The sequence below is a fragment of the Pyrus communis genome, chromosome 13 (assembly GCF_963583255.1).
Source record: "Pyrus communis chromosome 13, drPyrComm1.1, whole genome shotgun sequence".
NCBI lineage: Eukaryota > Viridiplantae > Streptophyta > Magnoliopsida > Rosales > Rosaceae > Pyrus > Pyrus communis.
Window position 1 is genome coordinate 20,537,232 of NC_084815.1, and position 56,684 is coordinate 20,593,915.

Below are 56,684 nucleotides of genomic sequence, written 5' to 3' on the forward strand. Positions count from 1 at the left end.
TTAAAAAATTAAAAAAATTAAAAATTAAAAAAACAAAACAAAACAAAAGCATTTGTATCTGTTCGTTCGTCTTTAATCAAAAAAGGAGGAGGAGAACAGTTATGTTTTACTGGTTCGAATGTTCTAATTATTGTTCTCCTTGCCTTTTTCCTGGGACAAAAAATTTAGACACATCAAATATCTCTAATTTATCAATCTCACGCAAAAGAAACGAAGGACCTTGTATATCGCGCCCTAAATTCGAGGTTGCAAAATAATCCGAGGTGTGTGAATAAAATAAAATAAAAAATAAAAAGAAAATAAATATTCTTATTTTACATCACAAGGTTTCATTATAGCATACAATCACACTCTAATTTACTTTAAAAGTTTCTCCAGATTTAAAAATCGACTACTTTTTCATGTCAACACCTATCAATGTATGAATGTCATGTTTCCTCTTCACTCTACTCCATCAACCCATGCCAGTTGACAGATAACCTCATTTTCTCTTTTAGTCATCTTGTCAAATTCTCAGTACCCAAATCCAAAACCCGATTTGATCATTTATTTGACTCTAACCGAAAATGCTTCATTTCCTTTTCTCGTGCACTTTGGGTTGATCATAGAACTATTGGTTCCCCAAAAATAGACTCAACTACTTTTAGTTTCATACTTTCATAAATCACATACTTTCCATAATGCAATGATCATGGTTATTCAATTCTTTTGATACCTTCCCAATAAGTCCATAATGCATGAAATAATTATCGTTCACGATAATTATAAAGGGATATCATCATGACATATGACTCATAAACATATGACTCGTATTGGTCAAGTAATCGAACAATTGAACTAAATAACACTTATTACATAATCATCTATATGAAGCCATATAAAAATAACAATATAATACATAAAGTTTCCCGAGAATTCCCCTACCTGAATTCCAGAACTTTTGGACTACACTAGCCAAGAACCTTAATCGCGACTTTCAGTTCTAGCTTTTCATCACTATATTTTCTCTCTCCATCCACTCCTTTCTCTACGTGCAACTAGCTCATGCATTGCATGTCATGCACCAATTTTAGACTCAACTATATATTTGCTCCCCTTTCACGCTAATGAGGTGCTGCTAAATATTTCTGTTGACTCTGAAAACTGCAATACCTATTTGGCGTGCAAGTTAAGTAACTAATAAGCAAATTAAGTTCTTATGTGGATCGTTGATGCGATTGTGCCAAATCACTATCAAGCTCGGTTGGGCGAATAAGAAGGATGCAATGATGTGATGATGAAACGCGCTGCTGACTTCCACACAGAGTGACTTTGGCTAAGGAAGAAATACTCTTGGCCTAGGGTTATGCTAACCTAAAGACAAGGTTATGCCTTTTGTTGTGAAATTGTTTGGGCATAATTAAAATTTTTGGCCAAATTAAGTCTCGACAGTCTCAGGCCAACAGTGCTACTGATGTAGCTGAATCCTGGACGAAGTAGGATTGCTCAAGGATTAGCTTATGATGTGACTAAGTCGTAGTCAACTGTCAAAGTAGGATTGTTCGACGATTAGAATTAGTTTATGATAAGATTGAGATTAATTGTTTAATTAATGGATAGAGTATAAATTGATTACGTAATAAGACCAGGTTTAGAGTCATGGTTCAGGTGGAAGAGATTGAGACATGATGGTGATAAAGCTTCAGTCAAGGATAATTCTAAGTATAATAAGAATATGTCGATGAGTTGTAGTGTTATCAGGATTCTACAACTCGACAAGCTTGTTCATCACGAAATTTGCCCTTATATAAATAAAAGTGGCTCTGCAACATAGAAATGACCTTCAACTCCACATAAAAACACTTCCTCTATGTAAAACCCTCTCACACTCATGAGAAAAATACTAACTGCTTCACTAACCCCTCAGTCGTCACATATTCATTTTGGTTAAATATCATTGGGTTGATAAACTAGCGCCATATTCAGTAGGTTAAATAACATTGGAGTTGTAAAATCAGTGCATCAAGGAGTACCTTTAGTTTGGTTAAACACCACTACTTCTATTTCGGTTGATTACCTATCCAAGTCTTTGGTGGCAAAGAATCTTTAATTCTCTTGTTGAACGAGGTCACCTAATTAGCTTACTTGCGAAGTGAAGTGTTCCTAGGTTACTTAGTGTTGGGCACATTGAAAGACAAACCATTATTGAACTTCACATCAAAGGCATAACCTTGTCTCCATGTCACAAAAACCTTATGCCGAGAGTGTTCATTCCTCAACGAAAGTGACTCAATATATAAGTTAGCAGCGCATTTCATCACAAGACTACAACATTCAGCTCATTTGCCTGACCAAGCTCCGTAGCGAATTGGCACGCGCACATCAATAGAAGAACATAATTAGCCCAGTACTTTATTGGCCTGCATGCCATATAGGCTTTATAATTTATACGGCTAACAAAAGTTCAATAATGGATCAACTTTCAACATGTCGAACTAAGTAACATGGGTAACTTCAATTTGCAAAGAAAGCTAATGAAGTGACCTCATTCAGCAAGAGAATCAAAGACTCCTCACTAGCAAAGATGGCGTGGTACATGATCGAAGGACGGGCAACGGGCAGCTTTCACTCGTGAAAAAGGCCTTTGGATAGGCAACCAACCCAAATAGAAGCAGTGTTGTTTAACAAACTGAAGGTAGTCCTAGACCAACTGATTATACGACTATAGTGACCAAATTGAATATGGTGCCAGTTTGTCAACCTATTGATGTTTAACCAGATTAATTTGGGTTGACTGAGAGTTTGGTGAAGCAGTTAGTATTTTTCTCAGGGGTGTGAGAGAGTTTTGCATGGAGCATTTGTTTGTGTGTTGAGTCCAGACCACCAAGTTAACGTTTCTTTTATAGCAGAGAAACCATTTGCTTCAGTCATAAAATATTTTTCTCGGGTGCCAGTAAGAATTTAAGACCATCAGAGCAACCCATGTCTACAGATATATGTGTTCGAGACAAATTCTACTGGATGCTTAATGTATGAACATTGACTTGTTGCCCCCCTTATTTTCTTAAGCATGGCCTAAGCAGCCGAATAGTTAAGAGAATTAAAATATTTTTTTCTAGCAAACGAAAATGAACGTGAACCATAACGAGGAGGAAGTCAACAATGCTTATTTCGAGCCGAGACCTTTTAAGTAGTTGGGATGCTTCCCATATTACCAATTAATTTTATAGTGCAACCTCAACTTTCTTCAATTCATTGTAAATGGTGTTGTTGCAGTTGAGGTGAATCAAAGCAGTATTGCACTCACTTTCGAACTAAACATCACCCGAGATGATTTTCCAAGTGATTTTTACATTGGTGTCGGCACAGCAGCTACACAGGTACATTCATGTTAAAAATGGTTAATTTACTCATATACAACCTCATGCCTTCTTTGTTGATGATCAGCATCAAATATGTAGAAAATATTGATTAATGTGATGCTGAGTGCAGACGGAAGGGGCAGCCGAAGAAGAAGGGAGAGGACCGAGTGTGTGGGATCACCGTGCCAAAATGCTCCCAGGTTCTCATAACCTTCAATATCTTTTCTTCATACATTACATATTGGAAAGCTCAGTTACAAAATTCAATTGCAGGTAGCATTCCGAACAGTGACAAATTCCCTTTTGCAATTGATGGATACAAAAGATGCAAGGTGAGTAGCAAAAGATCAAAACATTCTAGCTTGAAAATGGAGTTATTTTTTAGAAATCTAAACTAATAAATTGTATGGAATAATCTGCATTGCAGGAGGATATTAAGATCATCAAGGATCTCGGAGTAAATGCCTACAGATTCTCCATCTCGTGGACTAGGATTTTACCACGTAAACCCTAAACCCTTCCCTTCCTTTACCTCCCATCACTTCGTTTTCTTTTTTAATTCCATTTTCCACTTGTTTAAGAAAAACCCTAGTGTTTGATCATTTATAACAAAACAATGGGGGCTGTTGATGAATCCTTTGCAGAGGGGAGCTTAAGCGGCGGTATTAATCAACGGGGTGTGGATCACTATAACAGTCTAATCAATGAATTAAAAAGAAATGGTAAGAAGCTACCAGATTCATCACTATAATTTCACTTGTTTTGGCTCAACCATTCATGTTGATTTTTTCCTGGTTGCGTTTCTTATGAAATGTTCATGGTAAATAAAGTTCGCTTCTGAGAGCTTATTAGTACACGCGTTGCAGCGTATGTTTTGAAACCAATATTGTTATTTATGCTTAAAAGATTTAAGGATGTGCTTGATTTAATGCGTTTTCTGTGTCCTGATGCAGGCATCGAGCCTTTTGTCACGATCTATCACTTCGACATGCCACAAGCGCTGCAAGTAAAATATGGGGGCTATTTGAATCGCAAGTTCGTGTAAGTCTTGTTTCAGAAACCATTTTGCAAGTATATGTCCACGGAATCGATCTCCTCTTGTAAAACATGTGTTCTGTCTTGCAGGCAAGACTTCCAAGACTACAGTGAGCTTTGCTTCAAGTTATTTGGAGACAGAGTCAAACACTGGTTCACCATTAATGAGCCGAGTTCTCTTGCAGTGTATGGCTATGAGATAGGGATTGCCCCACCAGGAAGGTGTTCCCTTCCAGAAGGACAATGCGGGTTGGGAGCTCCACCTCCAGGAACATGTATTGTGCCTGCCGGTCCCTGCTTTGGTGGTAACTCGTCAACGGAACCTTACATTGCCGCCCATAACCTTATCCTTGCTCACGCCGCAGTGGCAAAACTATATAGGGAGAAATACCAGGTCAAATTTAAAGGCTTGAAAGAAATCACATTCATCTTTATTCAAACTTATTAAATGAATCTTGTCAAAGCTTTCTTTGAATATCTTCCAGGAAGAGCAAAAAGGAGAAGTTGGAATCGTCCTTGCTGCAACTTATTTTGCGCCATCTTCCAAATCACAGGAAGATAAAGCTGCAGCAAAGCGACTCTTTGATTTCACCCTAGGATGGTCAGAATAACCCCTCAAGATCACCTTAAGATGTCCATTAATCTCATTAGCAATTAATATTAGCTTCTTTAATTTTCATTAGGTTTATGGAACCCTTGGTGTTCGGAAACTATCCACGAAGCATGAGAGATCTGGTGAAGGAAAGGTTGCCCACCTTTTCTGCAGAAGAGAAATCTCTACTCAACGGGAGTTTAGGTAATTTTGTTGGGATAAACTATTACTCATCAGCTGGTGCAAAACACAGGCCTGCTCCTCCCACAGAGCAGTTGCGGTATTCATTCGATTCATGGGCCGAAGCAACAGGTAAAATATTGTACTTGCCATAGCCATAATGAAAGAAAATAAAATCAAGCATAGGTTCTAATGTTGTCTCTTGATTATGTTTTGGTTATTGCAGCGATCCCAAATGTTTCTGGTGTGGTAAGAAAATTTCTAAACTTTTACTTTCTTGCTAACTAATTCTGTCAAGGGAAGTGTTATAGGCACTTCAAAAATCTCATTCTACACTCCTCGCAAGTGTATTTTTCTTTTTAAATATAGAAAGTTTAGAGTGTAGAATGAGATTTTTAAAGTGTCAGTAACAATTCCCTTTGTCAAAATGAAACAATGTTCTCGAAGCTTTGTTGCATAAAATTTGTGCTTGCATATTCCTTGTGGTGCAGTCCCATAGTAATTGGCCTCAAGGGCTGCAGAAGCTGATGAATTATGTGAAGAATAAATATCAAAGGCCACAGGTCTACATTTCTGAAAATGGTCGGATTTCTTACTTGTGCTTCAGTTATTCCACATACGTTTGAAATTATCCGCTTGCTAATGCCAAGTGATCATTGAACCCTAATATGAATTGCTACATCCGCTGCAATTTTGATAGGATATACTAATACAAGGAATGACAGCCGTTTGCTTCATGAACGATTATACGACCCCCATCGAGCTTCCTACATTGCTCGGCATTTGTATCGGCTGAACAAGGCAATGAAGTAAGTGATGTAACCTTTTAATTAACATAATATAGGCTCAATGAAAAATTTCGCGTTCTTATCTAATTTATTGCAGGAATGGAGCGAACGTCAAAGGGTACTTTTACTGGGCTCTATTCGACGATGTTGAATGGGGTCTCGCGTTTTCGCTGCAATATGGACTTTACTATATTGATTTCGGCAACAACTACAAGCGCTACCCCAAGCTCTCAGCTAGGTGGTTCCGTGATTTCAACAAGAACTACTAGCGATTTCAAAGTCAGATAGTTTCACTTTTCGGTTTTAGGTTTTAGGTTGTGCTCCATGTATTTTTTTCTGGAATCATGACTCACGGTTGTGCGACTCCAAGGAACTTATGTCTGCTAATAAGTATACGAACTTTCTTACAGTTTTTGGTCTGAATCTGTGTATCATGGAGAATCTAGATTCCAAGGTCAATCCACAATCTCTTTGCAAGTAGATTACTCCAAGCTCTCTATCTGCTGCTTTCTGCAAATCTTAATGCATAAAAAAGCCACCTGAAAACTAGAGAGAACAAGCAAAAATGCCCGCGCGGTGCTGCGGGTTTTAAAATCGTACAAAATATGTAGAAAGTTATAATGTGTATATATACTATTTATATACATGTGAAATCTATTTACAACCCTATAAAAAGATTTCAACTTCGACATAACAAAAATAGTTTGAAGAAATTTTAGCAAGCAACTATATAAATGAAAGGATCCCCTATAATGAATAGTTTGCACAACCCAAGATGATATAGCAAGAAATGACGAACGAAAAACCTTTCCTTTTGTAAAAATGAAAGTAGTAATAACAACATGAGTTCTAGACATATTTGAAGTGTCGAATATAGGAGCATACTTATTAGCTATTGGATTATACCTCGTCAATGACAAACAGCCAATTTCCACACCATTTTTCTAGAGCTTCGTAGTTGGCATAGTCTGGAGCTACGTAACAAATCTCTCCACTTCTTTGAGATAGTTTCGAGCAATCTGAGGTTCCCATGGGACACCTTTGCTTAACATCTCAATGCCAATTCATCAGGAAATCCAGGAATAAGACATTGGTGCAAAGATTCTCTATATTCCAAAAGACTGTTAAATAAAACCAACCATATACTCGAAACCAAAAAAGAGAAAAACTACATGCGTATAGAGCTATAGATAAGATAAAATTCAGTTCTTTGCGAAACCAAAAAAATTCAAATAAAAATAAAACCCAACGAAATAAAAGATGAGTATATGCAGTAATAGTCATATAAGAGTGAGTTCATCAGCTGAAATTTGGTATTTCAGATTGGCACATTCATCATTTCTATAAAATTTCAATCATGGCATTGCCACTTTGCAAAACTAATATCTTAGTATGAATAAACTGAAAAGCTATATCATTGTAACCCGAATCAACTTATCCAATCAGAAAAGTAGTGTAATATCTTTAGTGGAACATAACCTTGTCAATCCAGCAAGTTTTGTGCGAAACCCAATTGAAATCTTTTGATGTCCTTATCATTGAGGTAAACTTGTAGCTCATTTTCTGCACATTGATGAACCCATTCCAACCCAGACTCAGCTTCACCTGCAGAAACATAAATAAATTAGGACAAGGCAATGCATTGTCTCTCTTTGATCTTCAGAAAATGACATACCTTGCAAATACTCAAAACAACTTGGCATGTTCATGCTCCAGCAAATAACATCCATCAGCATATGTCAATTTTAGTACTCGACTACGTTCAACTATCTGAAAATGGAGAAAATTTAATAAAAAAAATAAAAAAGCAAATCTCTTGATAGAAAAGTGTGGTAATTTGTGGTGCACCTGTAGCCAGACCTCTGTAATGAACTTCAGCTGGGACTCAAGTTGGCACTGCATATTGCTCAGCTTCTCAAGCTACAATAACAACATCAATAGTATACATAACTCAAAAAAAAAAGAAAAACAGTAGAAACTGAAGGAGAAAATTGTATATATAGAAAATACACTGCATTAAGCATAAAGCCAGGGACAAAAACCACACAATTGACATTCACATCAATCAGCTATACCAGAATCACTAACCAAGAAAGACATGATAGTAAAATGTTTTACTTACATGCATAGTGCATCTGCTGTAAGTCTGCACGTGCTTTTCGCCGGAACTGCAACATGAATTATTTCATAAATACCATAGATTGTAATGAAGAACATGTATTTTGAAATTATAGATACGATTTATACCCGAAAAAGTAGATAATAGAAACTGCTAAAGCATCAATTGAAAAAATAAAAAGCATCTGCACATGCACACTATGATAAACGTCAATTAATTGACATTAAGTCAAAGAAAGCATATGCTAAAGCATAATTAACCCGACCTACTCTAATCCATGAACTCAACTCGGTTATCCCTTCCTATTCTGAAACCGAGATACAATTGGATCATCATCCAAGAACCGATATAGGTGGTTCCCATCCTCAAATAGATTTTTCCTGGTGTAACATAAAAGCATTGTTCAAAACAAAGGAAGAAAATATGTCAGCAATGGCATAATATATGTGACGCCAGCTGGTTTAACATGAAAACAAAAATTGTAATTGTCCACTTATATTTCATGCCTTCATTGTTTAAGAAATATGTCAGTCCAACCATTTGTAGATCAAATGTAATTTTGCTTGAGTATTTTTCTTTGAACTTCTTTCCACTCAGAATTTCCTAGCAATAAAACAAAGTGGATGAGAATATAAAGACACTTCAAGGCAAAGTTCAAGGGGCTCACTCAAGAACATTATGCAAAAAAGAGTTTGCATGCAAGCTTTCTCCCAAATTCAATAGCCCGCACATCATAACAGAAATCGAAAGGTAAGAGGGAAGGGTTAATAACAATAAGATTAGCTAGCAATATGTTTTGCATACATATAGTAGATACAACACAATTGATGAAATCATTTTGAGCATGTGAGATACAACATCGTCATTTAACTGCATACACAGTGCTACACCCTCTCCATTTGCTTTTAAGACAGGCATCCCAAGAAGTTCAAGTAGTTCCAATAAAACCACCTTTAGTAAATAACTGATAAGCACTCGAAATGCCTAACCAACAAACCAAAAGGTATCCATGGTGAACAAAGAAATAATACATATTCAAATAGAATTAAACTAATTGGAAAATTTTCAGGGAAGAAAACTGATGAAAAAATTTTAGCCAAATGAACACGTCAACGTATGTATAAACATGGATACTCAGTCAACTACTAAATCATGAACAAACGAAAGGTCTGCAATTAGGTACAAAAAAACCCACTGCACCATAATGCCAAAGTAATACTAAAAATACAAACCACAGTTTTTAAATTGATAAGAAAATCATAACATCAGAAACAACCGACCACGCATTCTTGAATATACTTTGTAAATGTGTTGTTCCTCACAACTGAAACACCATTTTCAGCCACATGCAAACTCAATGAATCAATACCAGAGAAATGAAAAAACCTTGCAATCCTCACCTGCGACTTCAGAAGCGATGGAGTTCCGTTATCCACAAAGGCCATAAATGCACCAAACAGAATAAACACTGAACAATAATTAAGCTCAATCTCAATTCAAAGCCTCAATCTTTATCTAAGCTTAAGCAACAACAAAAAAAAAAAAAAAGACATTGTAAAAAACAATAGAAAATTTATTGAGAGTAACGTGATTTATACCAATAAAGTACCATCCAATTTCAATTTTGAAGTAACACCTCCACATTCCCCAAACGATTAAACCAAAACACAACAAACTCACCCCAAATTTTCCATTTTTTTCCGCATCTTTCAACACAATAAACATATAATGGACTGTTCATATCAACACGGATGGTATGATTATATTTAAAAGATGGCGAATTAGTAAAAAAAATTAATCAAAACTTGGGAATTATGGTTGTTTAATTGCACCTAAGTTGCATTAGTCATTGTTGGTGTTGTGGTTGCTGGTGTTAATCAGCCTTTTAGGGAGTCGAAGACCTTCAATTATAGAGGAATACAGAAACTGGGATTAAAATTCAATTTCTCTGTGCACAGGACAGTTTAAAGTTTAAAGATTAAAATTCTACACACTTTCTAGCCCTAAATTTTCCCGGGAAACAAACGGAAAGTGAAAGAAATCATACCTGGTCAGCGAGAGCAGACGCGATCGGCAAGTTTGGCGGATCATGCTGGCAGAGATATCTGGTGAGAAAAGGAAAGCAAACAGGGGCAAACTCTCTTTGCTGCCTGGGTCGACTAAAATTGGGGACGGCTAGAAACCCAAAATTCAATCACCGAGAAAACATCAAAAAACAAAATCACACCAAATCCATAAAATTAAAAAAAAAAATTAAAAAATGGGTTTTATTTATCGGGTAGTGAATAAGTAAAAATACCACGAATGGTGCTGAGGACTAAATCAAACAACAGTAAAATTAAACCCTACTTTATTTATTTTTTCAATTCGAAAAAATGAAGATGGTAATGATTTTCCTTCACAAGCCTCTCTAATTCCAATGAAGGCCCTCCTGTCAAGTCCTTCAACGAAGGGTTCTCTTTAACTTATTACGTTGGTTCAACTCGTACAAACCAACAACTCTGATTTCTTTTTACACAAATAAAAAATTCAAATTTTTATCTCTAAACTCTAGACACTAAGGTATAGAGTAGATCCAATTCCGCTAAAATAAAAAACTTGAGAAAGGACATCAAGCAAAAAAGATGTGACCCACTGTTATTATCTGGTCCAAGTGATTTGGCAGCTTCTGACGGAATGGTTTCAACCCATGCACTAGGGTTTGCTCGTCTTGTAGCCTTCATACGACATGATTTATCGTTTGGGCCATAGCTATTAGCTAGATATTTGTGTCCGCATGTTGATGCGGGATTGCAAAATTTATGAAAGATTATGCAACTTCATTCTCTTCATACGCAATGTTTGAGTTAATATTGTTCCACTTAAGCAGCAATGAGAAATTGTAGAAAGGTAGAATTAACGTATGCCAAATGTATTTCAATGGTACTAATTATATAGAATTGGGAAGTCAAACAAATCATATATAGCCACAAAATAGTAACAGGTACAGATGAGATTAATCAACATCTACCAAATCAAAAGTAGATGTGGAAATTGAAATAATAAACCTTGTTTTCTGTTCAAAAAGTCATGCAACAATGGGAACATGACTAACCGGATAGAACTGTGATTAACTCACTCCATCTGTAAACAAAAGAAACTCAAACCAAGTTCAGCAAGAATTATGCACGATTTTTTTGAAAACTTATATAATGAATTATAAAAAATTGTTAAACAAACATGGACCGGAGGTTATCTTAAAATTCATTTAAATGGAAAATGGTAAATTTGGTTCACTTGAGATGCTCACCTTTCAAAATGCGATACTAATAAAAGTTGCACATTAGGATGAAATGCATTAACGCTTACACTTAATCAGAAAAAACTAACAAAATTCTAATTTGTTTTTCTACTCAATGTTCCAGGAAATTGCCTAGATAGCAAAGAACAATTGCACATGGAGCCTACCTTCTGAGTAGCACTTAAAAGCTCTCTTTGAACTCTCCTGTGCTCATATGAGAGGGAATTTTGTCGTCGCTCAATTTCAAGTCTACCCTCTCTTTCCCTAATGTAAAAATCATGGGGTTACTTGAATTTTGAGGGCTGGGGACGATCGCTTAATGGCACCAAGTTCCATTTGTAGTCAGAGTTCAAAACTAAATTTGAAAATTACACATAACGAAACTATTGAAACTTTAATTTGGGAGCTAACTGGGGTCAATTCTCCTTGCTCTGCAATCACACAAAACAAAAATCAAAGTTCAAAATTTAGTATAACCTCATCTGCCAATTCAAAGTCCAAACAATTAACTAAAAAAATCCAAAATTTATAAAGTTTAAACCATAATTATTGAGGTTAGATTGCAGGACAACCAACCTCTACTCGTTTTCTAGCAAATTTGGGGTCCTTTGATTTCTAGACATTGTTTAGAAACTGATTATACCATGGGCTAATATTCAAGTACCACAAAATATAATTTTATCGTAGTAAGCTTTTCGATTCACTCCAAACGAAGCTATTATATGTTCACACACACACACACACACACACACACACATATATATATATATTCACAACCATAAGAAAGAAGAAAACAACTCTTGGTACAGAGCAAAAATGAAGCACTAACGGATTCCCACACACCAAACTCTGAGAACAAACAAAAACAGAACCAAATTATATAGCAGCATGCAAGTCACGAAGGAACAAAGAAAAAAGAATACTCATTTGCAAATCCAAAATTAGAAAATAAAACCGCATAGACAAAACTGGGAAACTCACCACAAAACGCAAATCCAAGGAAAAGCAAATGGCTTTTCGAATTCCATTTTTTTTATTTATTTATTTTTTTTGGAGTTTGGCCGTTGTGATTTGTAGTTTTTTAAGAGAGAACTAGAGAAATTTCTACTGGGTTGGTCTTTTTCAGCAGGAAGGTGAGAGAGAGAAGTCGAGATCGGAGAGCGAGAGAAGGCAAGCTTTGGCAACATAAGGGTTTGTGGGAGAGATCGAAATGGATGGAAGGCTTCTTCAGTAGAGAAGAAAAGAGTGAGAGATGAGACAAGACCGCAACGTGTAGGAGAGTCAGAGGAAAAGTCAAGAAGGAGTCGAAGCAGAGCCCTTCCACGATGATCGACGCATGGACAGGATGGACGTCATTCCACCGTGCGGAGTACGAAAAATGGGGAACGACAAAGAGAAGCCAAAGCGATGATCAACACGTGGAGAGCATTCGGGCGGAAAAAAAATCAAACGCTGGATTCGAGGGCAAGAAGGTCATTTTCTTGCAGCAGAGAGGGAGAAAAAAACCGGGAAGGAAGGAATATGGGGGCAGCTTGGAGAGTTCACTGCTGGTGAACAGTAACCCTCTCACATGATGAACAGTGGAGGCCAACTGAGCTTTAGTAGATATAAATTAGTAAATTTTACCCGTACGTTGTTGCGGGAGCAAAAATGTGACCATAGATTATGTTTTTAACGTATAAATATGCAAATAATGTTATAAATACTAAACAGAAAATGAAACAAATATTTTTACAAAGATGTCTAAATTTATATAATTTACAGAAAAGACATTATCAAATGCCTTATCATCAGTATACAAAAATGGTTAATCTAGTATTCCTCCTTGACAGTGATCCTAAAGAGCCCATTGTTTATATACACAAAAGGAATTCATGTAAGGATCAACTATTTACACACAAAAAAATGTTAATCAATACTTATTTGTTTTGGATAACACATGTCAACATCCTTTTAACACATGAGCAAAAGTTTTTTTGGTTGAAGCAGTCACTGCAGAAAAAACAGTATTGATCATCAGAAAAAAGAAAAAAAAAGAAAAGCTGCAAATGAAAGAAAAAGAGGAGAAAAAACAGAAGCCAAAAGCAAAAAGAAAAGAAAATAAGACAGCAAACGTGCAGGAAATAAAAGAGAACAGAGCTTACAAACATACACTGCTTTATCACATTTTTTAATTTTTTTTTTTTTTGGTCCTGCCAACATTTTTTTATTTATTATTTTATCTTTTTCTGGACTAAAAGAAAGACTTATCATGCCACGCCGGGTTTAACTCATATTTTTTAATATTTTTTTTGCCTTACGAAAGGGAGGCAGATTATCTGCGCTCCTGATATGATGCATTTTTCATGTCCTTCTATTTGTGCGATCACAGTTAAGTTATGTTAATATTTTATAATTATATTATTTTTTATCTTATTATATTTATAAAAAAAATTAATATAAAATATTAAAATGACTTAACCGTGACCATACAAAATAAAAGAGCATGAAAGAGGCACCATATTAAGAGGGCGGACAATCTGCCTTCTTACGAAAGACTTGTCGTGCCACACAGGGTTTAACTCACATTTTTCAAGATTTTTTTTTTTTTTTGCCTTACCATCGAACCAGGATCCTCGTCGGATCCATTCCCTAGGGATCCTAGGGATCACGCAATTGTATCCATTCACCATATATCGTACGGTCATAAATCATTTAAAATTTAAAATTTAAAATTCAAATATAAATAGTACCTAACGAAAATTGACCGCACGATATATAATAAACGAACACGATTGCATGATCCTTAAGATCCCTAAGGAATGGATCCGGCGAGGATCCTGGTTCCGTTACCATCATGCTTTATCACATTTTTTAAATATTTTTTTTTGTCCTGCCATAAGTTGCTTTATCATATTTTGTCCTGCCACCAATTTTTTATCTTTTTCTGGACCAAAAGAAAGACTTGTAGTGCCATACACCGGGTTTAACTCACATTTTTTAGATTTTTTTGCCTTACCATCAGTTGCTGTATCACATTTTTTTAATATTTTTTTGTAAGAACTCTCATAAAAGTAGAGCAGGCGACGCCGGGTGTAACTCACATTTTTAAATATTTTGTTTGTCTTACCATCAGTTGCTTTAAAAACAGTTTTAAACGGAAAATTATAATCTGAGTTGTTTTCTATTTGTAAGAATTCTCATAATCCTGAACAAATATAAAAGTTTACTGCAAGCTTATAGCAAATCGAGTCACATTCTCCTTCCTCTGCAAACAAACAAATCAAAATTCGATGCCGAAAACTATTTTAAAAAATATATATATATATAATTCTTGTGTTGCTTTTCTTTAAAACAAAACAAAACCTCGGTATATTTTTGCTCTATCATTGTCATCAATTTAGGTAGCAATCATTTATCCTAATTCATTTTCAAATTAGGCTACGAATTCAAAATACAAAACACGAAAATCCAAATTAAACGAATTCACAACCCAAAAACCTAAATGCATCTAACATTTATTAATCAACCATGCTTATTAATCCGTCAATCCCACTAAGCTTTTGTCCAACGACTTACATAAGAAAACCAATTTTCTTAACCAACCATGCTTATTAATCCTTACGCTCTGTGTATACAATTTTACACATTTTCAAATCTGCACATTTTTAAGATCTTGTAATTGTTCAATAAATTTATTAGTTTTGCATTCTCATTCTAGACTTTCAATCCAAAAACACTAAAATTGTTATCAATCTAGAAGAGAGAGCAGACAATAGGGAAAAAAAGCTAAATCTAGAAGAGAGAGGAAGAGAGCGTAGACGGGTGGAAAAGAAGAAAACCAAACGTAATGGGGGTAAAAATTCGATTAAAAGCAGTAAAAAATGAACTGAAAAACGAATAGAAAGCAAAAAGCGGCGATGAGAGACGCGTGGAAGTGAAGGGCACAACCGTCCTTTAACTGTGGAATGCATGAAAGATAACGAACAAAAGGAAAAATTTTAAGGGCAATTTCGTCATTTCACTGTTAATGAACAATATTAAAAAACTGATTTTTAGTATATATAATTTGCTCAAGACTTACGTTTCAACTACCCCTCCAGCTCACCAATCACCCCACCAAAGTTGTAAAGACTCCGATTCAGAGTTACGAGTTAATTCAGTTTGTTATAATAGCATGTTTGTTTTTTAGCTATGATACTTGTCATAATAGTCAACTAATTTTCAATTCAAAGTTAAGTCAGTTGGTTATAATAGTATGTTCGTTTTTTAACTCAAAAATAAGTTAGTTGGTTATAATAGTATGTTCCTTTTTTTTACTATAATGCAGTAGTCGGTTGGTTCGCCCGCGTAGGCGACTGATCCCAATTCCGTAGCAAAGTTCGTTAGTATTTCAGTTAGTAAACTAAATTTGGAAGTTTTATTAAAATTTTATTCCCAAAAGATGAGGTTTTGGAAAGGTGGACCAATTAATTTGACCTTGAAATGCTGACTTTGACTGTTAGTTATGGGAAGCGGAAAGAGCTAAAATTATTACAATAATTTAAGGTTAAAAGAGTTTAGAATTCAAGACACACATATGTAAAAATTTAGCACATTATTCATTAGGATATTAGACTACCTACACTCGTCTTTAGCTTTTCTTCATCATCAAACTTAATTTTTCTTGGTTAGAGTTTTCGGTTCCCCACTTGGAACCTTAGATTATATAAAAAGAAAAATAATGAAAATAACTTGAAAACTTTAAATTTTAACAATAAGGACAAAATAAAAGGTAAAGTGAATAGTATCAGGATTAACTTTTTATTGTAAAAATGTGGTTTTTCATTAAAGTGAACACTACCGAGAGTTTTTCGTTAAAATTCCCTTATATAAATTTGAAGAGCTTGTCAAGCTATAAACTATTAATAAACAAACCAGTGGTTTTCCCTTATCTTGAGACAGTTGCATTCTAAACTAACATTCTAACCAGTGTGTTGTAGGCTCGCTACAACGATGGCTGAATTTGGTTTTTGCTTTGAGCGATGAGTTATGTGGTCTCGTCTACTAATGATGACTTTATGTGATCTCATTTCCGCGATAACTTTATGTGGTCACACTATTCGACGATGACCGTTTGGAATTCGCCAATACAAATTTGTTATATCTATCGCTTTATGATAGATTTGTAGGGGTGATGTGAAAAGTTCTTGTACATGTGGTAGCCGTTTAGGGGTTTTAGTATTATTGTCTTATTTGTGCAAATTCATCTCCAGATCATTTTCTTGATCACTGGAGTATTGTACCCAATTGGCACATATGTATTGTTTTGAGATGATTAATGAAATATCAAATTATCATTGCTTGACGGGAAAAAAAATATTTTTAACTTAGAAAGTAAAATATTAGAATTTGAGTGTAAAAAGGTAGATACATTGGTTTAACCAACATGCCTATTCATGTATGCGATAAAAAATTCTCTAAAATGTTACTATGTTCCATTATAACTTGTAACGGAGATTTTTAGCCGTTAGAACTTGATTATTGAATCTTTGATTAAGAATTTAATGACTAAAGATTACAATGTATACGATAACTGAGCATACTAGAAGGGTCGCAAACGTAAGAGAAAGAGACTTTGGTGAGATCCTTGACCCTTGGACTGCGTAATATGGAAGACATGCTTGTTAAAAAAATTGATATCCAACAACCAAATCAGTAAAGTGCCCTAAGAATATTCTACATAAACACTTTTTTTTCTTCCTTTTGAAAAATGGAACTCAGCACCCCCAAAAGCCAAAATACAAAGTGAACATTCTCCAATTAAAAATCCAATTAAAAACCCCACACGGAATTCCTCATTTGAACAAAAACCCACTTCCAACCAACCATTCTTGCTAAGCTTTTCCATCAATTTATGGCAACCCAAATCCCACTGATAGACACATCAGAGCAAAACCCACCTGAAGATGCCAAACTTGATCACTCCCTCCACAGATTTGAGACATTTCTGAGACTCTTTGGCTTCCGCCAGTACTCTTTCTGGAGCTTCATCCTCTCCTGGCTTGCATTTCTCCTTGTGGGTGTTGCAGTTCCTATCTTGCTTACCGAAATCATTGATTGCGCCGACTGCGAAAAGTATGAGATCAAAAGGTTTGAGATTGAGATTCTGGTTTCTGAGTCTCTGATGGCTGCCATTTCTCTGGGTTGTGTTTCTCACAGCATCAGAAAGTATGGAGTGAGGAAGTTCTTGTTTGTGGATCGGTATCATGGCCTTATGCTTCTGTTTCGTGATGAGTACATTCAAAGGATCAATGTGAGTTTCACAGCACCCACAAATCCACTTTTTGTTTTCAATCATTTCTATTTTATGCTTGTGAACATTTTGTAGCTAAAAATATGAACTTGTTACAAACGTTTAATCAAAAATAGAACTAGAAGGTCACTAAACCGTGATTTATAAGGCTTATTATACCGGTTCTACTTTAAAAGTTTGTGACAGATTATATTTGTGTGCGTTTCACTAAATAATTGTTGGAGCAATATTAAAAAAAATGAAAATAACACAAGAATTTCAATAATAATAATCATAAAGAAATTCATAACATCACTTATGTATAAGATTAATATAAACAAGAGAAAATTTTAAAAATACTGACAAACTTGAAGATTGAGACTTGTTTATCTCATTCGTTGGAGAAGTTTTTGATTTGTCTTCATAAAGTAGAAAATAAGAGAATTAATTACTCTTGAGAAATAGGATTTCTCCACTCTATTTATCTCATTCTTCATTTGTTTTTCAAGTTGTGTTTTGAAAGTACGACGACAACAACAACAAAGTCTTTTCTTACTAAGTGGGTTCGGTTATATGAATCCTAGAACGTCATTGTGCTCGGTTCTGTGTCATGTCCTTTGTTAGATCCAAGTACCCTAAATCTTTTCTTAGAGTCTTTTCCAAAGTTTTCCTAGGTCCTTCTCTACTGCTTCTGCCCTGGACCTCTGTCCCGTAGTCGTATCTTCTAACCGGAGCGTCAGTAGGCCTTCTTTGCACATGTCCAAACCACTGTAACCGATTTTCTCTCATCTTTCCTTCAATTTCGGCTACTCCTACTTTACGTCGGATATCCTCATTCCTAATCTTATCATTTCTCATATGCCCACACATCCAACGAAGCATCCTCATCTCCGCTACACCGATTTTATGTATTTGTTGATGTTTCACCGTCCAACATTCTGTGCCATACAGCATCGTCGGCCTTATTGTTGTCCTATAAAATTTTCCCTTGAGCTTCAGTGGCATTCGATAGTCACACAACACGTCGGATGCACTATTCCACTTCATCCATTCAGCTTGTATTTTATGGTTGAGGTCTCCATCTAATTCTCCGTTCTTTTGCAAGATAGATTCTAGGTAGCGAAAGCGGTTGCTCTTTGGTATTTACTGATCTCCGATCCTCACCTCTAACTCATTTTGGCCTCCATTTGCACTGAACTTGCACTCTATATATTTTGTCTTTTATCAACTTAGGCGAAGGCCTTTAGATTCCAACACTTCTCTTCAAAGGTTAAGCTTCGCATTTACCCCTTCCCGAGTTTCATCTATCAACACTATATCATTTACGAAAAACATACACCAATGAATATCATCTTGAATATGTCCCATTAACTCATCCATTACCAATACAAAAAGATAAGGACTTAAGGATGAGCCTTAATGTAACCTTATAGTTATGGGGAAACTTTCGGTTTGTCCTTTATGAGTTCTTACAGAAGCCTTTGCTCCATCATACATATCTTTTATAATTTGGATATATGCTACTCGTACTCCTTTCTTCTTTAAAATCCTTCAATGAATGTCTCTTGGGACCCTATCATACGTTTTTTCCAAATCTATAAAGACCATGTGTAAATCCTTTTTCCTATCTTTATATCTTTCCATCAATCTTCGTAAGAGATAGATTGCCTTTATGGTTGAGCATCCTGGCATGAACCAGAATTGGTTGTTCGAAACCGTGTCTCTTGCCCCAATCTATGCTTAATGACTCTATCCCAGAGCTTCATTGTATGACTTATTAGCTTAATACCCCTATAGTTCAAGCAATTTTGTACGTCGCCGTTATTCTTATAGATAGGCACCAAAGTGTTCTTTCGCCACTCATTTAGCATCTTCTTCGTTTTCAAAATCCTATTGAAAAGATCTGTGAGCCATGCTATACCTATCTCTCGCAAGACTTTCCACACTTCGATCGGTATATTATCTGGGCCCACTGCTTTTCTATGCTTTATCTTTTTCAAAGATACAATCACTTCTTCCTTCCTGATTCGGTGGTAAAAAGAGTAGTTTCTACACTCTTCTGAATTACTCAACTCCCCCAAAGAAGTACTCATTTCATGTCCTTCATTGAAAAGATTATAAAAATAACATATCCATCTATCTTTGACCGCGTTCTCTGTAGCAAGAACATTTCCATCCTCATCCTTGATGTACCTCTGTTGGTTTAGGTCCCTTGTCTTCTTTTCCCTTGCTCTAGTTAGTTTATAAAGATCCAGCTCTCATTCTTTGGTACCTAATCGCTTATACATATCGTCATAAGCCACTAGCTTAGCTTCTCTCACAGCTTTCTTCGCCTCCTGCTTCGCTATTCTATACCTTTCACCATTTTCATAGGTCCTATCCTTGTACAAGGCTTTACAACATTCCTTCTTAACCTTCACCTTTGTTTGTACCTCCTCATTCCACCACCAAGATTTCTTTTGGTGTGAAGCAAAGCCCTTGGACTCTCCTAATACCTCTTTTGCTACTTTTCGAATACAACTAGCCATGGAATCCCACATTTGGCTAGCTTCCCCTTCTCTATCCCACACGCATTGGATGATTACTTTCTCTTTGAAAATGGCTTATTTTTCTCCTTTTAGATTCCACCATCTAGTCCTTGGGCACTTCTAAGTCTTGTTCTTTTTTCTCTCTCTTTTGATATGTACATCCATCACCAACAAACGATATTGATTAGTCAAGCTCTCTCCTGTTATAACTTTGCAATTCTTACAAGTTATACAATCCCCTTTCCTCATTAGAAGAAAATCTATTTGTGTTTTTGACGACCCACTGTTATAGGTGATCACATTTTCTTCTCTCGTCTTAAAGAAGGTGTTGGCTAAGAATAGATCATATGCCATTGCAAAATCCAAGATGGCTTCCCCATCCTCGTTTCTCTCCCCAAAACCATGGCTACTATGAAAACCTCCGTAGTTGTCTGTCTCCTTACCTATGTGTCCATTTAAATGTCCTCTTATAAATACCTTCTCTGTCTGAGCAATTCCTTGCACCAAATCTCCAAGATCTTCCCAAAATTTCTCCTTTAAACTCGTATTCAACCCTACTTGAGGTGCATACGCACTAATCACATTGATGAGTTCTTGTCCTATTACAATAGTGATTGCCATAATTCTATCTCCTACCCTCTTGACATCTACAACATCTTGTGTCAAGGTCTTGTCCACGATGATGCCAACATCGTTTCTTGTTCTACTTGTGCCCGAATACCAAAGTTTAAAACCTGAATTTTCTAGATCCTTTGCCTTAAGACCAACCCACTTAGCTTCTTGTAGGCACATAATACTTATCCTTCTCCTCACCGTAACTTCCACTACTTCCATAGATTTTCTCGTTAAGGTTTCTATATTCCACGTTCCTAAACGCATTCTACTCTCTTGAACCCTACCTTTCTATCATAGCTTCTTCACCCTCCCCCGTCTAATAGGATCAAAGTACTTCTTTTGTGTGTCCTGTGTAAAGTTGATAGGAGCATATGCTCCCAAACAACTTTGGGTGGAATCGTTCAAAAAGAAGTTTCTATGACCCCTTTGCTCATTTAACGCTGCATCCAGGTGTCGATGGAGATACAACGACCCTTACTCACTTATCACTGTGCTCAAGCCACACAGCGCGCCACTTACGGGTGACGCCCTAGCTTTAGCGCGATTTCGTTCTAGATTCATTTTCATAAGGATTCGACGTAACCTAGGAGTGCCGGCTGTCGACTACCTGACGCCTTCCCTCTCCTCCTTTATCTAGGCTTGGGACAGGCAATGTAAGATAAACTTACACAGGCGGAGTTGTGTTTTGAGAGTACGGAATATATAAAATTTGTTAAGAGTTCGAAGATTGAAGTGCTTTGACTTTGTATTATAAATTGTTGAATCCTGGAAAACGGATGCCTATCGAACTACAAACACAAGAGTATGGCATTTATGCAAGTCTCAATCTCCAAATTTGTTAGTATTTCTAACTTTCTCCTCAGTTGTTTATATAATTCTTATAAATAATTGATGTTGTGATTTTCTTTATGATCACTATCTTTGGAATTCTTATGTTATTTTCATATTCTCTAATATTGCTTCAACAATGGTAAACAACCCGAAAACTGAAATTTAATGCGTTCATTGTCGCCTGCATTTAGGTGAAGTTTTAGCTTTAAAATATTTTTTAAGATTCTCAAGTTTAGAACAAATTTGCAATCTTGCTTGATCTGCTATGAACTACTTCAGTAGGAAATTACGTGTTGTAGCTTACATAGCATGAGATTCTGATGTATATTGCTTCAGAAATTCTACCGCTTGCTGGCTGCGTGGGTGTTACCTTGCTTCCTTCTGAAGGCGGCTCGAGAAATCACTCGTGTTCTCGTTCTTCATCACGATCCATGGTGGAAATCTGTTGTCGTACTGCTTGCTGTGCTCGTGTCATGGACGTATTCGAGCATCATTCTCCTATTAGGCAGTGCTTTGTTCAACTTGGTTTGCAATTTGCATATGATTCACTTTGAGAACTATGGAAAACTTTTAGAAAGGGACTTGGATGTTTCTGCATACATTGACGAACATATTCGTCTAACGCATTACCTATCGAAGATCAGCCACAGATTCCGAATCTATCTTCTTCTTCAGCTCTTAGTTGTGACAGCAAGCCAGTTTGTGGCTCTACTGCAGACAACATCAAAGCACGGGACCATCAACCTCATCAATGGCGGCGATTTTGTAGTAAGTTCAGAACAATGTGACCAATACATTGGACGAGACTAGATTTTACAATTCGAACGTTCTCACGCTTAACCTACGTTACTTGGTTATGACTGTTGCAGGTCTGTTCCATTGTTGAGGTAGGTGGGCTAGTTATATGCCTGCATGCAGCTTCGAAGATTTCACACAGAGCTCAGGCGCTTGGATCGGTGACTAGCAGATGGCATGCTATGGTCACTTGCAGCTCCAAAGATGCGCCTCGACGGGGAACCAATAATAGCTCCGGAAACTTGGGAATCACCAACAGTTCCGGGAACTTGGAGATTTCTATTGCTGCTTCACTGCCGATAAGCTACTCAGAAAGTGATCTGGAGGCAGTTGATTATGTTCCAAAGCCTACAAATACACAATTGGCCTCACACATGTCCCTCTATCAGAAAAGACAATCTTTTGGTATGCCCTTACAACTTTCTCATGTTCTGTAACCTCTGATTAAATGGTTTGATTATTAAGCATACAAGAAACCAAATAAAGGCCCGTTTGACAACTATTTTGTTTTTCCGAACTTTTCATTGTGCAGAGAACTAAAAACTAAAACCGAAACAGTTATTGAACTCGTCCATTGTGTTTTAGTTTTGGAGTGTAACTAAGTTTACTATTGTTTTCAGTGACCTACATGCAGTCCAACCCTAGTGGAATTACCCTCTATGGATGGACGATTGACCGGGGTCTCGTTAGCACTATCTGCTTCATTGAGGTCACACTGGCTCTTTTCGTGCTCGGGAAGACGATAACGTTCACATAATTTCTGCCGTGTTTTAGAGGCCGTCGCACTTCACCTCTAATGTTAGACTTGTGCTGCGGTTTTTACGCAGTTGCATTTAAATTTCGCCATTTTTGGGCATCTCAGATTACTACTGCTGCGTTTTAGAGGATAAAACACTTCCCTCCTACATTCTGCATTCTGTATCGTCAAGCATAACATTTACAAACCACCACCGAATTATACAGAAAAAAAAAATCATTCAAATAATTCGGCTAGCAACATCTAAACTGCCAGATGTTATGTATCTAAAACTTTTCTGATTGTGATTTGTGTGGTTTTTCTGTTTTATTGTTACTTACCAATGCTCTTTGCTTTTCGTTTTATAGGTCTCCATGTATGTTGTTGCAGCACATTAGATTATCTTCAAGATCCAGTCTTGTTCCCAAATAGCCTTTTATTAGATGAATACTCAAGAAACATGAAGTTATTGCTTCAGGCCATGGGTGCATTGACTGATCTGTACAAATCAGTATGGGTTTGTTGAGATTGTAGGCTGTTAGTCTGTTGGGATTTGTAGGGATATAGGGAAGTTGGTTAGTAGCTGATGAGTGACGCAAAGAACACTTGTATAAATAACAAACACCTCTCTCTCTCTCTCTCTCTCTCTCTGTAATTCATTCATTGTTCAAGGAATACAATATTTAGTCATTCACATTCTCTCTCTAAATTCTCTACCATTGTTTTTCGTTTTGCTTCTTTTGCAATCTCCAAAAGCTAATCATGGTATTGTTGTAAAAGATAACGGAATTCACGGCATAACATATCTTCAACCATGTGCTAGTGTAAAAAATATATCATAGATAAGCATATATATGTTCAAATATGAACAAGTTCAAAAAAAAAAAAAAATCCCATCCTGTCCCATGCATAAACATTATACCAAACAGACGGAACAAGGGTAAGTTAGTCATTTAATCTTTTGGTTCCGTTCCGTCCAACGCGTACCAAACACATAACGGAACAATCGTCCCGTTCTGTCCTGCGTGTCCCATCCCATCCCGTCCCGTTTGCGTACCAAACGGTACCATAGCAAACATTTCTCGATCCAAAGAGTTGCAAATTGAGTAGATCTGTTAGCAATTGATGGAGGTTCAAGGACAAACACTCCACATTATAAAAATACTCATCATCAGAAACTCTACAACATCACAATTCTCTACTGATTCAGCATAAGATTGATGTAAAATACAAACCGTAAATATCCTATGCACGCTACACATGGCGAAAGGTATAACTGCTGCCCCTATATTCACAAATTGATAAGGAAAAAAAAAAACGCTTACCAGCTGAATGATCTAGCTGCAGGCAAGCAGATTCTCCATTGCCATAGCAAGCTAATTCCTAACCGAATAATGCACTTGGAAAGATAAATGTCAAAAATTAAAATTAAACAAATTAAGGAATAAGCAGATGAAGGAGAAGAAAGAAAAGGAATTACAACAGGACAGAGAAAAACAAATATAAGTTTAAAACCACATTGCAGATCCTGGCTCTACACGAGAGAACCTCTACCAAAAAGCATCCACAGAATGTAGAAGCAATCGAAGCCAAAGAGGAACTGAATACCACTGCATGTATCACTAGAACTCAAGCACCTAGCAAAACAACACTACTTAGACAACGAGAATAACAGCGCAAGTGACTAGCAGCACTGTCAACTTATAGCACGCACTCTCTTTTTCATTGTGTGTATTAGAAGTGGTCTGCATAGAACTTGCATTTACTATGAACTTGACAGAAAAGGAAACATTTCCAACAAATTATAAATCATGTATTTGCCTATGAAGTATGAATACACACTGGCCTAAAATAGCATAACCATAAGCGAAGAATTGGAGGGAGCACCGTGATTTAGGAAAACATGGAAGACCTGACACACCTTAATACATGAACCAGCAATACATATAAGACTGGACACACTTCAAAAGACCTTGTGTGCGGTAAAATAACTTACGATTGCAGAAATTCCTGTCTCCAAGTGTGAAATGCGAATAATGCACCTTCCCATTCTTTTAAAGCCCAGAATCACTTGCAAACAATGTTTAAGCGTGAATAAAGTGAAAGCAAAAAGTTCTTACGTTCAAATAATGAACAAGATACTGATAAAAAATCATCCCAATATGAACATATATATACACAGGTTCAAGAATGTGGAAAAAACAAAAATTTCTCTTTTCTTCATAACATTATGCCACACCTTCATATATGAAGACTGCATCGCTATTAAGGTGCTCTTAACAGGATAAACCATTAGTGCCAACTGACAGCCCTTGCAACTCCTTCGCTCCAGCTATCCTAAAGGACCCTACAGTACAGGTCTGTGCTGTACTTTTTCAGCTCCCTGATGGTCAGGTTAGCAAAATATAAAGAACTGAAAAAAGAACAGGACAAGATTATTGCTGTGAAATTTTCTCACAATGCCTGCTGCTAAGGTGCTGGTCTTGAACATGTCAATCAGGCGTAATTGGCTTGAAATCCTTTCTCAGTTCCGGGGACTCGCGAAACCAGTTATGGTTAAGGGCATCCTTCGCCGTTATTCGCTCCACAGGGTTATAAGATAAGAGCCTCTTCAGCAAATCAAACCCAGATTCAGAGAGCACCGGGCATGATCCAGTGAAAGATGCAGCAGGAAATTTCTTGCGCAGAAGATTGTACCTGAAAGAGTTTAAGAAGATATTATAATGGCACTAAACGGTGAAAACAAGTAATCCAAAAAATCAGCACGAAGCAATGACCTTGTATTCACTAAAATTAAAATGGAACAAAGAAACTTACGGTTGTTTAACAAAATTAGCTTTGAAGCCTGGCAATTTGGATAAACCGCTTTTCTCATCTGGTGTACCAAGAGTTTTGAAGATCTTTCCAACTGCTCAATTTCATCTTTCCCGCTAAAGAGAGGTGCCTTGGCCAACAATTCAGCCATTATACAAGCTACTGACCACATATCAATTGCTGTAGAGTACTGTTTTGCGCCTAATAGAATTTCGGGTGCTCGGTACCACAATGTGACAACCAAAGGAGTATATGGCTTCAGTGGACTCCCATATTGTCGTGACAGCCCAAAGTCACATATTTTCAACTCACCCTCCTTGTTCAACAGAATATTTGATGTTTTCAGATCTCTGTGAAGGATCCAATTATCATGAAGAGACCCTACACCCTCCAAAAGTTGTTTCATCAAGTACTTAACTTCGCCTACACTAAATGGCTGCTTCATTGACTCCATTAGCCCCTTGAGGTCATGGTCCATATGCTCCATAACCATATAAACACCATCAAAGTCATCCACAACAACTTCCTTAACACCGACAATAGAAGGGTGACTAAACGACAAAAGAATGTTGATTTCTCTCAATGCTGAAATGGGGAAACCATCATATCCCTTATCCACGTCCATCTTCATCTTCTTCAATGCTACAATTTCTCCGGTCTTTTTATCTCTGGCTCTAAAGACAACACTACCTTCACTTATATGGTTGAGCCTTTCATACTCAAACACACTTCTGCAACCTTGAAGCATGTTTATAGTTTTTTGTGTAGGCATTGCAGGCTCTTCAATCTGAGGAAGATCAGAATCATCCTCTGAATCAGAGTAAAACTGGCTATAGTCAGCAATCCCACCATAATTATCAGCATCCATGTGCGCATCATCACATAACTCGTCTCCATGAAGTCTATCTCCACTGCCAGGCTTCTCAAAGCTGTCTTCTTTGTCAGAGCCAGAAATTCTAGCCCGACTCAACCCAGAGCCTTCTCTTCGGATCTCCCCACTTTCAGGCAAGCTGTCATCAGAAATATCCCTTGGAGAATCACCATCAGATGACCATTTTCACATTGAGATGTCACATCGATAGAAAAATTCATTGTCTTCCTTGTTCTTTTGGGCCTGCTCATCTTCCCCGAACTGCGAATGTAGTGGCGCAGATAGATCAGCTGGTGCCTCTAATTGAGACACATCAGAAAGTTCGGAAACCTCCACTTCCACAGACTCCACCATTCTAGCTGGAGACTTGGAAAGAACTCCAACAGAAACAACATCCTCAACCTTAGCAATAGCAATAGCAGGTAATCTTGCTACATTTGGATGAGGAGGGGGTAGAGGAATAAGAGGAACAACTCCATTTTTTGATGGGACTCTCACTTCCTTCTCTTCTTTGTTCCATATAATAGGAGAAAACTTCCTCTTCTTCTCAGTAGGTGATTGAACAGCATCTTCACTCCTTCGGGTTTTGCAATTCTTAACCAATGGTTCTAAAGCATTGGCAGCCGTCCAGATCCCCGTGAATCACACACACTGTAAGAAAGGTGTTGTCCATTCCTATGTTTGACATCATCACCGAACTTAATCTTCTTCTCAGGAGGTAATTGAACCACATCTTCACTCCTCCGGGTTTTGCCATTCTTAAGCAATGGCTCTGGGGCATTTGGTAGCTGCCCAGATCCCCATGCATTGTGCACATTGAAAGATTGATGGACTCCATTCCTATGTTTGACACCATCACTGCGACCATGACCTACTTCACCACGAGAAACTCCATTCCTATAATACTCAACTTGTCTTTTCGAGTAATTATAAGAATCCCTTCTCCTCAAACAATCGACTCGCCCTGTCGCCATATGATCAACAACCATAGCTCTCCTTAATCAGTGATCAAACTCAACAATTGAAATCAAAACACAAAAAAGCCCCAACAAATTTCAAACCTTGAATCCAGATCACTTTCAACTTTATCAAATTATATTTTTTTTTCAAACCCTAAACAATCCCAAGTTCCAAAACAACAATAAATTCAATCTTTTTCCCTTGCAAACCCTAATTCAATCAGCACAGACACAGAGATAATACAATTCACAAAAAAATTCAATTACAAATGAACACACACGCAGATCAAAGAACATCAATCAGATAGCAAATCGGCGAATAACAGAAACCATAGAACCTCGATTTCTGTAGGAACCCGCCAGAAATTCAAGCTATCGGAAGGCCTTACCGGCAAGAGGAATCGAGATCGATTAACAAGGAAACCGATACGACAGCGCCGGCGCCGATGAGAGGAGCTCAAGAAATCGATCAGCCTCCAAAGGGTTCTTCTCGCTTTTACGCGTTTTTGATAATCTGGTCTTCGTCTCTGCGTGGAATTTATGGATGTGTCATGTATGTCTAGTTTCCTCCGGGATTCCAATAGAGCAGTTCCACCGTGGGCTATTGCCCGGTGGACTGGCTTTCGAACAGAGCCAGACAGTCCGAGGGAGATGGTCCAGCGTGTGCTGGCGATGGAGCCCGAGCGGGCCTGAGGGAGATCCCGGCATGAGTTGCCAGCCTGAGAGGCCGAAGGCAAGATGACAGAAGGCTGAAGTTAGTCATAATATAAAATTAATAAAAATATAAAATATTAATAAAAAAAAATAAAAAAAATAAAAAAAATGTAAAACCTAGATCGCGATCCCTCCTCCCCCACAGTTGCTGCCGCACCCCCACACCGCCTTCGCCCCCATGCACTCGCGCACCTAGATCGCACGATTTGGGATTTGCTTTTGGGAGAGAGAGAGAGAGAGAGAGAGAGAGAGAGTTTGGTTAGGGAGCGGGAAAGATTGGGACCGTTGATGGAGGCTGAGCTGGAAGGGATGGTGAAGATGGAGGAAGAGAGGCAGCGATGGCGTGGTGATGGTGATGATCACTGTGTCTCTGTGTCTGTGTGTAAGGATTAAAGAAGAAAGAAACAAAGCATGAGTTTTGATGGGTCCTTGATGGATTTTAGCGAGAGCGAGACAGAGAGAGAGTAATGAAAATCAGAGGCCACACCTGCTGCTAGAAACAGAGAAAACACAGAGCACAAAACAAAGTAAAAAGATGAGAGGGAGAGGGAGAGGGAGAGTGAGTGACACTGGTTTGGTACTGAGGTGATTTTGAAAAAAGCTGTTATAAAAAATGTTAAGAGCTGTTTTTGTGTTTGGTAAACATTTAGCTTCAGCTTTTTTTCACAGTTTTGGGTAAAAAAGCCAAAAATAAGAAGATGTAAAACCTAGCTTTGAAAAACCAATTTTTTTTCACATCTGTTTTACATAAAAGTTTACCAAACACTATAATACTGTTTTTTTTTTTTTTCAAAAGCACTTTTACAAAAAAGTTTACCAAACACTCTACTGTTTTATTTCACAGCTGCTTATTCTCACAACACAGCAAAATCAGTTTTTTTTCAAAGCACAGTAATACCAAACCAACCCTGAGTCCATTCCCTTTTTTTCCACAGAGTCTTATAATATTTAATTAATTTTTTAATAGAAAGTGGTACAACGAGTCCGATTAAAAATCCTATCAGAAATTAAAATAAAATTATTTTGTATTATTTTTAAAAAAATATTAATATTTTATTACCTATTACCAGGGTTATTCAGTGTAAGGATGGAGATGCAAAAAGCAGTTACGGTTTATTAATTGCAATTACTGTTTATTGGGTGAATTAAATAGTGAATAGCTCGAAAGGGCTTTAGCAACTGTGGAACTGCTCTAATTCGTTTGGTTTTCTATTTGTGGGCCTACAAATTATTTCACAAGGCTTATTCAATGGGCCTAACTAGACAAAAAATAGTGGGCTGTTGGGCGTATTTATTTATCAAATACCATAACCTCTTGGGCCCACTAGTACTCCTGCCCAAAACACATGGCAGGTGGATGTACGGATGTGAAATGTTAGTCACCGTTAGATAATACGGCTCAAACCTGAAATAGAGTTTTTAATTTTTTAGTCGGATCGGATGAATTGAAGAAGATCAAATGATATAAATGAACAAAGAATGTGTGAGAAGTAAAAATAAGTGTGTGGATAGCACATCCCTTTTTCTTTATAGAAAGATATATTTATACTATGAGGTGAGAAAATAAATTGATTTTGAACTCATTTTTCATAAAATTCGATCTAAAATATCTCATTTAAAGATGAACAAGGCAAATCATAAACCGTATTACCCAGTGGTAATTGATAGAAAGTTAGCATGTTTTTTTAAGCGAAGCGTGTATTAAGTAGTTAGTTGTTTTGGGAGTGGGGGTAAGGGAATTGGTGGAAATCAAACTTGCATAAACATAATTGTTTTTTGTCACTAACCCACTGCAACAAAACGCCGTTTGCAAGAGTTAGCAACCAGGTTAATGCAAGAGTTAGCATGGTTTGGTTACTCATCGTTTGACACATTATACAGGGCAAGTCTCACAAACACTAATAGCAACAGAGGTTTGGTTAATGTCAATCACAATATCTCCATTTCGACAAGTAAAAAAAAACTCGTTCCACCAGTACTATGAATAATTCGAATCAATTAGTCATTAAAGTGAATTGTACATGCATGTAATGATATGATTGTGGAATTTCTTAAACAGATTTTCAGTTGACAATATATGTGAGCCAATTGAAATATTATAACTAAATAAGGATTTATTTTAGTAATTCGATTGAATAAATTAAAAATAAAATAAAAAGAATTAATATTAAGATGGTGCGTGCATAGGATAAAAAAATTTGTGCTGAAATTATTTTCCATCGTTAAAGCTAATTAGCTTCAAGCCTTCAATCATAAATCTCCAAACTTCGACAAAACAAAAAACATATATCTCCAAACAAAAAAGAATTGTAGAAAATAAAAAATAAAAGTGTGAAAACCACTATTATTTCCTGTAGTAAAGAAGAAAAAGTTCCAGATTCCCAGCACTCCAAGTTGCATATGTACCGAGCCAATAAAAACAAAACAAATTGCTTCCTAAATATTCCGAAACGGGTGAGCCCATAAACATTAAGAAAAACAAACAAAAAAACTCCGTCATTTGCTTTCGCTGCCGGCGATAGCTTTTGAATTATGTCTTCGTCTTTGTGGTCTCAAAGAGGGAAAAAAGGATCTGCAAAATTGCTCTGCGATGGCTCCTCTCCATCTTTAAATATTCAATTCTCTATAGCTTTTTTGTGTAATTTTTTATACTCGTATGGGTATCCCTGGTTTTTTTTTTTTTTTTTTTTTTTTTGGGGTTTTTAAAAAATTTCCCAATTCATGAAAGGCTGTGGATTGAGGAGGTAGATACATGGCGGTCTGGTACTGATTGTTTCAAGAATACGAGTTTTTCTCTTTAATTTCTCCGATTACGGTTTCACCGATTTTCTTTCATCTCCCTTTCTTGTTTATGTTGTTTTCTTGTCCCTTGTGATTATATAACAGCATCATTCAGATCCACACAAAAAAATCTTGGTTTGAATTCGGGTTGTTCTGGGCTAAAACTCGGTGGATTTAAGAATTAATTAGTTTTCAATCTTAAACTAAACTGGTAACAATTGTTCCTAAACCGCAGTACTTCATTGATGTTTCCTTAGGATTTTGGATGGTATGGAACGCCATTGGAGCAAAAGACAAGAACCAGAGACGGCAACGGAAGCTAACATTTGACGAAGAAATTTTTTTGTCGCACACCGCTTCAGAATTTTGAATTTGCAGCTATTTGACGGGATTTGGTGTAAGCAGCAACCAAGTCCAGTTCTTTAGAAGCTGCTCAGACTGCATAATAATATTGCATGTGTTTGGGTTAATATTTGAACATTGGGCTTGAATGAGAGAAAACCCAAAGATGCTAATCAAAATGGGACTTGCCCGAAGCCTAACATCGAGCCTATAAGCAAGTTAAGGCCTTCTCAGCCAAGGGACACAAGCCACGTGTCTATAATTGAAGTGACAAGTGATGGAGACTAACTTACTACCAACCAAAGAACACTTTCTAGTGGCATTACAAGTAAAAGACTAATGACTCACTACCCTTCAAGTGCTTTTGGGCAAGAGCAAAAGTTACAGTAGTCGTGCTAATTTGTCTATATAAAGGAGAAGAGACAACAGAGATAAGGACATTCAACTAATCAAACAAACAAACATAAAAACTCTAATCTCAAGCTAGATTTGCATCAAAAAGCTGAAATCAACCCAGATCCAGTCTTTTTAGTGATAGTCCCTTAAGGAAGCTATCTCTTGTCAAGTTTAAAAACTCTACTACCTCTCTCAGTGCGTAATATTGATTCCCTTGTGTAAACTTGTTTACCATCCATCCTTTTTTAGCATATAAACCCTGTAAATACAAAGAGAAGTGACTGCAAGAGGTTCAACCTTGCCTGACAGGGTGAAATCTTGCCTGAAGCTCTTTGTTTGTTTTCTAAATTAGTAGATCTATTACTTAATGCATTCTCCAGCATGTATTCAAGTCATTTCCACTTGTTTTTCTATTATAAGAGTCTCATTTGCATCTAGACCTGGTTAGTTTAATGGATATGTTTCCATTAAGAGCAATCTAGGACCAAACAAACGACTTAAGGGGTTCTGAACTCCTTCCATTCAAGCATACAAGATTATAAACTAAAAGTCCTTATTTACAAGGCAAGAAAAAGAGCTTATTGTGGACTTAACCCATCCACAATAATCCTTTGATAACAAGAAGTCTGATTAACTTAGGGCGTAAGTAATCGACTTAAAACACACTTGTTCTGCATCTGCACTGAGATAGTAGTGGCACGCCTAGCACTTAGTTAGTTTTGATTGCGAGCCTCAAGGCCTACACCTAAGGCCTCATAAAGGCACCTTTCAGGACTAACTTTGTTCTCTTCTTGTAGCACATTAACAAGCAAAAACCCGACTACACATCCAAAGTGCCAATCTATTGGGGAGTTGTGCTGAGGTTCGAAGAGCATTCTGAAGAGAAATCTTTGCCTGAACAGTATGAAATGGTCTTTTGAGCTTTCCTATAAACCCGCAGATATTAATAAAATTCAAACATTCAACACAGCCCAAAAAAAAAAAAAAAAAAAACCATGTCTTTGTACTGAAATTCATCATAGAATTGGGTTTCTCTACACCAATTCATGACAAACCTCTCTACATCTCTCACCATCCCACAAGCCCAAGGACCGCACGACCAAAACCGACCCCGCCACGATCAAGGCGGCAAACACCGTCGGCACGAAGAAATCCAAGCTCGACCGCTGAATCATATGAGTCGGGAAGCACATTGACTCTCTCAGATAATCCAAGGGTATCCTAACAAACCCGTGCAAGACTTGGCTAAGGGAAAGAATGGTGATATCGCCGTGAATCTGGAAATATTTCTCCAATAGAAGGGGGTGGAAACACGTTATATGTTGAACTATTTGTCCAAGTTTTTGGTGTTATGATGAAATTGTCCTCAGCTATTGGTTCAATTGCATGTTCTCGCCCGTAGCAACTAAACTTCAAAACATGAAAGCCACGTGTTTTGTTTTTATTGGCTCAGTACATATACAACGTGGAGTGCCAGGAATCTGGAAAAGTTTTTCGTAGTAAAGATCCAAATCTAATGACCCTTTAGCACGGTCGCAAAGACCACCAATCCTCAGTAGCCTAATTGACTCCATCCCCAAGGCAGGCACAAACTTCAAAGAAACTGCTTCTCCTTATTCTTCTCCACTTCCATGCACAACTTGAATCACCACCTACTTACCTTACGCACGTAACGCCATGCACCGCCCCATTATGATAATGCTCATCCACTTTTCGATCACGCCTCTGTATATCTACACTACTCCCCTTACAATCATATCATAGTTTTTGCTAGCTAAAGAAAAAAAGTGATTGGAGCTCGCACACGTGGCTAAACTGAACAAGCCACCACGAGGAGCGGTCGTGGTGACGAAGGATATGATGTTCCTTCCAGGGTCGAAATTTGGGGACGGTATGATGGAGAGTTTGCTAAGATTCTGACCAAAAATGCTTTGCAGTCTCTGGTGGAGTTGCAGAACGAGTTTAGGAACCAAATCAAGTATGCGTTGAAGTGTAGGAAGAAGGCTCAGATGAGGTACAATGAGGGGTCTTTGCCGAGGTTTGATCCGATTACCAAGTTTATTAGGCCAGAAGGCGAACTAGGATTATGAGCGGTACCGGAAGCGGTGGCGGATCGGAAGGTGGAGATTACGGGGCCTATTGAGAGGAAGATGATCATCAATGCTCTCAATTCTGGAGCCAAAGTTTTCATGGTCAGTATAGCTCATGCATTCAGGCAAACCCATGGTGCTGGGTTAGGACTTTCTTCTATCTCCCTAAAATGGAGAATTCAAGGTAAGTAATTACTAATTATATAACTTATTAATTTGTTCAAACATGTTAAAGATGCTTCGATCAATCATTTTTGCGCCAGAAGAATGTAATTCGTATGCCAAAATTTATGTTATTTCATATTAGAATTTCATGGCACATGACGCAATTTGAACATTGGTGATGTAAATTCCATATTTTGCTGTGTGTTGGGAAGAAAAAGGAGTTTCTGTAATGAAAATGTTACTGTTACGATATCTCAAGCCAGAAGCCGTTGCTATATGTGAAAAGTTAAAACATATAGGCCCTGTTTGGCAGATCGGATAAAGGATTGGATAGAACTAGTTATACGGACTCGGGTGTTTGGCGTTCACTTGTACTAAACAAGCGCCGGATTAATTTAACCGGTCTGCTTATTTAACACAGTATATGCCTGCTTAATAAAACCAACCAAAAGGCTCGAATTATTAGTCGATTTTGTTCTCCTCTCTCTCGCCTTCTCTCGGCGTCATCGTCCTTCCCGTCACCTTCTCTCACCATCGCCGTCCTCCCCGTTGCCTTCTCTCGTCGTCACTTTCTCTCGCCATCTCTGCTCTCCTAGTCCTCGTCGCCTTCCTAGTCATCTTTTCCTTGTGGCCTTCCTCATTGCCTACTTGTCATCCTCCTCTACAACTGGGTCTTGCAAAGAAACATGGTGCGGCAGAGAGATGATTTCAATTTGGGATTCTTCTGCAACTGGCTGTTTGAATTTATTTGGGATTCTTCTGCAATCGGGGAAGAAGTAGAAGGGAGAGACAGGGAGGGCATTTGGGGGGTGCGGTAGAGAGATCTGGGGAACAATTATTTGGGATTCTTCTGCAGTTGGGGAAGAAGAAGAAGGGAGAGAGAGGGAGGGAGTTTGGGGGTGCAGCGGAGAGATTTGGGAACCAAAGAGATGATTTTAGTTTTCTTTTAATTTTATTTTAAGTTTGATTCCTCCTATCCGGTATAATACCAAACACAGTATAAATAATACGGTCATTAGTCCGATACTGCACCAAACGCCCGACTAATTTAGTCAGTACTATGAGGTGGCTATTTATTCTATCCGACAGAAATAGTCAGTACAGTCCAAACTGTCAAACGAGGCCATAGCAGTATGTGATTAACATAAGATTTTCTCACAGTTGTTGTAGATAAGTTTCTCTCCACAGTACAGCTTTGCCTAAAACCTCAACTTCTATAAGAAAACTTCATAATGAGAATCAGGGAATTTTTATTTTATTCAAAAGTTGCATGAATATTAGCCGGATGATTTAGTATTGTGACCAAATGATATAGTAGTGTGACAGAAGCTGCATAAGTTTTGCAGGGAAGCTAAGATATGGAACTGTGTGTTTGAGAGGGCAGAGAAGATGGCAGGGATAGAGAGAGGAAGCATCAGGGCAACTGTGCTGATTGAAACACTTCCAGCTGTGTTTCAAATGGATGAGATCCTCTATGAGCTGAGGGACCACTCTGTTGGCTTGAACTGTGGAAGATGGGATTACATTTTCAGCTAATGTCAAAACCTTCCAGGCTCACTCCGACCGCCTCTTGCCAGACCGTGTTCTGGTTGGCATGACAACATTTCATGAGGAGCTACTCTGACCTCCTCATCCGGACTTGCCATAGGCGCGGCGTGCATGCCATGGGCAGCATGGGTATGCAACTCTTCTTCATTATTTGTTAATGTGCCTATAACTATGAGCATTTCTGTCACATGTCTAGTTTGCAGCCATTTACAAATTTTGTGCACCACATACACGCATATTGGACGAAGTTCTTTGTTTTCTGCTATATTTATGACAAACTAGGTGTCTGATTAATCTGCATATTGTAGGATTCTTATGGGAAATCTGTTCGAAAATATGTACAAACAGTGGTTATATATTTTGAAGGGAAATGTTCTAATCTACCACTGTTACTGTTCAATTAGAGTGTTCTCCAGTTAACAGCAGTAGATTAGAGCGTTCTCCTATTTTTAATCAAACATAGAAAACTACATGGACGCTAAAGAGACAAAAAAGTGCACAAAACATGTTATTTGTACAACTTATTTGCCCGTTTGGTGTCTCCCCCTTTCAACTTTCGAATTAAACGTTCATAACCAATGGTATAGGTAGTTCATCGAAGTAAACCTACTATGGCTATCATTTGTCAAAAGAAAATAAAATATGATCAATCCCAAGCAACATGGCTATCGAAGTCTTATCAGAGCCTTCGCCTTTTTCAATTAAACCTAACTCCAAAACTCATTAAAAATTGGTATGAGCAGGGATTCGAATTTGGGTGTAAAGAAATGGATCACACTGCCATGACTAACGCCTAAACCATCTCAGGAAAAACTTGGTTTCTAGTAAGATATTCGAACTTGTGTGTAAAGAGATGGCTGACACCTAACCACGGGAAACTTCTTTTTTCACACAAGCGATTCTCATTAAAACTGCATGGGCGCGGGTGGGGAGGGCGCCTTGTTGGGTTTGTGGAGATGGAGGCGCATCTCGGCTCTAACCAACGTAAATACGCCAACATCTACATATGCCAAACTTCATGAAGAAAATAGGGATTTTTCTTGCATATTCATGTAAAACATGGGTATAAAGAACTTGGGAGATTGAGAACTTGTTAATTAGAGATGATAAATATGAAATGAATTTCATTTATCCAATTTTTGAATTGAGCAGGCAGCTCAGATTCCAATCAGAGATGATCCAAAAGCAAATGAAGCAGCATTGGAGATGTAAAAGCAGGACATGATGGAACATGGGCAGCTCACCTAGGGTTAATCCCAGCCTGCATCGATATCTTCACAAACAACATGCCACCCAACAACCCTAATCAAATCAATCCATGAGAAGAGAAGATGAATCCACCATATTAGAATAAGACCTCCTCCAGAGGCCTCGGGGAGTCCGAACCCTAGAAGGTCTCTGGCTCAACACCCGGGTAGGGATCCAGTACGTGACAGCATGGCTCACCGGGACGGGCTCAGTGCCACTCTACAACCTCATGGAGGATGCTGCCACGGCGGAAATAAGCTGGCAGTGGATCAAGTATGGGGTGGAGTCGGACAGAGACGGGATCGGAGTGAGGGTTGAGAAGGAGCTGTTTGGAAGAGGGGTGGAGGAAGAAATGGAGAGGATTGAGAGAGAGGTTGGGAAGGAGAAGTTTAAGAAGGGAATGTATAAGGAGGTTCGCAGGATTTTCACCAGGCAATGCACTGCTCAAATACTTGATGATTTTCTCACTCTGGATGCCTACAATCGCATTGTGCTACACTACCCAAAGGGATTAACGAGGCTCTGATTACATTCACATCTTCATCATCTACTTTTCTATGTTTACTAGGCCAAATTAATAAAAATTGTTCTCCAATAACTGGAATTGATCATTTTATCGATTTATGATGAGTGACTTAATGGACCATTGGAATTGTGTTATTAATGGGAAATCATTGGAAGTATAAGATCTAATATATCTGTGTTGACTTCATGCAATCCAAAAGTACTTCTGTGAAAATGGATGAGTAATTTTTTCGGAGTGACTATCACACTGATATGGAGCCTGCAGGATCACGTCCTCAGCAATCTACAATCTACATAGTTTCCAAATGTTGTATATAGTTTTTGTTCTTGTAGGAAGTGCTTAGTGCAAACGATTTAATAACTTATGTTCACATAATCAAGGATGAAGTACTTCAAACATTTGCCAAATTGAAAGGAAAAACTGGATATAAAAAAAAGAAAAAAAAAAAGAAAGAAGAGAGACTTTTTGTTTGATTTGCGAGTGTGCTACCATGTGGCCTAGATTGGTCAACTTAGAAAAGATGTGAATGTGACTGTGTTTGCACCTTAGATTTGAATATAATCAAATGATGTGCAGCCAAGCAAGGAACCCCTTATAGGCTTGAGTGCTTTCTCTACCTCGTATTCAAGGTTTGAGCAAACCACCAACTGATAAAATGTATGGGTTGAGGTGAAGATGAAAAATGTTAAATTAAAAGAAATCGCATGTAAAAGAGACTAAATTTAATTAAATTGCGAAAAAATAAATTACGAGTGCTTAAAATAAAAGTGCTTTGAAAGGAAATAGAATTGTAAAGATGAGAAGAAAAGTAAAGTGTGTAACATAAAGAATTGAAAGCCAAGTGCGTGGACTAAATTTCGTTCTGTATTCCTCTGTTTCAAAAAAAATTTGCAAGGAAAATGAACATCGTACTTTGCAGAAAACTAAACAAGCTTGAAAGGGACGAAGTTATAGATTATGGCTTTTCTTGACACTGCAAAGTCTACAAATTACAAACTGAAAGTTGATGATTAAATTTTGTCATTTCTTCTTACTCTTGATGCCATTATAAAGTTTCAAACCTTACTTTTTTTAACAGAAATTCAAATGACTGAATATACACACACACACACACACGAGCTGTTCAACACACTGAGCATGATAAATTAGCGAAGCCATCTAGCCAAAAAAAAAATTGAATTAGCAAACCCTATGTAGAATTACATCTGGAATTTATAATCGAATGGTTGAGTATTTAGAATTTGCATGCTTTCACACCACCAGTCCACCAATCAAAAAACAAGGCTCTCTTCTAAAGCTACTAAAACTTTTATCTCATACGAAAGGCTGAAGAATAATAACATTAGAATACGTTCAAAAAATGATCTTGAGGTGTATTCATATTTTTAATTATTTTTTTTAATTTTTATAGGGCTCAAATAGTCATTCACACAAGAGTAAACAAGTTATTTAATAATAATTTTTTATGTGGCATGTGTTTGACAATATCTTGAGTGTTAATAAAACAATAAAAAAAGGAAACTTTAGATTGATTCATGATATATATTAATTAGTAGGAAAAAATAATTAGGAGAATTTTAAATATAAAAAATGATAAAAGATTACATTTGAGACTTGTCACGTAGCGAGCTTTGAGTAGATTGCAATGCCACTCAATGAAGTCTAGTGGTAAGTTAGGTTATACACAAGTTTTTCTTTAAAAATGGGAGGCATATTCTAGCACAACCGAAAGATCAGAAATGTTAAGGAGATCTTCGTACTTTCTAGACTCTTAAAAGTAAAACTTTTATAAAATCTCTGTCGCATCATAATTTAACGATAATTCTTATGCAAAATACGAAGTAACATAGAGTTTATAAAAAAAAATTACTTTTTAAAAATTCTAAAAAGTTTAATTTCCTCAAGATTTCTGAATTTTCGGTTGTGTTGGATTATACACGACTCCCATGGTCGATTGGGCAAGACTCTCGAAGGTTCATAAAATATTCGTGTTGGACCAATCACTACAGTTATATGTCTTTGTGCAACACGACACCTCCACCTGTGTGGGGTTTGCATGCAGAGAAGAGAGGAGGGTACGTGGTGCAATAAAGAAAGAGAGAGGATGAACGGATCGACTTTCAATTCCAACAGATCATTCAAAGATTTGCTCAAATCTGTCAAAGTAAACACATATACATACAACTCAATCCCCTCCACCTGTCATTGCAACCAGCCACATGCTACTTCTCTTTCTCTCTCTCTCGCCTCCCTCCCTGTCTCTCTCTCTCCAACCTCAACAGATTAAAGCAACAGCTTTTTCTACAACACACATGACAACCACGATAGATTCTTTACCCCTACGTCTTTTAACACGTGTACTTATTATGAATATGGGAGATTGAGACACGAGGAGACGAGAGATTTTACTGTATAATCTATAACATCGTTTTGCCAACACGAGAAATTATACAACATAATCAGAAACAATTTCATATCTACATCTTTTAACACGTGTATTTATTACGTCACAAAAGAAACAAATTAAGACACGAGAAGACGAGAGATTCTATTGAGTGATCGATAAACATCTTTTTACTTATATCTCATCATTATGTTTAACATGTGTATTTATTGTATCAAGAGAAAAATAAATTGAGATAAGAGAAGATATATTCTATTGAGTGATCAATAAACATCTTTTTATCTATATCTCATCATTGTGTCAAGAGAGTAGAAGAATGAGATACGAAGAGTAAGGAGAGATTCCACTGTGAAACCACATCCTTGTGTTTACATCTCTTCATTGTGTCATGAGAGAAGAAGCAGATTGAGACATGAGGAGACAACAGATATTCCGCTGTGTAATTAAAAACATTTATATTCACATCTCTTAACACGTGTAACTAATCGTGTGTTAAGAGAATAGGAAATTAATACACGTAAAATCTATCTACGTGTATGTTAGAATCTATACCTCTCAACTCAAACCAAACCTACTCAAATTAAAAACATTTATATTCACATCTCTTAACACGTGTAATCGTGTTAAGAGAATAGGAAATTAATACACGTAAAATCCATCTACGTGTATGTTAGAATCTATACCTCTCAACTCAAACCAAACCTACTCAAATTTTCATCCCTTAGAAAATCAAAATCAAAGGAAATAAAAATAGAGTTCTTAACCGCACCTAGAAATATAAGAGACTCAAACATTCAAATTTGTTTCCAACTACATGTTCTATTTGACAAAACGAGAGATTATATTGTAACCGGAGGCACATCCTCGTATTTACATCTCTTAACACCCATGTTAATTGCATATCTCTTAACACGGGTATTTCTTATACGAGTTTTTAACAAGACACTATACACGACAACAATGTTACTTCCAGTAGCATCTAAGAATTCTCATAACGCTTTCCCTCTCCCTCCAAATCAAACCCAACGCCTAGTCCAAACTTAATTAGTCTTTCCTTACAATCCATTCATGTAACGTGCAACAACATAATTAATAAACTGTAAACAGAAATCAAAACCAAAATCCAACACCAAATGTGCACAAGATGATGTTCTTTGATTGCATCCAGAACAAGATACATGATATTCGAACATTCAAATTCGCTTCCCACTACATGTTCGATTTAACGAAAAAACACCCAGATCACAGAGAGCTTAGAGTAAGGATTTCAAAATGTCAAGTGCCCAAAATATTCACAATTATTAATTGAAAGTAACTAATTAAAACGCAAAGCAAAATTTAATTAATTAGTTGATCTCTCTGTCACTTACTCATACGGCACTGATAAAATTACTACAACCACCCAAAGAAAGAGCTGCCTTTACATCCAGCCTCCACGCAAACCCACCACCCAACATCCTCCAAACGTCACACGGCAGCGTCAACGAGCTCCAATCCCCTGCCGACGTCCCACCACCACACCCACTGTACTGCACCCTCACCCTGCACGTGAACGCCGCCGTATAATTACTCATCGCTCCCACCGCCCTCGCTGCGTTCTCGTTCATCACCAGCCACACCATCATCTCCCCCTCCCTTTGCCCAACCATGCTCCGGTACGCCCCATTCGTCCACACCACCCTCCCCGTCCCGTCGGAAATAAACCCTGGACACGTGTCCCTCTCCAGGTTCATCCTCCTCTCCCCGTCCGTACACCCTAGCCCCTCCCCTTCCACCCACGTATCCGTCACGCAGTCCACCGTCACGCACGACTTCCCAACCACCTTCGCCGCCACCACCTTACTTATACGACTTGTCGGAGAAGTCGTAGAAGTAGAATTATTATTATCGAAACTCATCCACGTGGTGGATGAGTAACTCGAGCAGGAGTTCCTTTCTCTCTCCTCAGAAGACTCCTTTGGTTCCGGAGTCTCCGGCAACAGAGGCAGCGTCACAACCGTCTTTTCCTCCTCCGCCTTCGACGATCTCCTTCTCTTATTTTTATTTTTGTCCTTTGGGTCAACTACCGCTTTGCGCCCTGACTTCACAGACCGTGATCTTTTCCCTCTCCCCCTCCCACTCTTAACGTACAAGTCACCCTTCTCCGGTGTTGATCCTCCTCCGTTGACCGGCTTCGGCGCGATCGGTCTGAACTTCAACATTATCCTGTCCACCTTCGACATGTCATATTCTCCGCCGCTACCATATCCGTACCTCGCTATGCAACAGCCGCCTCTCCCGTCCATATCTCTTCTCTCCTCTTCGTTTCGCTATAACTCCAGTGTTTTTCTTTTTAACGCGTCAGGGTTCTCTTATTTTCTTGCACTCAAACGCCGATTGCTGAAGAATGGAGGTGGTGGGATTTATAACAGCGAGGAGGTAGACACGTATGGATGAAGACACGTGTGTCAATAGTTACCCAAACAGCACGGGCAGGTGATTGGATGGGAGCTGAGACGTGGCGTTACGGTGTGGCGGGGCCACGTGAACGACAAATTTGTCAGTGAAATAAGGGTAAGGGTAATGATAGGACAAAGTTACGTTATTCTTTCCATAATTTTATATTATATTTCTCTATCATCTTAAGTAACAGATGAGTTGGACAAACTACGTCATTTAATTTCAATCTTTTCATTTATTAAAACACTTAAATAATTTTAGGTGGAAGATGGAGACTCCTCTTATACTACAATCATCATTTAATCAACATATATTTTTATTAATTAAAACACTTAAATAATTTTAGGTGGAAGATGGAGACTCCTTGTATACCACAATTATCATTTAATCAACAATCTTTTTATTAATTATTGATTAATATTTTGATTAAATGCTAATTAATTTAGATGATGTGGCTATCCAACTCATCTGCCATCTAAGATAGTACATAAATATGATATAAAATTGTGGTAAGAATATCTTTATTGTTTTGTAAATGAGTAACATTTTTACCTCATCTTAGATGATATCTGATGTGAACAGACATATCATTTGAAAAATTAGCAAAACCCAAGGAAATGAAGGAGAAATAGTCCTTGTATGCCATAATATTCATTTAATTAACGAGTTCTTCTTAATTATTAGTTTATTAAATAATGAACTAAATTTAAAAATCTGATTAATTTAAATGATGTAGTTGTCCACATCAGATGTCACCTAAAGTAATATGAAATTGTGATACAAAAACATGGTATGAATATCATTATTCTTTGTAAATTAAGTAAAATTTTATTTAATTAAATGTTAATTACCATGCTTATTTTTATTGGTGACATATTATTTAGTTTGTAAATTTTTATTTACTTAAAAAGATTAAATGTGTTGACAAAATTAGTAATGGTAGGCAGACTAAGAGACTAATTTTATAGACAAAATTTGCAAACTAAATGATGAATCGCCAATAGAATGTCAAAGGTTACCAATGTTTAAGTCATAATCCAAACATCAACTTCCATGTCATTTAATTAACAAATTCCTACAAATTTAGTCTTCCTAGTACTACTCATACAAAATTTTGTACATAGAAGTTGATGACTGGATTATTATTGTTTGTTGATTAACGTGTTTATTTTTTATTAGTGACACGCATTTAGCTTGCAAATTTTTATAAATTTAATCTACCTAACAATACTAATGAAATAATAATAAAAGATAGTATTAATCTAATATTCTAGTGAAATGAGTATTACACTTTCCTTGGTTATATTTTATAATTTAAAAAAATATAATATTTCGCATGTTATAATACAAGTTGAAGAGATAAATAATAGTACTTATAGGGATTAATTACATCTACACCTTTTGAGATTTTTCTAGTTTTTACAAAACACCTTCTGTTTCAAATGTGACACAAATTACCCTAATGTTTCAAAATCTTTTCACAAACTCGTTAAGATTTCATTAATCTGACGTTGACATTAGTATAAAATAATTTTAATATGAAAAGTACCCTCATAGCTATCCCAATTAGGAATAATATGTTCTCTACTGCTCTCTTTATAAAATATTGTGCTACGAAATAGAATAACAACAATCTCAATACTGAATGAAGCAGACAGGTCATGCTTTGGCAACTCAGCATATTAGACAAGATCAAACACAATGGTATATTTGAAAAATTATTTTAAAAGGAAAATCTATTTTATATATATATATATATATATATATATATTCATTTGTTTTTCTGGGTTTATGCATTGTTTCACAAATTCTATCGTTTCTCCAAACTAAAACCCATAATTTTGTCCCTTCACAGATACAGCGGTTCGTTCTTGTTATGACATATGTCTTTCTATTTATCTTTTGTGTTTTATCCATTATTTTAAACAGCTAGTTCCGATTTTCCTGCATGTGAAAGAGAGGACAAAGGAAGGGAGGGCGTTTCCAACGGTGGAAGATTTTCTACCCTTATATTTTCATCTCTTTTTATTTATTCCTCTCACACATTATTTTTTGTCTTATTATCTTTATAAAAAAATCAATATAAGATGTTGACGTGACTTAACCGTGACCGTTTAAATAAGAGAACATGAAAAAGTAAATAGATTAGAAGAGTAGAGAATCTTTATTCTCCGTTTCCAACATACTCATTTCAATCTTCATAATTGAAATAAATCAAATTAATAATCATGTCTCTCTTTTTTCTAACAATTACAGGAAATTGAATTTGCCACTTTTTCTTTTATAAATTCCGTCATTAAGATTTCATCGGAATCTTCAACTACGACAGTGATCACGGCTGAGTCCATTCGCCAGTCCTTCCACGCCAGGAGACCAACGGGCGCGACCCTTCTGAGTTGGCGTAAAAAAGAAGAAAAGAAGAATTCAATTTTTCAAAGCTCACAAGCATAAGAGGAAAAGAGAAAATTAGAAGAAAGCTAGAGAATCATACCACGTTGTTTGCCCATTGAATTTTCAATTTTCTTGCGATTGTGTGTTTTATCCTTGCTTTTGATTTTTTTTTATTGAGAAAACACTGTTGATTTTAACACAAGAAGGGAAAGAAGAAAAAAAAAAAGTAACTACTAATTCTTAGATGCTTGGCACATTAGGGGTTTCTTTTTTTTTTTTTTTTTTTGGGTCAAGGGTTTCTATTTTTGGTATTTCCACCATTTTTTCACGTCTGGTAGGGTTTTTTGCCATAGTAAGTCGGTTTGTGAAAAGATTTTGAAACGTCAGGAAGTGTTTGTAAGGCTGGAAAAAAAAAAAAAAAAAACCAAAAAAGGGAACGCATCCGAACCATACTGAAACCGACCCCAAAAAAAAAAAAACTGATAACCATTCAGTAACCATAAACCGAAAACATCCTGAAAGTTTGGTGAATTGGGACCTCATCGTTGTATGTTTGGTAATGCCAAACCGAAGTTAATAATATACATAAGTTTTTATTTATTTATCTCTACTAATTAATAAAACATTCATTGTCAACCAAAATTCTATAAAATTATCAGTTTAACCATCTAATTAAAACATAACATGAATAAGAAATATGAGACATAAATGTAATTTCATACAACCAAATTTTGTTACTTTTTTTTTGTAAAATCTCATCTATATGTAATGATAACCCTCTCGAACTTCTCTATCTCTCTCTCTTTGACACTTTATGTTTCTCCTATCCAGCATCATTCCCCACAATCAACTCCCCTATCATCTCGCCATCAACAGAATATGTGTGCTCTCTTTGTAATATTCAAGATAAGATGCATATAACTGAGGGTTGATTTGGTATTGTTGTATTTTGAAGAAAAAAAAATTGCTTCTGTTGTGCTGTGAGAATAAGCAGTTATGAAATAAAGAAGCAGAGTGTTTGGTAAACTTTTTTGTAAAAGTGCTTTTGAAAAGAAAAAAAAAAGTATTATAGTGTTTAATAAACTTTTATGTAAAACAAATGTAAAAAAAAAAGCTGGTTTTTCAAAGCTGGGTTTTGCAGCTTTATGTTTTTGGTTTTTTTTTTTTATCCAAAACTGTTAAAAAAAGCTGAAGCTGAATATTTACCAAACATAAAAAAGTTCCCAGCTTTTTTTATAGCTATTTTTTTTTCCAGAATCACATCAGTACCAAACTAGACTAAAATTAGGGTTCTGGTGATATTTTGATTTTAGCTTTGAAAATCGAATTGGGGAATTTGATTGAAAGGTCGTGGACACCACCTGCTTTAGATGGGAATCGACGACAAATCAGTTAAAATGGCTAGCGTCATGGGGCAGTGGACTAAGAAGCTGGGCGGTGAACGAGACAAAACTCGGTTAACCGAATACCGAACTTTTCTTTTCAGTTTTCATGATTCTCGGTAAACCGAAAAAATCGATTTTGTTTGGGGTATTTTTTTTTTCCTTTACATAAATTTATCAATTAAGGTTTTTTTGGATGGGGTTTTAAACCAAACCATAGTGTTTGTGTTTCGTTGGAACTTGAGAAGGTTTTGTGAAAATTCGAGAAACTTCATAAAGTGTATCTGTAATTAACTCTTTTGTAAAGACACATCTAGATGTATTACTCGTGTTATAATGTTGATGAAAATACAAAGTTGATAAGGTTTAGTGACAATAAATTAATGATATATGAGTTATAATTTAAGTAGAATAGTAAGTATCAAGTAGGAAGTGCTTGAGAGACTATGTTTTCATACCTTATATTCTAAATCACATAATGTGGTGAATGATAATCGGGTTCCTTCTTTAATGATTTAGAGAAGAATCCAACTATCGGTCGCCCCATCTTGTGATCTATAAAAATAGTTTAAGTAGATAGTCTCTCCATTTGGTAAAGAAATTTTTCATTGTGATCGGAATACTGATGGTATATCACGTGTTTTTATGTAAGTGGCAAGAAATTTTATTTTTTAAGTTATTAACTATTTAACATACATATCTCATCATTTATACAGTAACAAATGGTGTATTATTCCGTATACCGATCACATTAAAAAATAACTTTATTAGTAAGAGTTGTGTGGGCCACGTTGAAGAACCAATGGGAGAGAGAGATGTGTAAAGGCCAAAAGAGAGTAATTTTGGTGACTGAGTGCGGCTTCGAGAAGGTGGACACGACGCCCCATGCATTTAGGGTTTCTACAATTGGCATTGAAAGTACCAGCCAGGTGGACGGTCAAGTGACGATGTGGATGTGTGATCAAATCTTGGACGTTGGATTTTTTTCTGTTGTATTGTTTTGTCTCCGTGGTTGGATGATAGGAAGGGTGATTGGAGAAAATAAAAGGTAATTTGACTTAAATACCTGGCATTTTGTGAGACAAATTTGGAAAGTGACCATGACTAGTTGGAGCGGTGCGTCTTATCATAACGTACTTGTGGTTTGGTTTAATGAAAACTAACTAAAAGTGTTCTAAAAATTTAGTTTTATTAAAAAATGACAAATAAATTTGTAGTAAATAATAATAAAAAAATTTTAAATGTAATTTTTCATTAAAAATGAACAATACTGAAATTATTTCGTTGAAACTCTGATTTAAACCAATCAGAGATCCTTCGAGAGGCAACCCAATCTACCTTTAAACCTAAAACAAACAAAATATCAAAAGTAGCCCAACGCAAGTGCTTAACTTGATTCTTTATGTTGTTTTCAGGAGAAATATGGGGGTTTCAGTTATTTTGTAAGTTTCTAAGGTTGGAATGTGTCATAGATTGATAGTGATTGATTGAAACGACGCAAATCCAATCAAACAATGGCAACAAATATGAACCACAAGTGTATTTTCACTCTTGAGATTTTCGTTGGGTGCAAAGAATCTAAAGATGACCTCATTAATTTGATGGAAAATGATAAATTAAGTCATGTTAAATTGAAATATAAGACATGAATAATGCATAAAAGTTATTGTGAATGTGGTGCTTCAAAAAGAAAAAAAGAAGATAAACTATCAATGCATACAGTTCGGACCACTTCTAATCTTTTTAAAAGTGTATTTGGACTACTTCCTTGGTTATAGCAATAATTCGGATCATTTCTAATCTTTTTAAAAGTGTATTTGGATTACTTCCTTGATTATAGCAATAATAGCATCACCAATATGAGCATATCATTGACTATTGCTTTTATGATTCGAATATACATCAATTCTCAAGCCGGCCTTACTGTTATTTGACACATTTAAATGTATGTCATAGTGGTGTATATATTTGATAAGTTATAATATATATCAATAAGATGAACATCAAAATTAAAGTGATTTCAAGAAAACATGTAATTGGTATGCATAGCATCATTATTGTTTTCTCCTATTTGATCTAAGTATAACCTTTCCATTGCTAGCACTAGTATGGATTGTTATGTAAATAATCTTGTTAATGTTGTTCCTATGTTTATTCATATCTTGTTACTTTACTTCATAAATTCTAAATATGCCACTCATATTTTTTATGCGTGCAACGTTTACTACTTAATTTTGACAAGAACATGATGCTTTTTAACTTTATAGTTGTGACACATTCTTCCCACAACCTTGTTCTAATTGGGACAAATGTTAAGAGGCATGATTCACCCCCACTTATATTAGAATCAAACATAGGAAGAAGGTGAAAAGCTATCTCCTAGATCTTTTGCACTCTAAGGTACGTGAGACAATTAGAAGACCAATGTGCTATCTCGTGCGTGCGCACCATCCTTCGCAAAGTGTGTGATCCACTTCTTTATTTGAACATCGGATCAATATAATTAACAATTAAAAAGCTAGTTTATTAGGAAAGCAAGATTCCCTTCCTCGTTGAACGAACGACCTAGCCAACCCAATAGAGTTAGGGCCAGTTCACGTCAATTATTACTACTAGCCGATAAGCACAAAATTAGGCTTGTAATTATGCCACATGTCCAATGTTTAGTAGGAGAGACTTGGCTTTTTCTTGAATCCCTTGAAAATTACTTAAACCTTCTAAGCTTTGCTTAAACTTACAGGTTTGTCATTTGATTGTGAAGAGCCTTAGAGACAAATCGTTCAATAATTTCGGCATGGCCAACATTTATCTTGTTGATCCTGAGTCAAGCTCCCTATAAGTCCTTGATTTATCTTATCCAAATTGTGAGTATGTTTGAATGGAGTGGTGGAAAAGTAGACAAGATATAGCAAGAGTTGTTTTCGAGTACTTTCGGGTGTTCAACAATCTTGTTCGTTTGTCACGACTCTTAGTTAAACAGCGTTTGGGAGACTATATAGCTATCTATCTTTAGTAGTTTTTTATCTTCTTAATATTAGAAGAGGTATGTAATTCGAATGCCATGTCCTATAAATAACGTTTTATATTTTAGTCCCGAATAATTTAGGCTACTTCTCTGTCTTCAATGAAATATTAGTGGATGCTCTCATTGTTTATGACTGCAACTTATCCTATAGAAGGTGATGACGATTAAAGTAAATTGGGGCCCTGCATGTGCTCAGTGTGGTCCACGTCTTCTTTAGTTCCATTTTATTTTATTTATTTATTTTTATGCTATATCACAATAATTCATTTTGTTGGGCTAAGAAAACTCACAGAGACATTTAAGAGTTCTCTTGGGCACCATTGTGTATTCAACATCGCCATGAATCGAAGCCAAGATGTGCCATGTGGAATACAGGTCTGAAACTCATCCTCACACTGGACCAGTCTATGATGATTGTCCATATCTTCTTTAGTTGAATTGGTCCATTTTTTAAACATCGCGACTTAGTGGTGGGTTCAGGATTCGACTCTTGAGTGGTCCCAGTTTTAAAGGTCCAAGTTTTTTAAATAGAAACAGAGGGCGAAGCACGCAAAAAAATTAAATTTATCCACTAAGACATTTCTTTGAACACTTGTTGTTGAGTGTTGTTCACGTAACCTGTCGAGATATGTCTAGCAGGTATTACATAAAACACTTAACTTAATAAGCACGCACAAAACATTCGGAGTGTTCTCGGAATAATTTCACATATATATTTTTTGAACTCCAAATAGTCTTGGGATCATCCAAGTCCTAATGTGCATCCGCCTCGGTCACGATTGATGTATCACATACGTACAATTATTGAGTAAATTTACATGAATGTACTAATTATTTTAGGTAAATATAACACCCACACACACACACGCACAAAATGGAAAATAAGCCAAAATAGTTGAATATTCTGAAAATAATTCATATGAAATTGAGTGTACGTGGTCCAAACATGTCACGTTTATGGGAAGACTTGTAGATAGATTGTAGAGAAATATCAGGACCTTGCATGCAAACTGATTAATTGAGGAGAGCAACAGTGACATATTTCCTAATTTATGAATGATTATATAAAATATTTCTTAAGTAGGTATGAATATATAAATATATAAATCAGCGTCACGACTCATGTGCTGGGGAACAACTATACATGCACGTCCACAATAACATTAATTAATAAACAAATATTTGATCAAATCGATTGGCTTGGTGGTTCGAAACTATTTATTTGTCTGCTGAATAAGCATATCGATATCAGCTTAGCTATCATATATAGTTGGATGAAAATGACATATATATATATATAGTTTTGTGTATAGACGTGCAAGTACGCAATGGGATCTAGCAAGATAATGTTTTGAGATGTGCTTAATTAACTAATTGTTTACTTACTGATCGTGGTTATTGAGAGACAATCGAGAATGATCGATCGACTAGATTCATTTCGTGGCATATCTTTCAACTAAAGTGATTACAACTTCTGTCAAGTATCGAGAAATGTACATATATACATTATACATACCAACTTTGTTATGCAATTATGGAACAGATTGCTCACAACGGTGGTAAGATTTATCACCACATTATATGTTTTTAATGAATTTAATTTTTAAGATTTGTATAACGAGTTGAATTAAACTCAACCATCAACACGTCGTATGGTGGTGACCTTTGTTAACGATTGGCTTCCAGATAAAACGTTGGCATTAACGGTACTCTATGCTAATAAACCCCTACACCTTAATATCTAGTTTATTACCAGCTGAATTTTTTTTTTCTTTTAAAAAAAAGAACTAGCAGGTGGTTTCGCTACGTCAGTTTAGCTTTTCGGAGCTAGCAAAGCTCACAGAGGCATTTAAGTCCTCCTCTTGGCCACCATCTTATGATTTACCATAGCTAGAAAATTTAACTCAAGACGTGCCGTATAGAATATGGACCTGAAATCTATAGTTCTAACTCATTACTATTGGAACTTCTTCATCTATGTAATCTTGTAATTAATATACAGTAAGCTGTATGATCAGTGTCTCTAATCATTTTCTTCACAAAAGCATACATACATGAGACAACACATATTGACAAAGATGGGGCATGAGCAGTACATTTTTCTATAAAATTCATACCAATATATATTTGTCCATTATCTACAATGGCACAGTTCAATTCCACGGCACCCAACGACTTTGCAAGCAAACGCACCCAATTAGTTTAATCATTTAGCGGACATTTAATTAGGCTGGTCCTGAATTTGTATCTGCTTTTGATCTATTTATCACGCAACCCAGTAGATTTGTTGCCATAATTAAATATAAACCCATACCTATCAACAGATTTAATGCATTTGTGTTAAAATATATAATTTAATCCTTAAAGAAAATTTTCGCTGTTACTGTTACACTGTCATGTGTATTCTCAATCACCAATTATTATAATACAAGTATATGTTTATCAAAATTGTATTGAGCATAGGCCTTGAAAAATATCAACTGTATCGTCACCTCTATTATAATATGTAGATTAAAAACACACGTGTAAAGATAAACGTCACGTATATAACTTTTCCTAATTCATAAAATCTACAACTCTAGATCCTCCTGTATGACAAAGCATTTCTATAAGTTGAAAGCCAATTCCTACCACGGTCATAGAGACAAAGCATTTCTATATATATATAGATTATATTGATATAATATAAGAAGGATTACGATAATCTTAATGCAAATGGACGTGCCCCATGTTTTTTTCCTTTGACTGAAAGCTCGACCAGAAGAAGAAATATAAACAAACGAAAAGGACAAGTGCTCCAAAAGTTGCTTACCATGAATAGACAGGCTGCTTACATTGATGTCCAAGAAATCCTAAGGAAGCATTTGTTGCACATTGTTTTAGATTGTAGGAATTAAACTGAATTTGCTTAAACTAGACTAAACTGTGCAATATCAGACTAAAAAGCAAGATAATAAAAATTGATAAAAAATAAACCTATTTAAACAATCACAACAAATGAATTCGATAATACGACATCATAAACTAACCAACCTAGATTCAATATAGAAGGAAAATTGAAATTAACTAAATCCACTTTTCTCTACCTGCCCAATTCAAACCAAAACCAAACAATTTTTCAGAATTAAAACATAATAATAAATTTCTCACAAAGCCACCCAATAAAAAAAATAAAAAAAAAGGGTGAAAATTTGTATTGTAATCATTTTGTCCATCGCTATCTGAGGTTCTGAAATGCGAGCCCAAAAATTGTATTGCGCCCCAAATTGGACGACACAGTCGCCACAACCACAAATCAACAAATCCAATTGATGGTGCTACACATCCATCTTCGTCACCTTCGTGCAGCCGTCGGTCTTCGAACTCAGTCTTCAAACCCAGCCTTCGAAGGTCCCATCGTTCGGGCCGCGGTCGGCGACCCCAGCCCTCAATCGATCGCAATAATCAAATAAACTCTCCATTTTCTGATTGATCCACCACCCAAGGAGTGTTCTGTCACCTCGGCAAAGAGGAGTGGGTGGTGCCGACATCGATCCAAGTCGGGGTTGTCAGTGCAAAGAGATAGAGGAAGGGAGAGAGAGGATGAGAAGTGCAGGAACAGACGCAAGAAGACAAAGGTCTTGGCAATCTCGGTGGTTTTGCAGGGGTCTCGCTAAGAACTTCTAGTGAGGCCATTTCCAACGAAGGGTCCAGAGGATCAGACGGTTGAAAATAGTTCGAAAATCATCTCCAACTAAGGGTTAGGTCAGAGAGTTGTGGAATCTGAGAGATCCCACGAAATCGAAGAGGGCTGGTTGTAGCCAGCCAACCAGCCAGCCCAGAACTGACCAGAAAATATAGTTTTCCTGTCGATTATAACCGATAGGAATATATTTATATTGCAGCTAGCCAACCAGCCAACCTAGAACTGACCAAAAAATATAGTTTTTCAGTCGATTATAACTGACAGGATTGCTTAAAAAAAAATTTGAATACAACGACTAGTTAACTAGCCGTTGTATTCAAATATTTTTTTTTTTTTGGTTTTTTGGGCCAATTCTTTTTTTTTTAATTCTTAAAAATTCTAATTTTTTTTCTTATAAATACATAAATCATTCATTAAATTTGAATTCTAATTTTTTTGGATCAATTATCGTTATAGTTTTTAAATTTAAGTTATTAGATTTGAATTTAAGGTGTTGTAGTTTTTAAATTTAAATAATAAATTATGTTTAACTCTATAATCATTTGACCTTCGGTTGGAGACGATTTTTTGTGGCACGGTTAAAACGAGCCCTCTGGCCCTCTGGCCCTCGGTTGGAGACAGATGCAAATATGGCCATTTACTGTTAATTAAAATATTAATATCTTGGAGAATCTTGGAGGGTCAGAAGGCTAAAACGAGCCTTCTGGCTAATCCTCTGTTGGGGATGGCTTTAGTCAACACGTATCTCGGCTAGTACCATTAAAGCTAGTCCGTGTGAGTAACAAACACGGTACTGAACTAATATTTAATCTTATCTAGTCTAGTGAAGATTAACGAGTGCAAACAAACGCATCCTTATTCTTTAAGGGGACAAAACACAAAAAGCACAGTAGTGAATCACCGTCTGCTTTTGCTTTGCCCTAATTAGTAAGTCTGTAGGCCACCAGCCATGATTTCAGCCGCAATATCAATCAGCTTTCAGCACATCACTGCCGTCCTAGAAACTTCAAAAGTTAAATATTTGATTAACTAAAGCTAAAGTATTTTGTAAACCACATTCTCAATAACCTAAATGATTTGGGTTTTCGCTTAAGTTTGAAAGTAGAGTAACACGTATGCTAGCTAGGCTTTGGTATTTGGGTCAAGGCCATGTTATCTATGCTAAGTATGCAGGAACGGTGACTTGGTTTTACCTAATCTTAGAAAGAGATGCGGTCTCGGAATCCGTTTGGGTCAACAGAAGAAACGTGTAAATTAACTATGATCCTTTGGAATATTTTATGACCATCCATATTTTATATCGTAATCACCACCAGAAATTATCATTTGTTCAACGAATTATTAATAAATGCAACATTGCAAGCCTTTACAGAAGAAACGTGTAAATTACTATGATCTCTTGGAGTATTTTTTGACCATATGCTATATTGTGATCACCACTACCAATTATTATTTGTCCGATGAAATTTTGCCCGAGAATGATAATTCGTTAAGCAAAAAAAGTGAACGTTTTGGTTTCTTCATACGTTTTTGCCTGACAATTAGAGTTTGACAGGCAAAGCTTTTGTTGTCGAGTAAAGTTTTTATCCCAAGGCAAAACCTTGGTGAGTAAAATGGAAACCTGTTTTAGGGTTAAAGTTTTTTTATTTTCAACATTTGAAGTTTCTTTTTTGTCTCAGTCTAGTATCTAAAGTCATAATTCAGGAACACTTTCATACATCTGTTAATCTGGAACAAAACTAGAAATAAAGAATTTGTAATCATTCTTCCTTTGTTTTTGAATATTTTTATTAAAGAATATGTAATTAGATCTTAAACTGAAATAAATTGAAATTTTAAATTAAAAAACGCATGTAACAAGAGGCTAGTATTGTTTAAATCAATATAATTACTGTCTTACTTTTGATTTATATAAATGTGGTTTATTGTAGGTAAGTATAAAAAATAAAAAATGAAAATATGATTGGTATTTTCGAAAAGAGGTTGACAGACCCTCCTCTCATTTAGTTATATTAGCATTTGCCTACACATTTTTTAAGAAAATGAGAAGGAGAGGGGGAGAGAGAGAATATGGGGGGAGTGGAAGGTTTTTGTTTTTGGGGTTTTTTATTTTTTTTATTTTTATTTTTTCAATATTGAAGGTATTTTAACATCACCTGTAAGTGAAGCTTCAATAAAAAAGAGTAAAATTTGGACTTGTAAAATTAGATTATTGCCCGTCATTTTTTTGGCCCTACTTCTAAGGATATATAGAAAAGGTTGGAGAGAGTTACTTTAACCGCCTGAAATTCTCTTTATGATAGAAGACTAGTATTTTCACCCTCTTTTAATTGATAAAGAGGATTTAATTAATTAATATAGATATATAAATTAGAAATGAGTACCTAGTGTTAGAAGGCGACATGGACCTTAGTTTTTTTTTTTTTTTTTTTTTTGTTGTTGAAAACTCTTCAAAACTTTTCTTTTTTTAATGAAATTGGATAAAAAGGAGTATTAATTTAGAGAAATTTGAAAAACTAGGTTTGATGGATCCATTAAACACTGTCAGAGCAAAGCCCATAAAGGTATGCACCATCTTCCTGTGCACCCAAGAAGGCCAAGCCCATAAAGATATGCACCATCTTGCTATGCACCCTAGAAGGCCCGGCCCAAATTATTCATTCAGTTTCAAGGAGCCCAAAGTAGTTGCGGGGTTGAAAGTTATGAATTGTAATGTGGGCAACCCAAACACGCAGAGCACGTTCCCAATGAGTGTTTATATTTTTATCCAATTAATTTCATACATGAAATTTGAACTCAATATCTTCTGTAACAATATGTAAGCTTATCGTCAACAAGCCTAATGATCGTTGACACATATTAACTGAGCTTGACCTCATTTTGTGGCAATTAATACGTACTTGTTACCTCAATTATTAGAATCAGTTATAATTACATGACAAGTAACGAATTAGTAAGAAAAAAAAAATTTGGTTTATTTGTAATCTTTACATCAATTCATCCATCTATGCAAAGTTTTGCATTCCATTGCCCACCTCTCAATATCACTTATAATCAGTGTTTAAAATATCCACAAAATTATCGATATTGATTATTTCCATAAAAAAATTCGTAAAATCAAGGAGCTATATCGGTGAGATATAGGAAAATAAATTAATATTGATGATAGCTACCGATTCAGTACAAAAATTTTGCAGGAATCTATTGCAGATTTTGAACTTTTGAATTTCTTGTAGAAAATTTTCTTTGATTTCGACCAAATCTGAATGAGCTGATACCCACCCCATTGAAAAATTTCATAATATTCGTCAAAAACATCCTATTTCAATATATCTATTGATATTTCTATAAATTTTCGTAACGATATTTCCACCTGTATCGATATTTTAAACATTGCTTATAACAAAACACAAAAAATCCTATTTGGTTTGTAAAATAGATTTAACCCATTATTAGCCCATTTAACACAAGTCTATTGAGAGCTGCATCCAAATCCAATTCGGGCCCAACTCCTAGACGTTGCCGAACTTAACTGTTGCATCCACCGCAGTGATCTAGAAACGCTTAGCTGGAAGTCCGAATCTACCACGTCATCCGGCGGTAAAAAGTCAAAATACCACACGTGGTCGACACCGTCTGTAACTTTCCTATTTTCTCCAAAACAATGCTCACAACTCTACATAATTACATCACTACTCGCTCGTAGATATTGCCACGTGTCCGCTTCCGAATTTCTAGAAGACTTTTAGCCAATGAAAGGCGAGTGTGAGTTGTTATTCTACTCGCGAGAGTGAGCTATGATTGCATTCTG

General features: G+C 36.3%; 4 protein-coding genes, 1 long non-coding RNA gene and 2 pseudogenes across 9 annotated transcripts in view; 4 read left to right on the forward strand and 3 right to left on the reverse strand.

The window, feature by feature from the left end:
• The window catches only part of LOC137712329 (cyanogenic beta-glucosidase-like), a 7,254-nt gene extending 1,697 nt beyond the window's left edge, over positions 1 to 5,557 (forward strand). The window contains exons 3-11 of the mRNA XM_068451428.1: positions 3,256 to 3,359; positions 3,472 to 3,541; positions 3,615 to 3,673; positions 3,769 to 3,844; positions 3,986 to 4,063; positions 4,295 to 4,382; positions 4,467 to 4,770; positions 4,862 to 4,977; positions 5,060 to 5,557. Of these exons, the coding sequence (XP_068307529.1) occupies positions 3,256 to 3,359; positions 3,472 to 3,541; positions 3,615 to 3,673; positions 3,769 to 3,844; positions 3,986 to 4,063; positions 4,295 to 4,382; positions 4,467 to 4,770; positions 4,862 to 4,977; positions 5,060 to 5,303 (1,139 nt within the window). The 3' untranslated portion in view covers positions 5,304 to 5,557. The remainder of the gene's footprint in view (positions 1 to 3,255; positions 3,360 to 3,471; positions 3,542 to 3,614; positions 3,674 to 3,768; positions 3,845 to 3,985; positions 4,064 to 4,294; positions 4,383 to 4,466; positions 4,771 to 4,861; positions 4,978 to 5,059) is intronic.
• On the forward strand, positions 5,341 to 6,205 carry LOC137712330 (beta-glucosidase 32-like). Its single transcript, XM_068451429.1, has 4 exons — positions 5,341 to 5,397; positions 5,640 to 5,754; positions 5,849 to 5,957; positions 6,034 to 6,205. Exons 1-4 carry the CDS (start codon positions 5,341 to 5,343, stop codon positions 6,203 to 6,205), a joined length of 453 nt encoding a protein of 150 aa, XP_068307530.1.
• A 481-nt stretch (positions 6,206 to 6,686) lies between these two features.
• LOC137713468 (uncharacterized) lies at positions 6,687 to 10,511 on the reverse strand. Of its 5 annotated transcripts, none has more exons than XR_011065307.1 (7): positions 10,103 to 10,511; positions 9,888 to 9,956; positions 8,723 to 9,461; positions 8,059 to 8,658; positions 7,785 to 7,856; positions 7,612 to 7,706; positions 6,687 to 7,541 (listed from the first exon to the last, which is right to left on the reverse strand). It is a non-coding gene; the product is annotated as an uncharacterized lncRNA (long non-coding RNA). The 5 variants fall into 5 exon arrangements; XR_011065305.1 differs by having other exon boundaries at positions 8,059 to 8,104; positions 8,321 to 9,461; XR_011065308.1 differs by having other exon boundaries at positions 8,059 to 9,455.
• Positions 10,512 to 17,068: 6,557 nt separating this feature from the next.
• Positions 17,069 to 25,234, forward strand: LOC137712503 (uncharacterized). Its single transcript, XM_068451578.1, has 5 exons — positions 17,069 to 17,609; positions 21,899 to 22,330; positions 22,432 to 22,762; positions 22,978 to 23,155; positions 23,462 to 25,234. The coding sequence occupies exons 1-4, from the start codon at positions 17,211 to 17,213 to the stop codon at positions 23,112 to 23,114; spliced, it is 1,299 nt and encodes a 432-aa protein (XP_068307679.1). The 5' UTR covers positions 17,069 to 17,210; the 3' UTR covers positions 23,115 to 23,155; positions 23,462 to 25,234.
• A 137-nt stretch (positions 25,235 to 25,371) lies between these two features.
• On the reverse strand, positions 25,372 to 28,452 carry LOC137712505 (cyclin-dependent kinase G-2-like; annotated as a pseudogene).
• A 5,778-nt stretch (positions 28,453 to 34,230) lies between these two features.
• On the forward strand, positions 34,231 to 37,681 carry LOC137712331 (malate synthase, glyoxysomal-like; annotated as a pseudogene).
• A 3,406-nt stretch (positions 37,682 to 41,087) lies between these two features.
• On the reverse strand, positions 41,088 to 42,320 carry LOC137713715 (uncharacterized). Its single transcript, XM_068453057.1, has one exon. It carries the CDS (start codon positions 42,234 to 42,236, stop codon positions 41,322 to 41,324), a length of 915 nt encoding a protein of 304 aa, XP_068309158.1. The 5' UTR covers positions 42,237 to 42,320; the 3' UTR covers positions 41,088 to 41,321.
• Between the last annotated feature and the right edge of the window lie 14,364 nt (positions 42,321 to 56,684).

Excerpts from the sequence above, each read along its gene's own strand:
- LOC137712330 (XM_068451429.1), top strand. The coding sequence starts at position 5,341 with ATGTTGTCTCTTGATTATGTTTTGGTTATTGCAGCGATCCCAAATGTT. Across the intron at positions 5,755-5,848 it reads GATTTCTTACTTGTGCTTCA|GATATACTAATACAAGGAAT; the intron begins GTTATTCCACAT and ends CAATTTTGATAG. Across the intron at positions 5,958-6,033 it reads CGGCTGAACAAGGCAATGAA|GAATGGAGCGAACGTCAAAG; the intron begins GTAAGTGATGTA and ends AATTTATTGCAG.
- LOC137712503 (XM_068451578.1), top strand. The coding sequence starts at position 17,211 with ATGGCAACCCAAATCCCACTGATAGACACATCAGAGCAAAACCCACCT. Across the intron at positions 22,331-22,431 it reads TCAATGGCGGCGATTTTGTA|GTCTGTTCCATTGTTGAGGT; the intron begins GTAAGTTCAGAA and ends TGACTGTTGCAG. Across the intron at positions 22,763-22,977 it reads TCAGAAAAGACAATCTTTTG|TGACCTACATGCAGTCCAAC; the intron begins GTATGCCCTTAC and ends TATTGTTTTCAG.
- LOC137713715 (XM_068453057.1), bottom strand. The coding sequence starts at position 42,236 with ATGGACGGGAGAGGCGGCTGTTGCATAGCGAGGTACGGATATGGTAGC.